This window comes from Bos mutus, chromosome 11 (assembly GCF_027580195.1).
Source record: "Bos mutus isolate GX-2022 chromosome 11, NWIPB_WYAK_1.1, whole genome shotgun sequence".
In the NCBI taxonomy this organism is placed as follows: Eukaryota; Metazoa; Chordata; class Mammalia; order Artiodactyla; family Bovidae; genus Bos; species Bos mutus.
Window position 1 is genome coordinate 3,324,250 of NC_091627.1, and position 60,199 is coordinate 3,384,448.

The 60,199-nt window shown below is 60.0% G+C and overlaps 1 protein-coding gene and 2 long non-coding RNA genes across 7 annotated transcripts; 1 reads left to right on the forward strand and 2 right to left on the reverse strand.

Moving 5' to 3' along the window:
- Positions 1–3,631: 3,631 nt before the first annotated feature.
- Positions 3,632–16,853, reverse strand: LOC138989798 (uncharacterized). 2 transcript variants are annotated; one of them, XR_011465947.1, is made up of 3 exons: positions 16,756–16,853; positions 6,623–6,730; positions 3,632–4,601 (listed from the first exon to the last, which is right to left on the reverse strand). It is a non-coding gene; the product is annotated as an uncharacterized lncRNA (long non-coding RNA). The 2 variants fall into 2 exon arrangements; XR_011465948.1 differs by having other exon boundaries at positions 16,684–16,806.
- TMEM250 (transmembrane protein 250) lies at positions 16,626–20,688 on the forward strand. 2 transcript variants are annotated; one of them, XM_070378753.1, is made up of 2 exons: positions 16,626–16,704; positions 18,398–20,688. In XM_070378753.1, the coding sequence occupies exon 2, from the start codon at positions 18,519–18,521 to the stop codon at positions 18,936–18,938; it is 420 nt and encodes a 139-aa protein (XP_070234854.1). In that variant the 5' UTR covers positions 16,626–16,704; positions 18,398–18,518; the 3' UTR covers positions 18,939–20,688. The 2 variants fall into 2 exon arrangements, with proteins under 2 accessions (XP_070234854.1, XP_070234853.1); XM_070378752.1 differs by lacking the exon at positions 16,626–16,704 and adding an exon at positions 16,827–17,097.
- Positions 20,689–24,533: 3,845 nt separating this feature from the next.
- Positions 24,534–37,968, reverse strand: LOC138989797 (uncharacterized). Of its 3 annotated transcripts, none has more exons than XR_011465946.1 (3): positions 37,879–37,968; positions 25,752–25,916; positions 24,534–24,899 (listed from the first exon to the last, which is right to left on the reverse strand). It is a non-coding gene; the product is annotated as an uncharacterized lncRNA (long non-coding RNA). The 3 variants fall into 3 exon arrangements; XR_011465944.1 differs by having other exon boundaries at positions 37,834–37,946; XR_011465945.1 differs by lacking the exon at positions 37,879–37,968 and adding an exon at positions 26,381–26,519.
- Positions 37,969–60,199: the final 22,231 nt, after the last annotated feature.

Consider the following 60,199-nt stretch of genomic DNA (forward strand, 5'->3'; position numbering starts at 1 on the left):
ATTCTCCAGGCAAGAAGAATGGAGTGGGTGGCTGTGCCCTCCTCCAGGGGATCTTCCCGACCCAGGGATCGAACCGTCGTCTCTTGCGTCTCTGCAACGGCAGGTGGATTCTTCACCACTCACCCCAACGGGAAGCCTGTGCCACCATCAGCAAAGTCAATTATTGAACGCTTTGAATCATCTTGAAAAGAAACCCTGGCGCGGGCTCCAACGAGGATGGCCTGGCAGGCATTGTGCTGTGTGAAAAGGCCCAAGCGAAAAGATCAGTCCTGCGGGATACACCCCTGTAAGGGCCTAGAGGAGTCAAACCCAGGGAGAGAGGAAGGAGACGGGAGTGGAGGGTGGGGTGGGTGGCAGGAGGGGAGGGGAGCGAGTGACTCGTGAGGACAGGGCTCCAGTCTGGGGAGATGCGAGACCAGAGACAGACGTGGAGATGGCTGCACCACAGCGCGTGCATGCCTGAGAACCCCGAGCTGTGTGCTCGGAGGAGGCTGAGGAGGAGGATCTTACGTCATTGTACTGTACAACAGTGTGAAAAATAATAGAAGGAAAGAAGTCTCGCACCTATTAGCTCTCACCCCAGTACCCCATCCCTCCCAGCCCCTGGCAATCACTGGCCCACATTTCACACTGAATGGGATCCCACAACACGCGGCCTTTCATGTCTGGCTCCTCTCGGTCAGCGTCGCGTTTCCGAGGTCCATCTGCATTGTAGGGGTCGGGGCCTCATCCCATTTCATCACCCAGTAATGTCCCCCCAGTGGATGGATGCCGTTCTGTTTGTATCCGCTCATCACATGATGGACATCTGGGTTGTTTCTGCTCTGACCTTTGGACATAAAGCTGCTGAGGTCACTCGTGTGCAAGCTCCAGCTTGGACATGTGTTTGCAGCTGTCTCAGGTGTGGGCCCGAGAGAGGAACTGCTGGGCAAACGCACCGTCTGTGCTATAGTGTTGCAGGAACCCCCAGAATTGTCCAAGCCCGACCTCTTTTTTTTTTTTTTGACTGCGCTGGGTCTTGCTGCACAGGACCTTTCTCCAGCTGTGGGAGCTGGGGCCACTCTCTGGTGGGGGCGCAGGGGCCTCACATCGCGGAGGCTTCTGTTGCTGTGGAGACAGGTTCTAGGCATGTGGGCTCCGGCCGTTGCAGCACGTGGGTTCCAGAGCGCAGTGCTCAGTAGTTGCGGGGCTCGGGCTTAGCTGCTCCGCAGCATGCGGAATCTTCCCAGACCAGGGATTGAACCCTTGTCTCCTGCATTGGCAGGCAGGTTCTTAACCACTGGACCATCAGGGAAGCCCTCCAACCTCTGTTTTTAAAAGGTAGTTTCAGGATTCATCCTGATTAGGGAGGAGCGTTTCCCTTTACAGCTGTTCTCACTGCCAGGAGGACCACTGCGTATCGGACAGGAGGGTGACTGGAACTTCGAGGTGTTTAGAAATGAGAGACGGCAGCCCCACGCCCTGCCCGGGACGGTCCAGGTGCCTAACCTCACAGGTGAGCATGGGGCCCACCACTCCTGTCTTCTCTCAGACCATAAATGGAGTGTTTTTTGCTGCAAACACAACTGGTTATCTTGCCTCCCCTGCTCCCCTTGGCCATCAAGCCCCAGAGCCGCCATCAGCTGGCACTCTGCCCTCTGGGGGGGGTGCTCACCGTGGTGGGGTCCCCGCAGGGCAGGCCCACTCCTCTCTCTTGCACTGGGAGAAAGCCTGGGGCAGCCGCTCCACCCAACTCAAGGCCCCTCCTAGTCAGAGCACGTGTCTTCCAGGACCTCTGGCGGAGACATCCGCCCACCCCCCAGGCCAGGCATGCGGAGGCCAGGGTCCCTGTAGGCCTGTGTGCTGTAGAGTCTCTAGAAACCCAGCAGGGCAGTGGGTGCGGGAAGCGGGGGCTGCCCGTCTTTCCCGTTAGGAAAACTGCCTGATTGAGGGGAGCCCCCAGCTTGGATGGGAGTCTTCCACCGACAAAACCTAAGTTGCGTGTTGCGGTGGAAAGAGGGTGGGGGGGGGAGGGAGGGGGCAGCTCTTCGGGACGCTTTTCCTTTTCGTCCGTCCAATTCCAACCCAGCCCCCTCCCCGGAATTCGGGAGCGCACAGGATGGAGGAGTTTGGCGCTCGGATTCCACAGAAAATTAAATCAATTACCAAGTCTAATAACGAACCCCAGGTTTTTAATTAAAGGAAGCTTAATTAAAGGGCGAGCCCAGCTCTGTCAATGCTCTGATCTGGCCCAGGGGGGTGCTGGGAGCATCTGAGGAGCCCACGTCGGTGCTGCTCAGGGGGCGGGTAATGGACGGGCTGCCCGCAGCGGCCGGGGTCGGGGCGTGGCGCTTCAGGACAGCAGGTGTGATGACGGAACGGTGTGGCCCTGCAGACGCTCAACGTCTCCTGGCCCAGCTGGAAAGACCCTGGAGTCGCCTGGCCATTTGACAGAGGAGCTGAGGCCTCCGAGAGCCAGCGGCAGCTCGAGGTTGCAGGGCAACCTCAATGCTGGGCCCAGGGCCCCCGGCAACCGAGTCCGGCCAGCCCCGCTTCTTAAGGCGGCCGCGTCTCCTGGGTCTCATTGGCACCCACATCCAGCCTGGTCCTTTATGCCTACAGCTCCCTGCAGAGCCCCAGGCAGGGTCCCCCTCCACCCACTCATCGTCCCCTGCCCATCTGGGCTCCTCATGCTCTCCTGGCCCTGAGCCCAGCGTCTTAGCCATCAGCAGAAGCAAAGTCCTGGCCTGGCCAGAGCTGTAATGCGCCCATAGAAGGTCTGTGCCAGAGTCTGGACGCTGGGTACCAGCCCCACGGGGCCTCAGACCGCCCACTGCCCCGCCCCAGGCACTGAACTCCACGGAGGGAGTGGGAAGGGATGGCTGCCTGGGCGGCAGGGGGCCAGGGGAACAGGCCTGGGGGCTTTGCAGGGGTGCAAGTGGAGGCTTTACTTCAGAGGCTGGGGAAGGGCCCTAGAGGGCCCTGGGCAGAGAGTAGACTTGCATCCAGTCATCCAGCCATCACAGAACTGTGCTTGTGACCTTTTGTCTCTTCTGTAAATCAGAGGTTTAACAGTGGTGTTTCCTGAGGTGGCCAGGCAGATCAAAGATCATCCTGGGCAGGTAATGGATGGGAACTCAAATCAAAGCAGCCAAGTTGACTAAGAGGTCCCAGGAGTGCCCCTCCAGACCCTTCAGTCCCCGCCTCCTGGGCTCATGACCTCAGGAGGCGCATGCTGTTTCTGCTGAATGCCCACTCGCCGTCCCGGGCGGCCCCAGGGCCCGGAGCAGGCCCCTCACTCTACACCCTTAGCACCAGCGGTCTGATTCCAGCTCACAGTCCCAGCTGAAACATCTAGAGGGAACCCAACCTCCCGCCCTGATGGCTTTGTGCATCCAGCTGTGGGACCTCTGCAGGAGTGGCCAGGCCACCTGCGTCCCTCCGGCCTCTCCCTTCCCCTGTGCAGTTCCCTGCCCCCCTCCCCGCCCCGTCCTCAGGCCCTGGGCTCAGGAGCACGTCCCTGCACCCCACCCAGGCCCCCAGAACCTGATTGATGCTGACTCTGTGAGCTGGAAACGTCCTACCCTGGGCGTCAAGAACTAAACAGCACAATAAAAAAAAAAAGAACCTTCACTGCGATTGTCTGATCTAAATTTATTTCATAACATGCAGAATTAATAAGATACTGGCTTTAAGGCAACCATGGCAACCGAATGCAGAAAAGCTTGTCCCGGCAAATAGATGAATTCATAAATAACCCTGAAGTGCTGATATCAACAGTCGCGGGACCCTGCGGCAATGTTAATGGAGTGCCTCACCCCTGTGCCCGCGTCCAGCCAGGGCTGGGCAGCATGCCCCCACCCCGGGGGGACGGTTCCCCAGCTGTTACCATGAGCTGGCAGGAGGGGCTGAGGATTCCGTGGCTGGTCAAATGTAGGAGGGCCTTTGTGGAGCTCTGGCTCCCTCGGGGACCCTGTCTGCAGATAAGTGGCCCTGGGGCGGGGCGGGGGGCACAGGTGAGCCACGCTGTCTCCCCACGGTTCTGACAGCCAGCTGGTGCGGCCTCCGGTCCTGCCCCCAGGGCAGCAGTCGTCGCACGGGAGGAAGCATTTGTTCATCCATGGAATCATTCATGCGCTCGGCAAAAGAAAGCGGGCACAGCAGCAAGCGAGGCCAGCCAGGCAGGCGCGCCAGGGGGCGCCACTGGACACACAAGCGGACTGCCCCCCTCGAGCAGCCGCTCGGCACTGCGTGACCCCTGCTGTAGGCTCTCCCACCTTGACCGGGAGCCAGCCGGGCACCTTGCCTCCCAGTGGCCTACAGTTCTCCCTGTCCTGGTTCTTCCATTTGGCTATTTACAACCAAACAGCTCAGGAGGGCCACGATTCAGCCCCATGGAGGGGCCACTGTGCTGCCCGGCTGGCCAACCGAAGGACGTGGCTAAGCCTTGCTTCCCGGGAGTGGGTCCTCTGCGTGGAGGCTGGTGCTGCCTCCGGGACCAGTGGTCAGTCTCTGCCTGGCTGGCCTGTCCTGAGGGCACGCGTTCCTTCATTCCCGAAGCCACGTCTCGTCATCCAAGTGTGCGAATCCTGGACCCGGCCTGGCCAGACTCCCTAGAGAGACTCCAGAAGGAAAGGAGAAAGCCGGGGATCAGCCCGAGTAAGGGGAGGGCTGAGCAGGAGGAGCACAGGAACTTTACGGCAGCGAAACGGTTCTGTGTGATGCTCCAGTGGTGGGCGCAGGACATCATACTGGTCCAAGCCCTTAGAACGCAAGACTCTGAGAGTGGACCCTACGACACTGCGGACTTTGGGTGATGCTGACTGTCAACATGGGCTCGTCAACTGTGATCAATGGATGGCTCCGGTGGGAGATAACAGTGGAGGGTGCGCACGTGGTTGGGGGGCATGCGGGCCATCTCTGTACCTCCCTTTCAATGTTTGCCGTGAGCCTGTAACTGCTCTAAAATGATGGTCCACATATACACACCTAAAGTGACCCCATCAGGGCTCACTTTGTAACTGAAGTGCTTCTGCAGAACTATTTATGAGAAGCCTTTCTTAGCTCAGCCGGAGGTCGCCCCAGACCTAATGAGCTACCCTTCTCAGGCGCGCAGGTCTGCAGGTCTCCCTTGTACCTAGAAGACTCCTCTGCCCAAGAGACGTGTGTCTCAAACCTGAGGAGCTTTCCAGACACGGTGGGCAGAGGTGGGGCTGTCTGGGGTGGGGGCAGACCCAGGCTATGCCCCAAACTCCCTGGGGGAGGGGAGCCGGAGTCACTTAACCAGAGCTGGGAGACCACCCACCAGACACCTGGGCCGGGAAATCTGTGGTTCGCTCCTGCAAGGCTGATGGCCCCCACCCCCCAACATTCTCAGCAGCCTTACAGCGTTCCCCGCCTCCGGGGTCCAGACTAGCGTGGGAGCAGCCCCATTCGCCTCCTTTAATAGGGGGGCTCATAATGCCCATCCCTTCGAGGTGGGGGCGCCTCCACCCTGGCAAGAGGGGACTAGTTTATCAACCTCCTGGAGCCAGGACCCCAGCCCCGCCTTACCCGTCCTGGACCTGTGCAGTCAGGCTTCTTCCCCCGTCCCTTCTCTGCGTGTGCGTGTCTGTCTGTCTGTCTCTTCTCTCTACACAAAAGCCCAGACCTCTGTTGAGAGGCATCCCCCATCAGGGGTGTCCCTGTCCCCACCCCCTACGCCCCATCTGATGATGGCTCATCCTGTTTCAGGAGGAAGGCCGCTGCGGGTGGGAGGTTCTCAGCGCTGAAGGTGGGGCTGCGGAGCGAGCCCGCCCACCCCCATCCCCGCGGATCCGGAGAACCAGGTGTCCCAGAAGCCGGTGGAAAGGGAGAGGCCGCCCCCTAGCGCCGCCGGAGGAGCGCGGTTCTCGGCGGGAGGGAGACACGCCTCCCCCCCTCCCCCCCTCCCCCACCGACGGAGTGGGTCCGTCCAGGGAGGTCTCTCGGCCGGTCCGAAGGGCGGGTGGGGACCCTGGAGTGGCCGGGTCAGGACGCATAGCCCTCCTCTTGGCGCTGCCTTCGCCCCCCACCTCCGAGTGCCCCCACTTGCCCTGCTCCCGGGGTCCCCATGTACAGGGGGATACGAGTTCCTCCTGGGATCAGCGCTCTGTTCACCGCCCCCTCAAAAAAAAGCCTGGGCTCCTGGTGCGGCTGCACCCGACTCGCAGCAGCGCACCCCTCCTCTTGCTGACGCCCCAGGGCCCGGGAGAGACCGGCGACGGGGAGCGCAGGCGACGCCCGGCGCCGGGATGCTCCAGCGTGCCTCCGGGTGCGCGGGGTGCGCAGGGGGGCCCCGGCGCCCTGCGCGGTCAGCGGTGGTGGGCAGGGGTGCCTGGCGTGCTCCGGTCGCCCGGCGCCCGCGCTGCCTCGGGGAGACCTCTGCCGCCGCCCGAGCGCGCATCCCGGCCCGGGGGCGCTCCCTGCCGGCCGCCGCGCGCACCAGCCAGGCTGAGCCCGGGCAGCAGAGCTGCGGGCGCCTCTGTCCCCCCACCCCCAGGGCGGGCCAGGCCTCCTGTGCTGCGGCTCCATCACCCACGCCCTCGGGGCTGAGCTGCCTCACTGCGCAGGCGCGGAGGTGCGCACCTGCTCCTTTGAGACGCTCACCTGTCCTTGTTCTTACCGGCAGGAGGGTGAGTGTTTGGCGGTATGTTTTCTTCCTCTGCCGGTTATAAAACGATGGTGGACCTCGGTTCACACACTCTTAGGTCGGTGACAGTGGGTCGCTGCCCTGTAATGAGAGTTGATGCTATGACTGTCTCCATTAAATGAAGGGAACCAGCGCCGGGACCATCAGCCCATAAGGGAAAGGGCCCTTGCCAGCCACCTGCCCTTAACTCCTGGGAGCGGGCAGGGAGGGCTGCGGGAGGCTGTCCCTTCAGACCCAGACCATGGGAGAGGGGAGCCCCACTGAGTATGCCACACAGCATCGACACACAAGGTGAGTGCACATGAGCCAGTTTGTGGCCGCCTTCAGGACACGCTGGATCCAGCCGCCTGAGTCCTGGGCCTGAGACCCTGAGCATTCTCAGGCAGCACGGCTCTCAGGGCCCTTGGACAGGGGGGTGGAGGTGATGGAGGGATGTGCCCTGGTCCGCTTCAGCGTCAGCCGGGCACTGATAAGAGCTGATGCTTGCGTGGCCTGCCCCCACCCCCGACGGAGGAGGGTGCTCCATGGGTGCTGAGACCCAGAGATGCAGCCAGGACAGGAAGGCCCCGAGGGCGCTCTGGACCCGCCAGTGCTTGGTGAATGGGCTCAGGAGCATCCCTTCATGGGGGACACTGACCCCAGGACCCAGAGGCAGTTTCTGGGCGGTGGGGGTTGGGGGTGGGGAGAGGGGCACGCAGCTTTTGCTGTTCTTCCCGGAGGGTCAACAGGCCAGTCCCTAGGACCCTTTTACTGCTCACAGCGCCTCCATGCTGGAATCTCAGAGTCCAGGAGCCTTGCATCTCCATAGAGCGGGGACCCCACGAGGAACCTGGCCAGGTGAGCGCCACCCAGGCTGGGGCTGCTGTCTCTGCCAGCCAGGAAGCTGGATGGGGCCGGGATCCCCCAGCACAGGCCTGCCTCCAGGGGCATGTATTGACAGAAGCTTCTGTCCCTCCCCAGGTTCATTTATTTCCTTGCGCTAAATTCTCAAACCCCAGCAGGGCTGGAAGGTCTAGGACCCTTAACCAGGCTGGAGAGCTTCTAGAGGCGCAGAAAGAAGCTCAGAGTCCCAGTGGAGGCAGCTGCAGGAGTTTGCTGGAAACATCTGGAAGGATATCTGGTGTGATGGGGAGGGACAGGTCAGTTTCAAAGGCATTAACCTGGCAGGGACGCATGCACACCTCAGTGGACATCTGCACAAGGCCACCCACTCGGCCTGTGTGAGGGCTGAGGTCGGCCTGGGACGTCAGGCCCGAAGCCCACCATCCACACAGGGACAGCACTCTTCCAGGGCCTCTTATGCAAACTCAAAAGCACTTAGGAATATATGTTTTTAATGCCCTCTCTTTTTCTTTTCCTTTTTATTGTGATAAAATATACACAACCCAGGAGAATTTCCTGTCAATCAGGTGGTTCGGACTCTGAGCTTCCACCGCAGGGGGAGTGGGTTCAGTCCCTGCTTGGGCAACTAAGATCCCACGTGCCCAAAAAACCCCCAAGGAAACCAGGACAAGGACATCCACCGTATGACATAGTTATTAACTGAAAAAACCTAGATCCATATGGGATAAGTTAAATTATCAAAAACACATAACACAAGCCTTATGATCGTAACCATTTTTAAGTGCACGGTTCAGTGGCACTGAGTCCATGCCCATTGTTGTGCCACCGTCACCACCGTCCATTTCCAGAACTTTCTCAAACTGACACTCTGTCCCTGTTAAAGCCTCACGCCCCCTCCCTTGCCCCAGCCCTGGCCCCACCGTCTACTTCCGGTCTCTGTAGGGTCTGACCCCCTGTGTGCGTGCCTCTGTGCTAAGTCCGTTCAGTCATGTCAGACTCTTTGTGACCCCGTGGACTGTAGCCCACCAGGCTCCTTGGTCCATGGGACTCTCCAGGCAAGAATATTGGAGTGGGTTGCCGTGCCCTCCTCCAGGAGATCTTTCCAACCCAGGGATCGAGCCCCAGTCTCATGTCTCCTGCATTGGCAGGCCGATTCTTCACCACCTTGCCCTCCCACGAGTGGGATCACACAATCCTTGTCTGCCGTGCCGACTCATTCCACTGAGCACAGTGTTCTCCGGGGCCCGTCTTTTGCTGAGTGAGTTCGGTGCCCTATGGGCGGACCATCCAGGAAGCACGCTGTTCTTTGACCTCAGTGGCCCTCAGTGAATTTGCTGAGACCATCCTGAGCTCAGACACCGTGTTCCAAATAAGTGTCCCCCTCTGCCGTGTCTCAGACCACCACCCTTTGCGCTTCTACAGAAGCCCACTCCGCTGAAGCCCCAGGACAAGCAGCTTGCAGCTTTCCTCCGAGGCATGGACACTCGGGGGTTTGCAGTAAAGAATCTGGCTGAAATGTAGGAGACTCAGGTTCCATCCGTGGGTGGGAAAGACTCCCTGGATAAGGTAATGGCACCCCCCTCCAGTATTCTCGCCTGGGAGATCCCATGGACAGAGGAGCCTGGCGGGCTTCAGTCCAGCGAGTCGCAGAGTTGGACACTACTGACTAAATAACAGCAAACATGACCCCATTCCCAGGAGCCTGCGCCTGTATCGGCAAGAGCAGGCGAGGGGTGGCAAAGGCAGAGCCTCAGGTGGGGAGTCCCCGCCACCAGCCCAGAGCCTCGACCCTCACTCTTCTGTGGCTGCAGAGACAGCAGGTGTCCAGCCACGACAATTGTCAGGGGCTCTAAGAAGTTGGCCAGCATCCGCACTGCATCCCAAGGGAAGAGAAATGGATGTGCACCCAGCTTTACGTGCCAGGGTGTCCATCACAGAACTGTGCACGATACCAAAACACTGGGGTCAGTGCCCGTGTCCGGTCAGAGAGGAATGATGAGGTAAGTGACAGAACATCGTGTGCTGGGATACACGGGCCCAGATCTATGAAGAGTGGCTGCTGTCATGGAAAATGTTCCTTTTGAAAGGCCAAGTGGGAGAGTTGTGCAGTCACTTAGCCGTGTCTGACTCTTTGCAGCCCCCATGGATGGCAGCATGCCAAGCTTCCTTGTCCTTCATCATCTCCCAGAGTTGGTGATGCCATCCAGCCATCTCATCCTCTGTTATTCTCTTCTCCTCCTGCCTTCAATCTTTTCCAGCATCGGGGTCTTCTTTTAAGGAGTCAGCTCTTTGCATGAGGTGGCCAAAGTATCGGAGCTTCAGCTTCAGCCTCAGTCCTGCCAATTCACGTTCACTTGATTTCCTTTAGGATGGACGGGTAGCAGGACGCAAACCCAGGTGCCCAACAGAGTCCCACTTCTGAAAAACAAAATACTAGAGCCCTTTGCCAGCAGAAAGCAGGCGCCAAGGAACACAGCGTGTCCTCCTGTGTCCCAGGGCAGAGCCAGGCTGGTCCCCAAGGGACCAAACAGGGCAGCTGGGGAAGCAGGGAAGACACAGAGTGTGCTGATGGTTAAGAGAGGCCCTCTGCCAAAACGTGGGGCTCTGGGGTGGGGTGGGGGTCCCGAGGTGGGATCCCGAGATCCGGGCATCAGTCAGGAGCTCAGACTGAAGCCCCGAGTGGCCCACGAACCCCTGTTCAGCCCCACAGGTGCACACCAGCCTCCCTCTCTCTCCGTGTTTGTGGGTGCTTTCCTTTCTCATCTGCTAGAATTACACAAGAAGCAGGTGTGGTTCTGGTTGAAACAGACTCACCAGATTTTACAAGAAAGAAACAAAGACCCTCCACAAAGACACAGTCCTCCCTTAAAGCATAAAGCTTTGTGGAGGTCTCCTTGGTGACTTCTCCAGTCTGGATGGTCTCGTTGTATGAGACAGTCTCCGGCAGGTACCAAGAGAAATGGGCACACAGCTCCGTCAGACTGGAAGCAAAGTGATGGGGAGACGAGACTGCCCGGGTCCACACCGCACAGCGCGCTTGGTGAGCTCAGCTCCGTGCCTGCCTTGGGTCAGGCCTCGAGCAGAGGACACCTCCTCCCCCTTCAGGCCTTGGCCCAGGGCACGGGTCCACCCCTACCTGATGGCCTGCCCCCACCCTCCCCCACGAAATGGGTAAAACACAGTTTAATTAAAAAACCTTCATTTAATCAAGAATCAAAGGGAGGAATGGGCAGATCCTGAGAGAACCATTCCCGGTCCATCCCACTTCCCTTTGTTCTAGAAAAGACTAAGGAGCCGGCACCCACATCGATGGCGTGAGCGCCCGGGCTTCTGGAGCCAGGCCAGACCAGAGTGGGTGTGGTTCCTGGTGGTGACGTCCAGGCCTGGCGAACCAGGTGACACGCGCGAAGGCCACCACCGCAGCCCCAGGGCAGCAGCTAACGGGGACGCGAGCAGAGGGCCTGGCTGACTGGCTTCGCCGCCAAGATGGGAATGGGAAAGGCTGCCCAGGGGAGAGGCGGGCCTTGACCTCCCAGTCCTGTCCAGGCTGGCTCTGCCCTGCTCCCCGGGGCGTGCCCGCACAGCCATCCATCATTTCTGGGCTTCCAGATTATTCTGGAGCTGATTAAATTAGCAAATGCAATCACAATCTGAAGCAAGTTAATTGAGAGAATTTATTTGGGCCTGACAGTTTTATGCATGTTTGATGAAGTATTATAAGGTTTATTTTTGATTTTGCATAATTTACCTTTAAATCCTGCACTGGGGGGCCCATCAACCATTAACGACCAAAATAAACCTCTTTTAAGATGCATCTATTTATGATTTATTTCTGAACGCAATATCCTCCAGGTTTTTTTGGTGCTGTTGCCAAACTGACAAATATGTTAAAAGTAACATTTTGAGCCACTGCGCTCACCCTGTAAATCTTCTGGAACGTATACAATTCATTAAAAGTTTTGAACGAAGTACAAGTTAGCATTTATATTGCAACAAGTGACATATAAATGCCTGTGTTTGTCTTCCAGGCCCGCCATAAAACATATCCACCCCGCCGGGGCTCCTCCGAGCCAGACAAATCGCCCACGCTCTGGGGGATGATAACTCTGCCACCAATCTTCCCTCCTGTCAGCACAAAACTGTTCAATCAACAGGAGTGTGAGCTGTGTCTTTTGTGAAATTAGCACAGGAGGAAATACAACCTGGGCCGGGGACTGGGGCCGTGGGTGCAGGAAGGGGCCAAACCACTGTGGGCGATGACCTTGAACACACGCCTTGCCTGCCGGCTTCTCGGCCTGAGTCTGGGTCTTAGGAGGGCACGTCCGTGAGATGGCAAGCATACTGCCCAGGAGGAAACCAAGGCCACCAAGACGCCGGGCTGTGTGGTCTCCTCCTTCCCACGGTGAGAGGCTGAGTCCCAGTCTGGGAGCTCAGACCCTGGCAGCTCCGCGTGGACTCTGCACCCTGAGGTCCTCACTCACAGCCACTGGGGATGAGACCTCCAGCTCACAGGTGGAGGCTGGACACCTAGGGAGGTTACGTAGATTAGCCCACCCACTGAGGAGCCTGGGGGAGGTGGGCGGGGGCACTGGACACACTTCTGAAATCAGGGCAAGACTGTCACCGATAAACTATAATCCAGGTGCCGGTCCAGCCCGCCCTCCTCACCACCCCCAAGCCTGTAGCCAGTGTCCAGCTCGATCTGCTTTCCCTCCAATGCCCCTTACCCCTGCACTGGGCACCCAGGCGGGCCGGAATGGAGCCGGGCAAGCTGATGCCCGTGGATGTCACTGGGCGATACCAGGCTGAGGCCACTCCCCCCACCTGTATCCCCAGTTTTGGATGCCCAGTACAGGGCAGGCACTTCATCAACCAAACAACCAACCAACGAACGCAAGCAGAACTGGGCCTGTGGTGGGCCAGACACTGGGGCTACAGGGGGTGGGATGGGGGCGTGGGCATGGGAAGCCTCCCTGCCAGGCAACACCATGCTGAGACCGAGTGGCCAGGTCATGCCAGCCTTGGACTTAGAAGAATGGAGGACAGCCAGCTGGTGGGGGAGTCAGGAGGAAGGGAGGCCGAGGCGGGAGGGGGGCCCTGCGCCCCTCCCCAACTGTCTCGGAGACACGAGCCAGCGGCACAGAGGACTCTGCCCAGTTAGAAACTGGTGGACCAGAGCCGGAGCAGCAGGATGGGGCTGCAGCAGCTCACGATCTGACGCCGCTCTGCCCTCTGTAAACGCCGTCCACGGGGTCTGTGGCGTCCCTGGTGGCTCAGAGGTGAAAAAATCTGCCTGCCAATGCAGGAGACGCAAGTTCAATCCCTAGGTCGGGAAGATCCCCTGGAGAAGGGAATGGCAACCCCTTGTATTCTTGCCTGGAGAATCCCATGGACAGAGGAGCCTGGCGGGCTACAGTCCATGGGGTCGCAAAGAGTCACACGTGACTGAGCGCACACGCCTGCACACACAAGTCTGTGGTAACCTCTGGGGGCTCAGCCGGCCCTCGTGACACACCGGCCAGGGTCCACCTGGAGGAGAGGGGTGTCCTCTCCGGGGTCACGGGGGTAAAGGAGGAGTCACGTCAGGGATGAGAGGCCGCCCAGATAGGCTGGGGTTCCGTAACCAAGGACCAGCAAGGGAGTGAGACCAGTGCCGATCAACAGAGATGTCTGCAGGGCCTGGAGGAGACGGCCAGTACGCATGCCTGTGTTAGCACGGGCGGTGTGGGTGGTGGGTTTACCCCAGGTTTGGGAGTCAGGCCTGACTTGAACTAAAAAAACCTCTTTCCTCATCTGTAAAAGTGGAGGCAAGACGACTTCCCTTGAAGGCGGTGATGAGGATTTGAAATGACACGTTCGCTCAAACCACTGGGGGATGTGACCAACCTCCCCACCCTGGTGTGGTAAAACAGCACCCGTTTCATTGCGCTCACAGGGCCCAGACAGGGCTTCCCTGCTCTGTGCCACCTGGGGGCTCAGCCGGGCAGTCTCAAGCGGACGAGTGACCCAGAGAGCTGGGGTCAAAATCCCCCAGAGAGTCACCCACTCACGGGTGGGATGCCCCAAGGCTGAGCTCGGCGGGGCCACCCATGATGGGCTGGCCCGGTGCCCCACGTGGGCCCGCGTCTCAGGGCGCCATGACTGGGGCTTCCAAGAGCGTCCCCGAGGCTGAGGACGAGGCTGCACAGCCTGGAATCACACAGTGTCACGTGGCCTCAGGATCTGGTCACTAAGGCAGCCCAGAGCCGAGGGGAGGGAATTCGTCAACTCCAACTCTTGTTTTTTGGTGGTGGTGGTTTTTAGTTTTACTCCCTCGAGCACAAAATCATTTTCACACATTCTTTTTTTTCTAACTATCCTTTTTTAAAATATTCTTTTCCATGATGATTTACCATCGGATACTGACTACAGTTCCCTGTCCTGTACAGGAGCACTTTGCTGTCTAGCCACTCTCTATAGGAGCTTCGCTGCTGACCCCAACCCCCCCTCCAGCCCTCTCCCAACGCCCTCCCCGGGGCAACCGCCAGTCTGTTCCCTGTGCTCCTGAGTCTGCTTCCGTTTCACACACAGGTTCGTTGGTGTCGTATTTTAGATTCCACATCTTATGGTATTTGTCTTTCTCTGTCTGACCTTTGGTATGATCATCTCTAGGTCCGTCCATGTTGCTGCAAATGGCATGTCATTCTTTTTTGTGACCAAGTATATACACACCACGTTTTCTGTATCCATTCCTCTGTCGATGGACATTTAGTTGATTCCACGTCCCGGCTATTGTGAGTCGTGCTGCCATGAACACTGGCATGCAGGTATCTTTTTGAATTAGAGTTTTGTCCGCCCATATGTCCAGGAGTGGCGCTGCTGGGTCATATGGTGGTCCGTCTCTTGATGGCGAGGTGACTGTAGGACCGCTCACAAGGACTCCACAATTGCTGAAGGCTACGCTGTTGGGGCCCTTGTGAGGATTAAACCCACCGTCCCGGGGTGGGAGGTCACACCAGCCCCGCCTGAGGACCGGACAGTTAGAACATGACTGCAGAGAGGTCGGTCCCTCCCCACACCCAAACCTGCAGGGCAGCCTGATGTCAGGGGTCACTCAGCCTCTACTGTCCTGGGTGGCAAAGAGTCATTCCATGTCTGGCCCCTGGAGTGACCGGATCCTTGCTCCCCAGCAAGCACAGGGACAGTGGAGGGTGGGGGTGGCTAAGACAGTCCCAACCTGGCGGTCTGCCCATTTACCATTCTCTGTGAGCCGTGTGACAAACGCTTGTTTAAAGCAGGGGCAAACTAGGTTTTTGCAAAGGCAGAGAGGGGAGGGGAGGCCAATGGGCCTCTGCGGCACGAGGCTACTCAGCTCCACCGTAGCTCCACAGACAACTGGGAGCTGCTGGGACTCGGCCTGGTTTACAGCTCAAAGCCCCGATGGACTCAGGCCCTTCTCGGACCCTTCACTGGGTCTCAGGCCTGGCTCTGTGACACCTCGTGCACTGTTCCAGCAGGTGGCGCCCGGCCACCGCCCACATCACAGATGTCCTCCTGACGTGGGGGCGGGGGAGCGGGGTGCCTGAGAGGATAGCAACATGAGGGAGCCCCCGCTGGCCGGTCCCCCCTACCCCGCCAGGGGCAGCCTGCGAAAACCCACAGCACACGTCGGGGGTCTCCCCCGGCCCTGCCACTGAGCTGGCCCTGAGGACACAGCCTCATCTTCATCCTCGTGGCTCTGGACCTGGCGGTGGTCAGGCTGCAGATACGGCAGCTTCCAGCCCGTCTACTGAATGAATTAACAACAGAACGTAGCAGAGTGTGTGGTCAGGAGAAGTGCACTTTGTGAAGCTTCTGGAGTTGTTTAATCGTGTGAGTGTGTGGACTAGATCATGACGTAGAGAGACATCTATCTTATCGTGTGGCCTGTGGTAAGGAAACTGAGCCAGTGGGAGAGGCCGATCCATCAACGAATCTTTGAGCTTTTGAGGTGGAGAAAGGGTATGGTTGAGATTAGTCAGAACCACTAATTCCCACCAAGGGGAGGGGATGGCCAGGGAAGGGGTGGCACACAGTTGGAGGCGGTCTCCCAGAGGTGGGGATAGTGACTGGGGTTTTAAAGGGTGAATAGGAGCTCACTGGGTGAGGCAGAGGGACAGAAAAAGCTAGTGTGAAGGGACAAGGACAGGAGCAAGGGGGCCTCCTCACAGGGCTGAGGAGGGGGCCTGGACAGGGCGTCTCCAAGGGACAGGGCTGGACCCAGGTCTGGGGAAGAAAACCAGCACCCTGGGTTAGGGTACAAAGCAGGGATCAACTGCAGAGGCCCAGCCACAGAGAAGATGCAGTTTAAGAATCACTTCTTCTCTTCCATCCTCTCCTGCTGCCCCCTGACCTGATCTGGGCCCCTTCCTCCCCTCTCCACCATGACCGCGTCAGACTCTCCTCACCAGCAGAGCGGCAGCTGAAGGGACAGAACCACCATGCGTGTTCCCAGGCACCATGGTCCACCCCTAGGACAGGGCGGGGCGAGGGCTGGCTGGGGTCAGGACGTGCACGCCTGGTGCCGGTGCTGGCAGGTAGGGGCTCCAGCCCTGGAGGGTCAGCCAAGGGGAGGTCAACACCCAACTGTCTTCGGTAAAGGATGCCCGAGGAACTGGCCTCTACTAGAGCAACCGGTGGCAAAAACAAGGACCAAGACCAGGACCCCAGGCACTGGGGGTGCAACCAGCTTCTCCCACGTGTGGAAACAGATTCTCCACACCCGACAGAACTCAGGTGGAACTTGCCAACTACATCCAAGGAGCGTTGTTTCCCCTACCCTGACCTCGACCGGATTAAAACACTTAAACACGTCTACACCGACGTCCTCTCTCTCCCAGGGTCCCTACATGGGACCTTGACATCTGTGGGTGGTGTCAACCAGTCCGTCCTGACTCCCTACATTTGGGGACCTTGGGTGGTGTCCCCACTCCGCTCCAGACTCGCCAGACGGCCAACACGCAGGGCCGGGACCGACACCAGCAGCACCACGACCGAGGGCTCTTTACAGACCGCAAGACCGTCACTGACCCAAGGGCGCGCTCCTGCGCACTGCCCACAGCCTGGGGCACAGAGGCGCATGCGCAGAGGAGCTGCTGGGGGAGGGGGGGGCGCCGATGCGCAGATCCCCTATCTGCGCCTGCGCAGGACGGGCCGAGGCGCAGACCGGGTACCTGGGGCGGTGTTGTCCGGGGGTACGTCACGGGCCGCGCGTCGGGCGCGTACGCACGCACGCACGCACTTACGCTCAGGGGGCAAGCGCCGAGTTCCGGGCGCCCGGGGTCGACGCCGAAAAGGGGGAAGGGAGGCGCTGTCCGTTTCGGCCGGGCGGAGCGGGGAGGGGGGCGGCGGGGGCGGTGTGAGGAAAGTCCTACGGTGGCCGCAGAGGGACGGCGCTACGGCTCCCACGCGGGGCCAAACGCCGCCGGCCGCCGGGCGCGGGAGCCCCTGTCCCTTCGGGGCGGCCCCGGGCCGGGACGCTTGAGGGTCCGGGCCGCGCCGTCGGCACCATGCGGCCGCCCAACTCCTGGAGCCCCGAGGGACAGGGGGGCTCGCGGCTCGGGACGCCGGCGCGGAGAGGGCACCCGGTGAGCAGGCGGGGGTGCCCGGGCGGGGCGGGGTGGGGCGGGGGCGGCTCCCAGGGGCGCCATGGGTCGGCCCTGCCTCTGGGGGTCGAGGGCCTAGCACTCAGCGGGCGGGGGTTGGGGAGACGCGTGGGTGTCGCCCCGGCCCCCCACCTGGAAGCGCGTGGCGCAGACCCGTTGCCCGCGGGCAGATGGACAACGGGAGGATGGCTAGCAGCCCGCACCCGGCTGCGACCCCGCAGGAGCACCGACGTCTAAGTGCCATCAGATGCTGTCAGACCTGGTTCTGGCTGCAGCCTGCGGGCAGGGCTGGGCCTGTGAGCAGGGGAGGGTGGACGCGCCCGGCCTCCCCTTTCCTCCCGCTCTGGCCAGAGCAGCACGTGGGCGGCCGGAGAGGGAGCTAGCTAGCACGAGCCCCTCTGCAGGCCCCCAGGCTGCACGCCACGTGACGGGAGGCCGATGCCCTAGGCAGCGCCTCCCCGGGGCCTGTCGTCAACTTTGCCGCTCCGATTTTACGCATCCTGTACTTCCAGTTCTGTGTTTTCCAGACACGACCCAGGCACAGCTGTAAACGGTAGTTGCTAGGCAAAGCCAGAGAGCCACTTGCTATTTTCTCCTCTCTGGTGGTCCAGTCCCATGACCTGCGATGACACCACTGGCCAGCCCTGGGCTGCCATCTCTTCCTCTGCCAGGCATGGGCAGCCTTTGCCCAGTAATGCTTGCTTCCTACAGCACCCCTGGGAGCCCAGTGCTGCTGGCATCCCCATGGTGCAGAGCAGGAATGGTCTCAGAGGGTGAAGTGACCTGCCCAAGGTTACTCTCCTAGTGAAGGACAGCACCGGGGTTCAGGCGCCGCAGGGGGAGCCCAGAGCCCTGCGCCAGCTGCCTGATCCCCAGCGCTTGGCCTGTCAGGTTGCTAAAGAGAGTGACCCGGTCAGCTCAGTGGCTTATTCTCCCTGGATAAAGCAGCCACAGAAGTGCAGGCAGCCTTGGGCATCCCAGTTAAAAGCCAGACGCTGAGTCCACTGCAGGGGACTCACCTAGCCTCTGGGGAGGGGGAGGCCCTTTTTCTCCTTTTAGCATTGACTGCACTGGGGGGGGGTGTCTGCGGCCTCTGTCTTGACCCTTCTTCCTGGTGTCACTGGTGGAATTTCGGTTCCCACGTGACTGTGGGTCCCTTCGGAGTGTCCTCAGCCTTTTGAAAATGATAATTTAGTGGCTCTCCAGTCCCAGACTCCGTCTCCTGGCAGCCCTGGCTGTGTCCTGGCTGACCCGACTCCTCTTCGTGTCCCTCTCCCTGCAGGCCCCCGCCTCCCCTGGTGCTCAGCCTCGGCCGCCCAGGCCCAGGCGCCCACGACGCCTATGCTGACCGCCGCCGGGACTCCGCCGCCGCCTCGAGCTAGCACCGCCGCTGTCCGGACCCGATGCCGGTCATGCCCATCCCCCGGCGGGTGCGCTCCTTCCACGGCCCGCACACCACCTGCTTGCACGCCGCCTGTGGCCCGGCTCGCGCCTCCCGCCCGGCCCGCACCAAGTACAACAACTTCGACGTGTACGTCCGGGCGCGCTGGCTCTACGGCTTCATCCGCTTCCTGCTGTACTTCAGCTGCAGCCTCTTCACGGCCGCGCTGTGGGGCGCGCTGGCCGCCCTCTTCTGCCTGCAGTACCTGGGCGTCCGCGTCCTACTGCGCTTCCAGCTCAAGCTGTCGGCGCTGCTGCTGCTGCTGGGCCGCCGGCGCGTGGACTTCCGCCTCCTCAACGAGCTGCTGGTCTACGGCATCCACGTGACCATGCTGCTGGTCGGGGGCCTGGGCTGGTGCTTCATGGTCTTCGTGGACATGTAAGGGTGCCGCGGGCTCCTCTGGGGGCGGCTGATGGCGACCTGGCTGTAGCTGCACCTGCGAGGGGTGCTCTTCCTGCCGGGATTGGTCAGGGCCCCTTCTGCCCAGTCCCAGAGGAACGACCTCCCTGCGTGCAGGGGTCTCAGGCTCGGACCGGAAGGAGCGGAGACTTTCCTGTGAAGGGGACGCTGGCGGCCTCGCTCCTGCTGGTCTTTGCTTCAGCCCTTCTCTGTGTGCTTTCGGTGCAACATCCCCCGGGCCACCTGCTTGTGGTTCCGCCTGCACTTTCCCAGCAATTCCAGAGGGGACCCGTCGGTCCAGTCTGTACTTGGAGAGCCCGGGTCCCTGTCCCCTCTCCAGGACACCGGCATCACCAGTGTTGGTGTGAGAGACCCCTGGGAAGGGTGTGGTGCGCCGGTGCAGACCTGGAGGGTCTCTGCCAGCTGCCCTGTCCCCTCCTGTGCGCCCCCAGCCCCTGCGCCAGCCTTAGGGAAGTGTCGGGCTCCACCAGCTGACGCCCCGCACTGCCACCAAGCTCTTCACTCCGCCCTGGGCCACCAAGTCCTGGCTCAACCCATACACTGTCCTCCATATGTTACTCTGCGAGGTGTCCTGAGTCCCAGACCGGGCTTCCGTGTCACCTGGGTTCACTTGGCAGGTTGCTAGATCAGGAGGGGGTGTGCTGGTTCCAGGGCACGCCTGTCTTCCTCCCAGGCAGGTCTGCTGAGCAAGTCGGCTAGATGACGTCATCTCTTCAAGTGTGACTTTCTGAGGCAGGCAACTCAGTGCATTTCTGGCTTTGGGGGCTTGTGGGGGTGGGGGGGTTCAGCCTCTTCCCTGGAGGGAATGTCCAGGATTAAGATGTGTGTGTCAGGAGCAGATATCAGAGGTGGCCCGAGTGCTGCACATTAAGAAACACCTCTTGGAGTCATGGGTACACCAGACTGGACCGCCAAGTGAGGGACTTGGTGGCCCTTGTTCCTGCCTCAACAGCTGTTGGAGCAGCTGGGAGTACAGAGCAAGAGTGAATGTGGGCCAGGGCGGTTCCGATTGCAGAGAAAACATACCAAAGGGCTAGAGGCTTGCCCCGCCCCTCCCCCACTTCCATCAGATGAGGCCAGGGTGGCCTTGGGCCTCCTAGGCAAGCGAGGGGCACCCTGAATGATTCAGCTGGGACAACAGCCAGAGGCAGGACTTAGGGCCTCAGACGGGAGGGCGATAGGCAGGCTAATGCTGCTCCACCCCTAGTTGTCCCCACAGCCCCAGGCACGGGCAGTGGCTCCTTCAGCCCCGTCTGGCCAGGCTGCCTAGTGGCCAGAGGGGCTGTCAGGGCAGTTGTGTGCCGCTGGAAGAAAAACCCAAATCAGGTAAAGAAAGCAAAAAATAACTTGGCTGCAAGCCGTGTTTTTTTATTTGTAGTCAGCTTCTGTCAGGCGATTGTCCACTCAAGGTCAGCGGTGGGCTCCTCGGAGGGAGTGGGGGGCAAGTCTGTCCGAGTTACCTGGATGGCAGGCAAGGAGCCGATCCGCGTGGACCCCACTTCTCAGCGCTGCAGAGAATCTTTTGCACTGAATCTTGCTGTTTCCTAAAAGCTTTGTTTTGTGTTCGTTGACTGCTGGCACTCTGGCCCCGGGCGGGCGTGTGCCCGTGGGGCTGGGGGCGCAGTGTGCGGGCCCGCTGCTCGGTGCCCTCAGTGCCTGTGAAGCTGTTCATGAAACGAGCCACCTGCATTAAACTTATTTTTTTAACACGTTGATGGTGTGACTGTTTAAAGCTCAAAAGCTGTATACCTTTTTTAAGAGGATATAACAAGCCCGAAACACCACAGATGCTGTTTTTTCTTAAGTACAGTGGGAAACTTAAAAGCAACCGTTACCAAGCTGGAGAAGGAGTCACTGCTGGACTGCAGTGGGCCCTCCGTGCCCAGAGGCCAGGGGTTCCACCACTGGCACTTGCCCTTGGGGATTGGCGGGGGCGGCCGCGAGACTTGGTCAGTGCTGGGCGAGGAGGGCCTGGTGAGGGTCGTGAGGCTGAATTCAACAACCGAGTGCGTACGGTCCTTGTAAGACAGGACATACCCTCTTGGGCCGGAATGGCCGTGCGCATGCAGTGTGCACTGAGTTTCAGAGAAGACACCCGCAGGCGAGATACCGGCAGAAAACCCAAGTACGGTTCTTGTTGAGCCAAAAAGCAATTGGAAAAATGAGATGCACGTTCTTATTTATCTTTATTGAGTGAAGGCTTCCCTGACTGCCGTGATGAGGAGGGTCACGTCCTCTCCCGTAGCCGGGGTGGCCAGAAAGCGGCCCTGGAAGGAGAGCTGCGGGTCTGCAACAGGGCGGCCTCGCTGCCAACCCTGGAATTGTGTGGGGCTTGATGTATCAGTGGAAACCAACCTGAGTCCTCTCGGGGTTTAGCTGCTTCTGATGGCAGAGTTGGTAGACTCATCACAGAAGCCTTGGTCCTCAAGACATGCCGGAGGACCCTCGGGAGGTATGGTTTGTTGGCTACAGCCTGGCTGAGTCTCGGGTGGGGCGATGCTCTCTGGCCAGGAGGGAGACCCCTCTTGGGCATGCCAGCTTCAAGGGGAGCCAGTGCCAGCGGGCAGCACCATCCCAGGTTCGTCCTTACCACGCCTGAGCCTCAGGGAGGCCCAACTTCCGTGGCTCCCACAGGCCGCCAGGCCGGGCCTCCCTCCCCGCTTTCTGGGCGAGTTGGCGTGTTGGTGGTGGAGACAGTGGGCCTTGATTGTGGGAATCAGGGAGGCCTGAGGGGGGCAGGCAGGCACAGTGACCACAAAGAAGGAAGCTGGCCAGGGGAGGGCCAGTTCAACTCAACTGGCCAGTGCCCGAGGGCAAGCTGGGGAGGGTCGGGGGTGGGGGGCGAGGCCTGGGAGGCGGCAGCGGTCAGCGCCCAAGCTTGGGAGACTCGGGGCACCCGGGGCCTGTGGCCTGCGAAGAGAGGACAGTCAGATTCGGGGGCAGTGATCCCTGGGCAGGGAGGGCAGCAGGTCAAGGCTGGGGCAGAAGCCCGGGGAGGCGCTCCCCTGGAACACAGAGCAGGGCCTGAGGGCTGGGTGGTGGCCTCCCTGGCCAGGCGCTGGGGCTCTCTTGGCCGGCCACCCATGGAGCTCTCCCTATGGGGAGTACCCCCGGCCCGCAGGGTGGGAGGGGCTGCCCGTGGGAAGTGAGGCAACCGCGGGAGAGGGGTCATGGCAAGAAGGGAATTTCTAGAAACCAGAGGTTTATCTGAGGAAGTCAGCCCCCGGGCAAGGGGGTGGACAAGGCGTCCTCAGAGATACCCTCTTGGCTCCAGAGTCGCTTTTGCTGGCCCTGGGAGGGAGACCACACTCAGACCGCCATGTCCTCCCACCGCCCTGACCTCCTGAGTGCACAGCCTGGGGGAGGACGCAGCCCCCACCGGGAGGATGGCCGGGGCAGGCGGCCGCCCCCGCCCCGCCCCCCTGTTCTGGGGGAGCGTGCCCCCCACTGCGGCGGAGGAAGGGCGGTCCACTGGGACGCCCGCGGGTATTGACGTCCGCTGACCTTGAGAGTCCCTGTCCCCTCCGGCGCCTGATTGGCAGAGGGAGGCCGGCTCGGTGCTGACTCAGCGCTTCCTTCCCTCCGCTCAGGCTGGTCGGTCCTCTCCCTTCTCCCTTTTTGGTGTTGTTTGGAAAGGGCCTGTCTTCCGGGAAGGCCCTTCCTCTCATTCCCACCCCACCCCACCCCACCCGCCCCCGCCGCCCCTCCAGGCCTGGCTCCTGCAGGAGCCACTTTCCAGAAAATCCCCAGCCATTGACAGCTCCCCCAAAGATGGGAGCTGCACCCCCTCCACCCCCAACCTCACCAACATCCCTGCCCGGGTGGGGACGGGACCATGCGGGGGCAGCTGACTCAGCGCCCGTGGGCCTGCCCCTCCCCCAGCCCCACCGGGCAGCGTGCCCAGGCAGGCTGGCAGCTGTGTCACACGGGGCCTCCGGCAGGGTTGCTGTGGCTCTCACTGTGTGGCCCGCACTGCGCCTGAGGGGGTGGCAGACGGATGCCGGGAGGGCCTGAGCAGGCGGGCTGCCAGGCGCCCCCAGTCCAGGCACGTCCACGGCCTGAGGCAGAAGAGAAGGGTGCTCAGGCACCGCCGCCACGGCCCCAGAGTCAGCTCGTCCTCCTAAGCCAAGAGATGGCGAGTGCACCACCCTGGGCACAGGCAAGCTCACAGGAGCCCCGGTTGGGCAGAGCTCTCCCACCCCGGCTGGCCCAACTGTGGGCACCTGCCACCTTGGCCCTTGTGACCTAGAGCCGTGGGGCGGGCACAAGCTGAAAGGGGCGGGTACTGCCACCCGTGGGGACTGGCCCCGGGCCAGAGTGGGGCAGGACTTAAGCCAGGACCCCCAAGGGCCCAGAGTGCCAGGCGGCCTGGCTAGATGCTGAGGCAGGCAGGTGTTGCTCTGGGGATCCCAAGGGTGAGACCACAGACGCCAGGCCTTCCTCAGTATCCTCAGCACAGAGAGGGCCGTGGATGCAGGGTGAGCGTCCTGCGGAGCGGGGATGTGAGGTCTGGAGGGCCGTGTGGTCAGAGTGGGAGGGGCCTGGGCAGCCCCCACCCGCTGCCCTCTCTGAACCCTGTACTTCTGTGCTACCTGCCTGCCTGCGGTCGGTCAGTGGGTTGATCAGACAGTGTCTTCAGACAGAAGCCCCGGAGGCTGATGCAAGTGTCGGCGAGGCCCAGGCCACGTCCCCATCAGCGCGCGTGACCCCCGTTCACACAGGAGAACCCAACGCGGCTCCATTCTGCTTTCTTGGAATATTAATGACTAGCCCTGGCTGAAATGCTGCATGAATATTCATACAGAATCAATGGTCCAGCAGAGGTGGCCAGGGGAGGGGACGGTGACATCGGCCCGGAGCCTAGGAGGCCAGGGCGGGGCTACCGAGCGGAGTCAGCTGTCCTGCCGTGGTGGCCCCCTCCCCAGGCAGCAAGCAGTGACCTTCCTGCCCTCGCTGGGCTCAGGAGCCCGGCACCAGCTGTCTGAGGCCGAGATGGGGAGACGGATGGTCTGGCCCAGGGCCGGGCGTAGCCAGGTGTGTGGGGAGCCCCCCCCATACAACCTGGGGCCCCTGCTGGTAGGAATGGTGCTGTTCACCCTGACCGCCGGCCGCCCCTGTGAATGGGGCTCACGTGACCAGAGAACGGGTTTCCAGATCTTTCCAGCGGCCCCTAGCACCCTCTCCCTTCTCTTTGCTGTGCTGCCCCCTGGGCTGGTGGCACTGGGTGTGTCTCCAACCTGGAGGATCCTTGCCCCCTCTGCCCACTGCCCAGCCCTGGGCTCCTCCAGGCCTGCGCCGCTGCCCAGTGCCCACCTGTGGACTTTGCAGAACTAAGGGGGCCTCTGCTGCCTGTGGGAGGGTGGTGGGTAGCTGCTCTTTGATGATATGCCCCTGGGTTTTAAGTGTGAATTCATCATTTACAACAGCACTGTGACATAATGGGAACATGAATTATTTGTATGCTTTTCAAATTGTACTTCGATGACCCTGTTTCCCCGGCTCCGTGCATGAAAGTGCCCCAATGAACATGATTATCCTCCTTAATCCACACCCTGGGGCTGACTCAGCCTGCGCTGGACACCCACCGGTGTCCTGAGCGGACGGGTCACTGAGGAGCATTTCAGAGCGGCTGCAGCCCTGTGTGACCCCCCACCCCTCCCCCTTGCCGTGCAGCTGACTGGCACACGTGTGTGTGTGCACGTGTGCACACTATGCAGACACGTGTGCGCACTAGTGTCCTCGGTTTGGAGCAGGGGTAGTTCCAAGTTGGGAGGCGAGCGTCCCAGCTCCATTTGCCTTTCTGGCTTCCTGCATGTGGTCCTCTGGCTGCTGTCTTCAGAGCTGGTTCTCGTGGGGATGGGTCTTATTCCCGACCCTGTGCTGGGGAGAGGGGGTCGCTTCTCTCCACCACCAGCTCCTCCTGCTAGAGAGGGGAGAGGAAATGGGTGGGGGGCAGTCTGGACTCACTGCCCAGAGTGGACAGGTCTGCTGAACACAGCTCCTCCCAGGGGCTGGGAGGGGTTCTGGGGAGCGCAGCTCAAGGCCAGCATTTCCTTCCAGGCGGGGGCTGCAGGGAGGAGGGCGCAGCGGGCTCCAGTGGCCCCTGCAACCCAGAGGGACCAGGGCCCAGCCTTTCTGGCCCCCCTGCTCCAGGAAGGTGCCGGCAACCGGGGCGACGGCTGCAGGGCCTGCCTGGGGGCAGATCAGCCGCCCTGGTCTTGACCTCAGGGACACGACCTGAGGGAACAACCTCTAGAAGGACCTTCTCAAGGAGACCTGGCCCTCTGTTGAATGATGAGCGAGTGAATGAACAGGACTGTCCTATCTCAGCCCTTTCGAGACAGAACATCACAGATCTGGTGGCCCATAAACAGCACACATCTGCATCTCCCGAAAAGTGGGAGTGCTGGTCACTCAGTCGTGTCCGACTCTGTGACCCCGCGGGCTGCAGCCCACCAGGCTCCTCTGTTCATGGGATTTTCTAGGCAAGAATACTGGAGTGGGTAGCTATTCCCTTCTCCAGGGGATCTTCCTGTCTGTTTCTCCTTGTTGGGGCTGGAAGTCCAAGGTCCCGGGGCCAGCAGAGTGGGTATCTGGCAAGGGCAGCGTCCAGGATCCCAGACACCATGGAAAGGGTGGAAAGGGCATGTGCTCTCTGGGTCTTCATCTATAATCCCATTCTTGAGGGTGGGGCTCCCCAAAGCCCCCACCTCCTAATACCTTCTCCTGGAGTCTAGAATTTAACATGTAAAGTAGGGGACAGGCACACACTCACCATAGATGTCCCATGTCCCTGGGGCTGGCACTCAGTAGTCCCTCCACTTTCTTAATGACTGTGTCCAGGGTCATTCAAGGCCTCCGTCAGCTGGGTCTCAGGGTCGGGAGGTCTCCCACCAGAAGTGCCCATGGGCATGGGTGCTTGACTTTTGCTGAGTTATCCCTGGAAAATCAGCCCCAGTCTTTAGGACCTGGCCCCCGGAAGTCCTTCTGCTCGTCTCACCTGCATGTCTCTAGCTGCAGCTGTCAAAACCTTTGCCAAGTCCTGTCTGCATCCTGTCTGTCTCCTCCCTGGGGAACCTGTGCCCAGCTCTCTCCTGCATCCCCCAGAGGCACTGACTGTCCCCTACGCTGCCATATCCACCCTGCCCAGACCCTACTATCCCTCCTGGGAGAAGGTGAGTCACGTGGCTGCCTGGCCCCTTGGCCTTCTCAGGAGCAGGCAGCAGCAGCTGCTTAACAGCTGCACTAGATGTTGGAGGGAAATTTAGGACAAAAGAGGAAGCAGATTGAGCATCCAATTTAAACCGAGGGGAGGTATCCAGAAACCAAAACTGCGCTGCCCTAATTCACGTGCAGAGCGAGCCACGGGTTTGCAGCCTCTGACAAAGAAACCGAAAGGCTCACCCAGTTTCCTTCTGTGCAAGGGATCCAAACTTGCCCGACAGGCGCCTGCAGATGGCCCCAGCCTCAGCACTGCAGGCCCCTCGTGCTGACCAGTGTGTCTGCCCTGCAGGACAGGCTGAGGCCAGGAGGGGTGGGTCAGGAGTCAGAAGCGCAGACAGTTACCCCAGGCCAGCTTCAGCCCAAGGCCACGCGGGGCCCGGGAGACGGCGCCTCACACCCCAGCGGTGGGTGTGCTCTCGGACCCAGCTCCCAGCTGGAGAAGGTGCTTCAGTGGACGCGGGGGCTGCCCCCAGTGAAGGGCTTCTGGGAGGGGTCTGGGGCCAAGGGAGTAAGCCTCAATCCCAGAGCTGCTCTCATCAACCATCAACCCCCACGAATGAGGCCCCGCCCTCGGCGAAACCGCTCGGTGGCTGTGGGGTGGGCGGCAGGGGTGAGGGGTTGATCTGTATGAGAGCGTGCGGGCAGGGATGGGCCTCAGGCCCCCTTCCCCCTGGGCCCCCAGCCCCGAGCTCAGGAGCCTCCGGTTCTCGAAGCCAGTGCGTGCCTGGGTCGGGAGCCAGGAGTGGGAGCCCAAGGGGCGGGCGTTCCAGCCTGGTGCCTGAGGTGAACGAACACCAGGAAATCAACACGCTCTGCCAGGGTTTGGAAGGGAAGTGGATTCTGTGATAAAAGGTCCTGCACCCAGCACCTGTTCAGTCCTCCAGCTGCAAGCAACGTGCCCGGGGCAGGATCCCTCCCTGGTGGAGACGAAAGACAGGGCAGCCTGGTCGGCCGTCAGGAAGAGAGACGCCATCTCCAGGTGTCGGGGCCTGCTGCCGCCCGCCCAGAGGCAGGCGAGCCCCCACCCAGGAGAAGCCCGCGGCCCACTCAGGTGGGTGGGGGTGGTGAGAGGAGCACGGCAGGTCCCCTGTGGACACGGGGCGCAGCAGCCACGCCCTGCACCCTCAGCCTCCGCCTGCTTGTGGCACCCACAGTCAGTCCGGCTCCTCCCTCCCCGATGCCCCTCTCATCGCTTATTGTTCAGTTGTTAAGTCAAGTCCGACTCTCTGTGACCCCAGGGACTGCAGCACGCCAGGCTTCCCTGTCCTCCACCATCTCCCGGAGTTTGCTCAAACTCATGTCTATTGAGTTGGTGATGCCATCCAACCATCTCATCCTCTGTCGTCCCCTTCTCCTCCCACCTTTAATCTTCTCCACCATCAGGGTTTTTTTTTTTTTTCCAATGAGTCGGCCCTTCGCATCAGGTGGTCAAAGTATTGGAGTTTCAGCTTCAGCATCAGTCCTTCCAATGAACATTCAGAACTGATTTGTTTTAGGACTGACTGGTTTGACCTCCCTGCTGCCCAAGGGATTCTCAAGAGTCTTCTCCAGCACCACAGTTCAAACCCTCCCATAGTTTGCAGGCACCTAATTCCCTGGATGGGCTCTTCCTGCACAGAAGTGCCCAGAGGACCCGGTCCTGGACCCGGAGATCCCCAGCCCTGAGGTGGGAGCCCCTTGGTGAGGGTTGGCCTCCAGAGGCAATGGGACCGTGGATGGATGGGGACATAGATGTTAGCACAAAGCCCAGGCCTGAACTAAGGCCCACCCCATCCCTCCCGGCTGGATGCCTCACTGGGGCAGCCTGGATCTGAGCCACCAGGTCCCTGCTCAGAACTTCCAGGCAAAAGAAAGATGGCCACGGCCAGCAGGGACCGGGGCTGCAGCACCAAAGGGCAGGGCTGGATTCGGTCCGCACTGCCACCCCAGAGCCCTGGGTGTGGACTGCTGGAGCCACGGTGGGGTATTAGGAGCCTAGTGAAACAACCGCACTGGGGGTGGGGGGACCCCTCTGTGGCCGGAGACGGCCATGTGGCCTTCATCTGTTATCAAACCTGGCGACTCCCTATGGAGAAGGTGAGGGTGCCCTTGGGGAGGCCCAGGAGGTGCCAGGCCCACCTGCAGCCCTAGGCAGGGGAGTGACAGTCCAGCAGGGCTGGAGGCCAAGGGGGCAGAGGGAACACACCCCTCGTCCCCCAAGGAGGCCCTGGCCCGGGGCAGCCCCCGGGGAGCTGGCCAGGTGAGGGCTGACGCCTGAGCTCCCGGGGTGTGAACCCCGCCACTGCCGCGTGGGCAGGGCTCTGCTGACGGCCGCGCCCTGCGGGCCTCCCTTGGGTCACCGTATGGACCCCGCCACCCCTGCGGAAGGGATGGTCTTTAGTTCTGGGTGCCGTGGACCCCAGGCACCTGTTGCTCCTCGCAGGACCAGACCCGGGTCTGAGTCTGTGGGGTCCTTCCTGCTGGCCTCAGTGGGGGCCCCTGGGCTGTGAGCTGCTGCCCTGCATGCAGACCCCAGATTCAGTGTCCCTGCCTGCGCATCTCTTGAGCTGCCAGAGCATCTCGTCACCACCCCCCCACATCCATCCCCGGGGTCCCCCAGGCCCCCAGCTGGCAGGGCCTGCGAGTCTCAGGCAGGAGCCTGGGTCCTGCAGGCAGAGCGCAGGCCGGTCCGGGCCCGAGGACACTCCCCGAAGATCCCAGTGTGGACCAGCGCACCGGTCACCTGGGGATCTGCACTCTGCAAGTCGTGCCTCAGAGCCTGGGGGTGGGTCAGAGTGGGTGGTGTGGAGCATAAGGGTCCGGGGACGGCATTGTGGCTCGGGGGAGCCACTGGAAGGCTTTTGGAGGAGGACAGAGGGTCGGCTGTGTGGCCAGATGCCGAGAGGGGAGGACGAGACCAGGACAGACCGTGCGACCGCTGCTGACAGCGAGCCTGCTACCCCCGAGCCTCTAACCCCAGCCGAGTCTGGTCTGACTCCCCAGGGCCTTGACCCTGGAGCAGCAAGTGCCACTTGTCATTTCCCCGGGGGGCCTGATCCCCCAAACTGTGCTCCCACAGCCCCGTCTGAGGAAACGGCCCTCATGGACCACCATCCTAGCGACAGTTCGAATGCTGCATCACTGACCCTTTCATCCTTTGGGCTCCCCATCCTGACCCAGTCCATGCCCCTCAGCCTTCCCTGGGCCCCAGGAGAGGCCCCAGCTGTCTAACAGAACTTTCTCCTCTTCACCTCCACCTGGGTCAGAACAAGGCAGCCCTGGCCCCACCCCTTGCCACGGGCCCCACCCCTTGCCACAGGCCCCACCCCCGAGCCTGCTCCTCCTGGCTCCAGGGTCCTCCTGGCTCCAGGGTCCCTGCTCCCTCAGCCCTGCCCACCTGCCTCCTCTTCAGCCCTAGGTCTCCTCTTGGCCAACAGCCTCCTCCTCTCAGTGCCCGGCATGTTACTTCGTTTTTCCTTGCAGAAAATATGAATAACATAAAATCCACCATCTTAATCTTTTATTTGTGGTTGGCTGTGCTGGGTCTTTGTCGCTGCACAGGCTTTCTCTAGTTGCAGCAAGTGGGCTCAGCTGGTAAAAGAAAAAATCCGCCTGCAAAGCAGGACACCCCAGTTCGATTCCTGGGTCAGGAAGATCCCCTGGAGAAGGGCATGGCAACCCACAACGGCCGTTCATGGGCTTCCCTGGTGGCTCAGATGGTAAAAAATCCGCCTGCATTGCAGGTGACCTGGGTTCAATCCCTGGGTTGGGAAGATCCCCTGGAGGAGGGCATGGCAACCCACTCCAGTTTTCTTGCCTGGAGAATCCCCGTGGACAAAAGAGCCCAGTGGGCTACAGTCCATGGGGCCGCAGAGTCAGACACGCCTGAGCGACTAAGCACAGCGCAGCGTGCCGGGTCTCTGTCGCCGCACGGGCTTTCTCCAGCTGCAGCAAGCGGGGATTACCCTTTGCTGCGGTGCCCGGGCGTCTGGCCGCGGTGGCTTCTCTTGTTGCAGAGCGCAGGCTCTAGGGCACCTGGGCTCAGTAGCTGTGGTGCACAGGCTTAGTTGCCCCGTGGCACGTGGGATCTTCCCAGACCAGAGATTGAACCCGTGTCCCCCACATTGGCAGGGGGACTCTTATCCACTGGACCACCAGGGGAGCCCCATCTTAACAAAAACACAGGGCAAGGGCATCAAGCACACTCACGTCGCTGTGCAAGCATCAGCACGCCCATCTCCAGGAAGCTGCCGCCTTCCCAGCCGCCCCTCTGTCCCCACTAGTCGCTCACGCCCCTCCTCCAGCACCGGGCCCTCCCCTTCTATTTTCTGTCTATGCGTTTGGCTCCTTGAGGGACCTCCTGTAAGTGGACCCTACCGGGTTTGTCCTGCTGTCTTGGGCTCATTTCACCAAGCACAACGTCCTCCAGGCTCATCCACGCTGCAGCCTGTGTCAGAATTTCCTTCCTTTTTAAGGCTGAACAGCATACCGTTGAACGTGTTCACTACATACTGTTCAACCCTTTGAGGACACCTGGGCTGTTTTGAGGTGTGACTGTTATGAACAGGTGCACACATTTCTGGTAGACCCCGTTTTCAGTTCTTTGAAGTGTGCACCCAGGAGTGCGATTGCTGGATCGCACGGCAGCTCTATGTTTAATATTTTGATGGACAGCACACTGTTCTCCACGGCGCCTCACCATTTACATTTCTACCAGCATTGCACGAGGGTTCCAATTTCCCCACATCCTCCACAGCACTGGTTATTCCCTGTTTTTCATTTTGTTTTGGTTATATTCTTCTCATCATCGTAAGGGATGAAGTGGTATCTCCTTGTGTGCATGGCACTTTTCAGTCCGTGATTTTTTTTGTAACCATCTGTCTGGGACATAAGCCCCAGGGGAGCAGCCCTGGCCTGTCGTGTTCTCCATTGACCTCCGGGGCAGAGTCCCAGGCCTGGCACAGAGCAGGACTTCCAGGAGGACCTGATGTCTGTAGGCAAGCGTGCTGCCTGCTCCCCCTGCCGAGCATGGGGACCGCCTTACCTGCAGACTCCCCAGGCTGCTGCAGCCTCTGTCCACAGTCCCCGCTTCTGAGCAAGACCTGTCTCCTCTTCGTGGGGCTTGATTAAACCATCTGCTCATAAGTGTAGAGCTCAGTCGTATGTGAGCCAAAAGGAGGGGCCCAGCAGTGTGAGAGCCAGCGTGGGGAGGGGTCAGGATGGCTTCCCTGAGGGCCCTAGTGGACGACCTTGGGCTGAAGGGTGAACCAACCAGAGCTCACTTGCCAGCACAGAAGAGGAGGTTTCCCAGGCAGGGGAATAGCAGGTGCAAAGGCCCTGTGGCAGTGGGGGCGGGGGACGTGGCCAGCACAGACAGGCAGCTTGCGTGGGTGGGGAGAGGACTGAGGCCAGCCGCTCAGGCCTGGGGGGATGTCACTGAGTGAGGCCCTGCCAGCCCTTCTGGGCACACCACCCACTCCTCCCCCACACCACCCGCCCCTCCCCCACTCCACCTCTCTTTCCCCTACTCGCTGCACCTCGCCCTTGGGCATCACCCTAGTCCCCAGCTCGCATGGCTACAGGATGGCCAGGCTTTCCCATCAGATGCTCAGAAGTTTCACAGTCCCCCCAACATGGGGTCCAGCTGCCACTCACAGCAGAACATGGGCTGGCTGGAGGGCTGGAGCCCGCTGTCTGTCCCCAGATTCACTGCAGGACAAGCTTGATCCTGGGTCTGGGGTAGGGGGACGCCCCCTGGGCAGGCCTTGCAGGGGGTGACGGGCACCTGCCATGCAGAGCCAGGTGCCACTGGGCCCTGCAGGTCATGGTGGGCTTCGGAGCAAGCTCAGCCACGACCCCAGAAAGAGTCGGGAGTGCCCACTCGAGTGCCCCGTGGCCCAGCATGACCCTCGAGATGATCGCGAGGTCATCTGGAGTGCGGAGGGGTGGCCCTTCCCTGGGGGGAGGGTGTCTCGCTAATTCTCCGGTGAGAATACCGCCACGAAAATAGCAGTGGCAGTGGGAGGAGGCGGCCAAGGGACCAGGAGGGTCTTGTCTCCAGGTGGCTGCCAGCCCCTTTGTGGGAGGATCTGGGGTGGGTGGACCTTGCAGACTCATCTCCCCACCATCCTGCCCAGTGCCCGGAAGCTGCAGGCAGTGCACCCTGATAGGCAAAGGGGAACTCCAGGCTCTGCCAGGAACAAAGGCAGAGGTAGTCTCATTGGAGGGCAGGCTGGGGCCTCCTGGGAGAGGTGCCAGCCCGGAGGGCCCGTGCTGGGCTTTGGCTAGAGGGTGGCCTGGGCCCTGGGTGGCCGGGGAGGTGCCTGCCCATTGTCCTAGGCTGTCGTCGCCCAGAGAGGCCGTGACAGTGAGCAGCCCCCTGCTGCTCTCCAGGCCTGGGCGGGAGCCACCCTGGGGGGCTGGCAGACTTCCCAGGGGGTGGGGGACGTGTCGGGTAGGCCGTAGGATTGGGAGGGGACTGTTCCAGTATTAAAAGTGGGGGTGAACTCAATGAACCCCGAGCTGGGGACAAGGTGGGCACAAACCCAGCTAAACTGGAAGGCCTGACTTCTGCGGGTCTGGGGGAGGGTGGGGACCCTGCTCAAAGCCGGCCTGCGAGTGGCTGGCCTGGTTGGCACAGAGCGGGGGCCTAACAAAGAGGCACTTGTGGACTGCTGGCACGCGGCCGCTAACGGGGCAGCCAGGGCCCCGCTCAGAGCCGGAAAGGGAGCCGCGCGGCTGTCCTGACAGCCGCCTGGTCTACGGAGGGGTCTTTGCTGCCTGTGCCTCTGCTGGGAACACTGCTCTGAGAGTTGCAGGAAAACCTTCCACGGGCCCCTCCCCACGAAGGCCTGGGAAGCCCCTACGTGGGGGCAGCTTCCGAGGAGGGACTGGACAGGAAGTCAGGTGGCCCCCCTGCCACAGACCTGGAGGCTCCCCTGAGAAGGCACGCACTGGCCGTGCCAGCCTGGGCTCCTCCGTGTCCTGCTGGCAAAGGTCAGGCAGGAGGCAGACAGGCCTTTCTCTGCTCCCCGCCCAGCCCGGACCGGGCGCTGTCACGGCTGCGGCTCCCACGCAAGGCAGCCGGCAGGACCTGCTGCCTCTCTGCTGATCACGATGCTGGAGTCTGTTCCCAGCCACGGGTCTGACCTGGCGTCCCCCCTGCTGCTTCCCTTCCTGCTGACTGGGTGCCCTGGACCCTCCGAGCACAGGAAAGCGGCACCAAGAACTCAGGCAGGTGGGGGGGCGGTGTCCAGTCCCTCGTCAGCAAGCACATAGCATCCCTCAGGCTCCCACACCCCACAGATGGCCATGGGCATCCGGTCTGTGCCGGGTACCCCGCAGGTCAGGGCCAGGGCCGTGGACAAGACAGGGAGCCTGTGCCCCAAAGGGGAGACAGGGGCTCTGAACCTCAGAGTGGATTCATACAAGGTCGGGTCAGGGAGAGCTGGCTGGCAAAGGCCCAAATGGCTGTTTCATACAGGAGGGTCAGGAGGGCCCATGGTCCAGGGACATCCGGGCAGAGACCCAAAAGGAGCCGTAGGTCAAGCCTCAGAGACGCTGGGGGAAGAAGGTCCAGGCAGTGGGGACAGCAGGTGCAAAGGCCCTGGGGAAGGAGGGCGCCAACGTGAGGAAGCCCCATGCAGGAGCCAGTGTGGCTGGAACCCGAGTGCGGCCGAGTGGAGGGGGCGTGGGTGAGGAGCCAGGTCCCGGCCACTGCAAGGACTGAGGCTTGCATTCTGAGTGAGAAGTGAGATGCGGGCGCAGAGGGAGCTGAGTAGGGGGGCGCCGTGATCTGACATGTATAGAAGCATCTCTGTGCTGTCATGTGGAGGCAGGGGCTCAAGGGATGGATGGGGGGACCGGAAAGGGGCTCGAGGGGGTGGGCAGGGGGGCCAAGCAGGGGCTCGAGGGGCCAGGCAGGGAGGCCGGGCAGGGGGCTGCTGCAGGGACCTGACGGGGGTGGGTGGAGAGGGGAGTAGACGGGGGGTGGGGGGCGCGGGGTAGACGTAGGGTGGGGAGCTGGAGCAGGAGGGGTGGGTTGGAGCCCTGACACAGCCTGGCGGCAGAGCTGTAAGCACTGGGGTGTGAGGAGGGTGGGACGGGGATTCTGTGCTGGGCCTAGGCTCTGGACAGATGGAGCTTCCGGAAGGAAGCGCGGCCACATGCTGAGGTGGGGGGGACGGGGCACAGAGATGGGCACGGTCAGTCTGCATCACACTGAGACATCCATCGGCCACCCGAGGGGACAGGGCAGGGAGGTGCCTGGCTAAGTCAGTCTCGGGCTTGGTGTGCTTGATGGACCTTAATCTTTGAGATGAGCCTCAATGGAGGACGTGGGCCTCTTCCCAGAGCTGATGTGGCAATGTCTGCAGATCCGCCCATTAGTATTGGCTTTCAGGGGTCTCCAGGGTGGGGAGCCCCAGGCTGCATGGGGCCCAGGACAACAGCAGAGTGGGCGGAGGCCTCAGCTAACTGGGCTGGACTCAGGGAGCACCGAGGGGAGAGGCGTCGGTGCTCCCACCACGGGAGCCGGCTCCACCCCGCTGCCCAGCATTCGGCCACCTTCAGGACCACCGGAGCAGCACCTGGCCGGCTCCCAAACACGTCCACTGTCCAGGGAAGGACAGATAGCAGACAAGCCTTGCCCCCTAGTGCGCCCAGAGCCCCCACCCCTGACACCCTCTCATCAGTCTGTCTGTAGGGTCACCTCTGTGACTATTCTCTCTCCCTAGCCTGACACTCTCTGGATAAAAGGCGGGAAGTGAAGCTATAGACCCAGAAAGCTCAGGATGGGAGGCCAGGCCAGGCCTCCCTGAGCTGAGAAACCCCTTGCTGGCATCTCAGACGGACTGCGGTGCTAATCAGATCCCTCACGAGGGGACTGCAGCTGCCCAGCCTGCATATCAGCCAGCACAGTTTGACCCTTCTTAACGTCTATGAGTCCTAGTGATCAGACAGAGGGACCACACCCCGCCCTGCCTGCTGGGGGACCGGCAGTGAGGAGGAATCCCAGGCTGGCTGCATTTTCTTCCTAAGTTGCCTTTTCCTCCTAAGTGAAACAGGAACAGAGAACCAACTTGACGGAACTGCTGTGAAAATCGAGTTAGACAACTTGCAGGGCGTGTAGCGCAGGCCTGGATTCTCACAGGTGTTCAGCTGTAGTGTTTAAAACGTGCAGGTGTGGTTTGCACACACCCCCCCCCCCCACAACATGCACACAGAAGCTGCACCGAAGCCGCTCCTCAGCCCTGGAGACAGGCTTGTGGGTTATCTGTTGTCTTCTAAAAACTTTTCAATATTTTCCAAATGTCTTTTGTTAAAGAAGAATCTCTTTCATGTTTAGAAAACACAAGTGATTAAAAACAACTGGAATGTTCGAAGGTGTGACCAGCTCCCCAGGTGAGTGCATGAAACAGCCAGCACCCCGCCCCATCTTCACCTGGCGCCCGTGACGTGGCCACATCTGTAGACCCCATCAACACGGCGACCCGCGCCACCGGCACGAGGTGGGGGCTTTGGAGCCTTGTGGATGGCTTTTCGCATCCTGACCCCTTGCCTGAAAGTGGCTAGGGAGGTCCCTCTGGGCTCAGAGGTGTCTGCAGAAGCCCCAGTTTCCCAGGGCCCTGGGGCGTTTGCACAGCCGAGGTTCTAATAACACTGAGGAGCCAGTGGCAAGCTGGGGCTGCAAAGCTGCTCTAGGCCAGGGCATGGCTTCCCTCCCCTGCGGTACCCCACCCCCACCCCAGCCTCCACCGGTCCTGTGCTGAGCAGGAGGCAGTTACCTGTAAGGACCACATGCCAAGCCACGTGACTGTGTCTCCAACTGGTAAGAGTCCCCTCAGGACAGTCAGACTGCCCTGCAGGCATGTGCTGGGCTGGGAGGATGTGGGGCCTGGGACAAGCTTAGGTCTAAGTGGGGCTCTGGGGGTGTACCCAGAGCATCCTTAAGGCTTCATACCCATCCCCCCCTGAGGCAAGGCAGGAGTGAGCTGGTGGGGGGAGGCTTTCTCTGCTGACCTCGAGATGGGGTCGCGGGTCAGTCCATGACCAAAGTCAAGGACTTATGAGACTGGGGACAGGAGTACTCAGACCAGCTTCTGACCCCTGTCCTAGGAATGACCTTGGCTAACTGTCCTGCAGGGCTTTAGCCCCAGCCTCTGACCCCCAAGGGACCCAGAAGGTACTCTGGGGGTGAAAGTGAAGGTGGGAACCCTGTTCTTCACACCAAGCCCCTCCTCCCAGTGACCCTCTGCTCAGGACCACTGACCCGGTGCCGCCCCATTTTCCTGCAAGGACCCCGCGGCGCTGAGCGAGCCAGGAGGTCTCTGGCCTAGCAGGGCTACTGCAGCCTGTCCTGACCCCAGGCCTCAGGTTAGTGTGGGGGCGACTGAGGGGGACTTTTGAGGGTCCTTTCCGGTTTGTAGCTGATTTTATTTGTCCGCCCTTGTTTTAAAACATCACCTCTGTCCACGGGAGGGGGGCCTCGAGCAAAAAACCGGGAGCCGCTGGGGTCGGGAGGAGTCACTAACAGCCAGTGCGCCCAGATCACGCCGGGCCTGAAAGCAGACCCGGCCGCCTTCACGCAGCTAGCTGTTACGCGGCTCAGCGCCGGAGGCGCCGGCCACCGCCGCTTCTTCCGCAGCCCCGCTCTCCGGCCTCCGGGCGTCCGTAGCAGCCAAGGCCGCGCACCTGCTCCTGCCGGCGGCCCCACACAGCGCGGCATCCCGGTGCTGGCGCGGCCGCCGCGGGGAGGGGGCGCCCCAGGACAGGGGGTTCCACACCTCCAGAGTGTGTGGGTCAGCGCCCCGGTCCTGCCCTCGTCCGGCCCCGGCTTCTGGCCCCGCGCAGGGTCCCACGCCAGGAGTCGGGGAGGAGGCGCGCGGAGGGGGCGCGGACCGGCCGCCCCCCGCCCCCCGCCCCGGGACCCGCACCCGCTCCGTCCTCGCCCCTTCCCGGGCGCCCACCTGGCGCGGGGCGGCGCGCCCCGGGGCGGCGAGTGCGCGCACGCGGTCGGCGCGCTGTCCCTTTAAACGGCCCGCGGCGCCTCCCCCGCGCGCCCCGCCCGCCGCGGTGCGGCCCGGTGCTGGGCGCGGCCGGAGAAAGTCCATGTGAGCCGGAGCGCCGGGCCGCCGGAGCACTTCCTGCCGCAGGCCGGACCGGGCCGGCGCCCGCAGGTACCCCAACTTCGCGCCGCCCGCGGGCCCCGCCGCCGCACTTCCCGCGAACTCCGCGGCGCGCCCGCCCTCGCCTGCCGCAGTGCCCAAGTTCGCGCCGCGCGCCGCCCGCCGAGCTGGCCGGCGGCGCCCGGGCCTGGGGAGGCGCTCGCCCCGGCCGGGCCGCACCCCGCCCGCCCCGCCGAGCGGGGACCCGGGCTCTGGGCGTCTCCTCTCCCGCCGGGCTTCTCGGGACACTCGGCCTCCGCCGACCGGACGGACGGATCTCAGCCCTTCGGGGCGGAGAATGCGCGCGAGCTCGGCGGGGGGATACGGCCCTGGGGACACGCCCCTCCCTCCGGGGCCGGGGTCCGAGGCCGGCCGCGCGGCTGCGCATCAGCCCGCCCTGCGTCTCCCTTCCCCGCCTCCCCAGTCCCACTGGATCCCCCCGCCCTTCGGGGCATCACTGCCCTCTGGGCGCCCTCGTGCACCCCCTACCTGGGAGAGCCTGGGGGACGGCTGCACTGGGGCGGGGGATCCCACCTGTCTCGCTGCGTTTCCTGCGGTGCTGAGGTCTTGGGGCCCCGGAGCCCCTTCTCCAAGAAGCTCAGAGGTGAGCTCTGAGCTTGCTGCCCTTCCCCACCCCCGCCAGGGCCGGGCGCGGGGCCGGGGCGGGGGGTGGAGGGGGGGCATACTCAAGCCCTTCGGACGTCGACCTGGTTGGGGGGGGGGTGGTCATGAGGTCAGAGGTCACCTCCGGGTCTCCTCTTCCGGGCTTCTCAGAAGTTTGGTCTTGGCGCTTTTGATGGCCAGCTCTCTGCTGGTGGCCCTTAAACCTGTGGATTTGCGGTGGGTCGGTCCTGGATCTGGGCAGATGCCCACTATGATGGAATCTTCCTCCTTCTCCAGACCAGGGTCTGAAAGGTTTTGCCCACGGGAGCAGTTGGGCTCTTTCTTTCTGGTGGTTTTTCTGAGGACCGGTTGGGCACCCAGCTGTGAGTCCCCTGGCCATAGGTTCTAGCTGAGCCTGTCCTGTGTGTCGGTGGGGGGTGGGGGCGGGCTGGGGGTGGAGGGGAAACAGGCTGTATGGGCTGGCCATCTGGCAGAGCTGGTCTTCTGAGCACTCTGAACACACACCGAGCTGTGCTCGCTGGGTCTGGTCTGGTCTGGTCTGATCTGGGTCTCTCCAGGTCTCCACTTCCCCACCTTCCCCTCCTCTTCCCCGTTGAACTCCGGGCCCCTCTAACCCCCGCTACCCCCCGCCCCGTCGACAAAGGATGTGGGTCTGGTATTCAGCACAGGTGCTTCTCAGCACTCCATGCGGAGTGTCGTTTAAGCCCCCCTAGGACCCTAGCGGAGGCGTCTCTGAGGATCGGCTCCATTTTAGAGACGAGGAGTGAAGGGTCAGCAGCCAGCACTGCCATCCACCTTCCAACACTCCCGTTCCCCTCCTCCCCGTGGCCCTCTGTGGTGCCCACCCCTCCCAGGAGGCCCACTGGCATCCTCCTGTTGGTCATGCCACCGTTGGGTGGCACCTCGGCTGGAGCCTGAGTGAAGGAGCTGGGAGGGGTGAGGCCTAGGGTGGCTGGCCCCCGCTGCTTCGGTGAGCTGGTGGGAAGGGGCACCGAAGGGGGACCGTGTCACTTCTCTGCTCGCAGTGGCAGAGGTGGGTGCTCGGTGGTCACACCTGGCGGGGTGGGCGCCGGCTGTGGCACCTGATAGGCCGCTGACTCCGAGCCGGCTCCGTCTGGCCCCTGCTCTGCAGCCGTTCAAGGCGCCTGCAGAATCTTGGCCCAGGAGAAAACGCTTGTGTGTTTTCTGACGGTGACACCAGCCACCCTGGCTGCCCGGGAGTGCCTCTGGGTTCCTTGTCAGGGACGTGGTGGGGCGCTCAGAGGGGCCTTTCCCGGGAGGTGGGCTCGTGGGTGACTTTTAACACAACCCTTAAAGCGTCCCTCTGTTTTCCAACTGAAACGTGAGCTGCATTATTCATGGAAGACAGACAGTGGTGATGGCAAGTGCTGAGCTGGCATTCGCAGCCGGGGCTCCTCTGGCACCTCTGCCTCTAGCTAGGGCTCTGCAGGCCTGACTTGCGGCCTGGGCCAGGGTGGGCCTGGTACCCCTTCCGGGACAGAAGGTAGGCACTGTGACTTCGACCCTTTCAAGGGTGTTCCCAGGGCTCCACCCCACGCCCCTCCTCTGAGCACTGTGCTCTCGGGAATGTAGAGCCTGAGCCTGAGCGGGCTGCAGCAGACGGGGTCTCCCTCCTGGCCCTGGGGCCTCCTGGTGCGGCCCCCGGCACTCACCATCCGTACAGCGGGAAGCCTCAGCCACCTGAGGCCTCATTCCTTCCACCTGGGGATGCGAGCCCGGCCCCCACAGCCCATCTGCCCCCTTCCGTGTCACCCTGTCCTGTCTCGCCTGGGCTCTGCTCCAGCCTGGTTCCCCCCGCCCCCACCACCCCGCCCCAAGTTCTCTTGTCCTGCTGGGGTGTGGGAGTCGGGTGAGCCCCCTAGCTGGGGGCAGCGTGGTGAACGTCTGCTGAGCCCTTTGAGCGTAAACTGCAGCCCACATGACAGCCCCTAGCTCCCAATTCTCCAGCCTGGTTCTCCCAAGACCCAGTGCCTCCTGCAGACCCCCCAGTACAGGCACACTTGGGAGCTTGACCCAGGCTGGGTTCTTGGGATAAGACAAGCAGCCTTCCAGCTGAGGATCTGTCGTGTTAGCTGACTGGGGCCTGGCTCCTTCGCGCGGCCAGGGTCCCCAAGGGATGCCCCAGGCCCAGGAACTTGGTCTTTGGGTCCAGGCTTTTGCTTGCGGTGTGGTAGAGTTGGGGGGCACTTCCCTGCACAGGGAGGGGGCCCTCGGTCCCTGGCTGGACCCAGAGATGTTTCTGGCTGTGGGCAGCCCCAGTTTGGGAGCTGGGAAAGTCTGGTTGGGCCTGGGGTCTGACTAGGGGCTGGGGAGGGGCTTCAGGGCCTCTCACTGGCCCCAGTCAGGCTGGCCTGCACGTGTGCAGGGAGCACTACTGACCACTCCGTGGTCTGGGCGCTGCCCCGGCTTCCGCCGGTGCCTCATCCTCGTCTGGCTCACTTTCCTGGACAGCCCCTTGGTCCTCCCCGAGGCGAGCCGTCTGGCCCTCGGGTACTTCCAGGTGGGGCCTGAATTTAGAATTAGAGCCAGCATCTCCATTCATGTCTGCACCCCAATTCAAGACACGAACGTCTCCTCACCCTGTACCCCTGGCTGTGGCCCGTGTGTCCCCCCCTGCCCTGCACCCCTCCTCACTCGGGCCCCCTCTCCGGGAAGTGTTCACTGCCACCCGCCCTGCCTCCCGAGCAGGCAGGGATCCTGGCGACCTCTGTTTCTCTTTTAGCAAATCCTTTCTCTCACCAGGCCTGGCTCTCAATGAGATCATTTGCAAAATATGCTTCCCGGCTGGCCGGGGCTCCACACTGTCACCTGCGGCTGCTCGGAGCTGAGAGCTGGGCTTCCTGTGCCCTGGCCTCTGGCCTTTGTCATTTAAAGTGCAGGTTTTGAAAGCAGGTGGCCCCCTCCCGTGGCCGAGGGTCTTGTGGGTGAGGATCTCAGCGGACCTCTGGCGGGGCAGGTGTGGAGCAAGCCGGGCTCCCTGGTGGCTGCCTTTGGGGTTGGCATCCTCAGAGCCCCCCCTGAGGACAAGGATGGTGGGGAGCACTCCCCCCCTGCCCAGTTTGGGAGCGAGTCTGAGCTGGAGGAAGCAAGAGGGGATCTGATGTGGCCCTGGGCTCTCCGGGGCTGCCCCCAACTTCTGTTGTGTGGACCTGAGTCCAGGCAAGGAGGCGCGTAGGAGCAGGACCTCTCGGGTCTCTCACTCAGTCCCCGGGTGTGTGACCTGGGGTGCGTCACTTGCCCTCTCTGAGCCCCGCCCAGGCCTGTGTGAAGTGATGCTACTGCTGGGAGACTGCAGGTGAGCAGGCCCAGCCTGGGGGCCGTCTGGAGATGCCCCCTCCCTAGAGCCAGCAGGGCGGGGGCAGGGGGGGTGGTTCATGCCCCTTTAAGGAAAGCCTGCTTCTCTGTTAGCGTCTGCGGGGAGGCTGGAGGAGGGTGGAGGCGCTTTTCTCTAAGGTGTTGGTCTCTGTCCCATGGGGAGGAGAGGCTGGCTCCTCCGGGGCTTTGAAGGAATCTTCCCCCTCTCCCTCCCCCTTGGCCCTGGGCCCTGGCGTCCAGGAGGGCACATGGCCATGGATGGGCCCAAGCTCTCGGGGGGCCCCGCCCCACGCCCGCCTGTGAGCTGGGGGAAGCAGGCAGGGCCGGGGGCGGGGACCGCTGGGGCCCAAAAGTGCCCATATATAGTCACCGGGGTGAGCAGTGAGCCTGGCCAGTGGGGCTGCATCCCAGGCCCAGGGCTGGCCCGGCCCGCCAGGTCCAGCATCAGGCCCAGCCCCCCAGGTCCTTGAGGGTGGGCTGGCCCTGGAGCAGCAGGAGGAGGGGCTTGTGTGCTGAGAGCAGCTGGATTTGGAGCAAAGCATCATATATAGCAGCAGGCACAGGCTTGGTGCTCTAGGAGTGTTTGTTGATTGACAGCAAAAGTCTCAGGGGCACTCAGTAGTCAGGGCCGAGTGTGTTTCCTGAGACACCACTTCTGAAAGTGGGAGGCTGTAACCTGGCTGCCCTCTTGGCCTGAGCCACCCAAGGGCCCCTGGCTGGGGGCTGGGGGTGGGGTGCCCCCTTTTCATTCTGGTGACACCCCCAGTTGTCCCTACCGCATCCGCATGGTACCAGGAGCTTCTGCTCTGATGGATGGCGTTTTCCAGAAGATGCGCCCCCTCCCTGCCGCACCCTGCCCCCCACCTCCTGGACGCTGCCTGGAGTTCAGCTGGTGGGGAAGGGGCAGTGCTGCCCTCTGGCTGCTGGTGGTCTTTGCGGGAAGTCGGCTCCTGGACCCCTTGGGGCCAGCCCACCCTCACCCTCGGCATCTGTTTCAAGGTCTCTGCGCCAAGAAGGGGGAAGCAGCCCGTCTCTGCTGCATTCCGACTTTAGTGCTGTTAAAAAATCACAGTGTTAACACAGAATGCTCCTTTAATGTAGTTTCCATTGCACTGCTAAGCGCCTTTGTTAAATTTTGTACATTAATACTTTTTGTTGTTGTCAGCAGTTTTTTTTTTCTTTTTTGGGGGGGATATAAAGCCATTAGGGTGAGAGAAGATTAAAAAGATACATTACAATTAAAATGTTAATGAAATCTGCATCATACAACTTTTGAAACCCTTTAGGCATTAATCTTGCCTGTGTCATGTCCATTAACTTTGGCTATTCTTATTCCACACTGACCCCTGCTGAGAGATTTGTGCTATAATTGGATTTTTTTTTTCTTAATAAAAAAGAAAAGAAAGCTTTTAAGAAAATAGAGATTGAGTGGTGGCCCCGGCTCCGGCATGAAGAGAAAGGGAGGGAAGGGTCTCCCTTTGGGGGTGGCCGTGGGCCCCTCCCAGGCCGTCAGCCCTCTTTCCTGCCCCATGGATGGCCAGCAGTTCTGGACACTCGGGCCCAGCCCCTGCTGCTCCCCCAGGGGCCCGGTGTGGCCATGTGCTCAGACCCGTGTCCTCACCAGGCCCAGCTCACCTGTGGCGGGAGGGTGTGCCGTGGCCGCAGTCATGGTGTGAGTGTCCAGGGCTCAAGGATCTCACCTTCCATGGGTGGGTCCCCAAGTCCGGGCGCTGGGTGAGTGACTGCAAGGGGGATGTTCCGGAAGGACCAATGGTTTTGGTTTTGAGTTTTCAGGATCCCTCGTCCCCCAGGAGATGCGCGCCTGGAAGTCTGGTGTCCTGGGCACTGGGGGCTCCAGCATAAGGCAGGGCTAGAGTTGGGGGGCGGGAAGCTCCCCCACTGCCTATGCCCAGGGGAGCTGGGACCCCCCCGGCCCCTGCCGAGAGTGGGCCCCCCCAGGTGCTCTGTGAACTTGTCTGCACAGACTCACCCTTGACCGTGGCTGGAGCCTGTGGTGGTTCCCGTCCAGATAGCACCCCTGACCGGGGTGAGGCTCAGGCCCGGTGGGGACATGGGCCTAGCCTGGGGCGCCTGGGTCTAGCCAGCCCTGAGCAGTAGATAGTCACAGCCGTGGCTCTGGGAAGCTGGTCAGGTGGTTGGCAGGGGGCTGCAACAGACAGATTTCGTGTCTGTGTGTTTTTGCAACACCTTTCTATAAAGGGAAACATAATTTAAAATATGATTACTTAGTGTTGTAACAGCCGCCTTAGCGCTCCACGCTATGCCGAGATCATTATCAGAGGCTGATATTAACTTGCAAAGAATATTATGCAAATTGCCCTCTGGCTCCTCCGGGAGCCGTCCCCCCAGGATGGAGATGCGCGTGGGGAGCGGGTGGGGAGCGGGCAGGTCCCTTCCCGGGGTAGGGAGAGGCGACAGCCCGCATCCCGGGCCCCCTAGCCGTTGGTTTCCTGGCTGTGTCTGCGGACGCCGGGCAGGGCCTGTCCCCTTTCTCCATACCCGGCCTGGCTCCTTGTCTGGGGGGGTACATGGAGGGGTGGGCAGGGTGAAGGTTGGATGCTCACGCCCCCCAGGCTCACCCCCGGACTCTATGCTGTCTGTGCAGCGAGTGTTGTCTCTGTGTCAGGCTCTGGGTGGCACCTGGTGGCCTTCACGAAGTGGCCAGTTTGCCCAGTGGTTATGGTGGCCTGACTGGCTCTGGCAGCAGCTGGACCTGGGGACCCACGAACCCCAAGTGCTTGTCGCTACTGAAGGGATTGGAGTCGCAGATGGGGCTCCCCCACCCCTGGGTGCAGGACCCCTTCCTGTCGCCTGACTCAGCACTGCACTTGGTGTTCCCCAGGGGCTCAGGGCAGCCCCCAGGGGAAGGTGGTGGGGGGCTTGGCGTGTGGCTCTGACCGTCCCCTCACACCTGCCCGCTCCTCGAGTCTGAAGGTGGCCACCTGCCTTACCAGGGCCAGAGCATCCGCCCCGACTTTGTGAATGCTGCTGTGGGGGTTCCCTGTGGGGTCTCAGCTCCGGGAGGGCAGTGATGCTTGTTTGCCTGTGGAGAGGGCAGGTCGGAAGGGACGTGAGCCTCGTGGTCACCCTGGAGGGTAACGGGGGTCACTGGGTAGGGGGTAGGGTCACTTTCCTGGGCCCGGGTAGCAAATGATCATAAATTTGGGGGCTTAAAGCAACAGAGACTTACGCTCTCACAGTCTAGAGACACAGCGGCAGGATCAGGGAGCAGCCAGGGCTGGTTCCTCCTGGGGCTCTGGGGAGACTCCTTGCCTCTTCCAGAGCCGGGGGCGCTGACGATCCTTGGGCCTATGGACACATCCCTCCCATCTCAGGATCTTACTAATTATGCCAGCAAAGACCCTGTTTGCAGACAAGGTCACATTCTGAGATTCTGGATGGACCCTAGTCAACCAGTGTGGTAGGCTGGCTGCAGAAACCCTTTAGTGCCTAGAGGAAAGGGGAGGGTCTGGCCGGCCCAGTGGCTCAGTGTTGCACTTGCCCAGGAGGGCGGGCGGGCGGGCGGGCGGCTGGACACACGGACAGTAGCCACCACTCCTGTGAGCCGCTGGACGTCGGGTGGGAAGGGCCAGCACAATCAGACTAGGAAGTCTGGAAGGACCTTTGGTTCAGGAGCTAAGCCCTAGTCGAGGGCGGGAAATGGGGCCACCGATGGAGGAGGGTTTTCCTGAGACAGTGTCTACGGTTATGTAAGTTTGGGGACAGGAGGCAGAATTTGTTAATTGTCATAACCCAGTTTAGTGGGCCAGTCCTTGTCCCGGGAAGCGGCCTGGAAAGGAGAGGGAGGGAGGTCTCCATGGAGCCCTCGGGGCTGGACCCCGAGCTGCAGTGCAGACTCGGGCCCCTGAGACCCTCCCATCCCTTCCTTCCTGCATCTCTTCCATCCCTCGGAAAAAAACCAAGGTCATGAAGTGGGAGTGAAATAGTGGAGAAGTCAAGGCAGACAGGCAAAGTAAGAGCAGAGATGCCCTGAGGAGGTGGCCCTGGATGGGCCTAGAGGGGACCCTGGTGTCCAGGTGGTGGGGCTGGGACCTAGGACTTTGGGTCCAGATGAGCCCAGACCTCAGGGGCCCTGAGCTTCCTGGGCCTTGACCATGCCGTCAGGTGGCCGTGGAAGGCCTGGGAGTGGACACGCGATCCGGGGGCCTGTGGCAGGGCCTCAGCGCCTCTTCCTGCCTCCCTCTCCAAGTCCAGAGCCCCAGGCTTTGTTCCAGTGCGGGTGACCGCCTGGCCAGGTGAGGGCCTGGGAGGCTGGGAGGCTGCAGGCAGTTTGTGCTGGGCCTTTCGTGTGATTCCTGATAACCCAGGAAAGTGCGAAGTACCCCCCACCCCCTGCATCCATAGGCGTCGGCCCCCAGCTCTACTTGGGAGGTATCTGGGGGCTCCTGTCCCTTCCCCATCCCAGCCCCAGCTGCCTGGTGGGGGGGTGGGGGGCTTCTCTCCTGGGAGGACACGCTGCATGCTTCCTCAACTCAAGCTCAGAAGGAGGGTTCTGGCCACGGTCAGAGGTGCTCTTCTGAGGTGTTTTAGGCTGTCTGGCCAGGACCTGGGGTGGACTCTGGAGCATGGGGGCTCCCAGGACCGGGCGCCCCTTCTCTGGGGCGGGGGTGTGCTGACTTGGCCTCCCCCGGCCTCCTGGACCCGCTGTCCCTGTCTCAGGTCTGAGCGCGGTCGGGGAGGGCCCCCTTCCCCCACCCAGCACCGGCCGCAGAGGACACTGGTCCTGGTGACTCAGGAGGGGGTGGAGGGTGAACAGTATTAAAGTCACCAAGGAGCTGCACGTACTGAGCGCAGAACTGTTTCTGAGTCAGCGACCCCTGCTGCAGTGCGGCCCACTGAAACGAGCGTGGGGAGACCCCTGCTGCAGTGCGGCCCACTGATATGAGAGTGGGGAGACCCCTGCTGCAGTGCGGCCCACTGAAACGAGCGTGGGGAGACCCCTGCTGCAGTGCGGCCCACTGAAACGAGCGTGGCCCGCCACCGCCTGGCCAAAGCCCCAGGGCCACTGCAGAGTCCCACCGGCCCCAGCCCTGACCCCTTTACAGCCAGAGGGTCTCTGTGAAATCGTGTTCCAGGCACCTGTTGGGTCTGCTTTTAAAATTTTAATTCAGAGCATTCTAGTTACTTATAGTAAAATCTGCCATCGTAACCACTCGAGTGCACAGCTCGAGGGCATTAAGTCCGTTCACAGTGCTGTAACAACCGTCACCACATCCATTTCCAGAACTTTCTCATCCTCCCAAACTGACACTCTGTCCCCATCAAACACTCTCTCTCCCAGCCTCAGGCCCCACCGTCCACTTCCTGTCTCTGGGTTTGACTGCTCCGGGGCCTCACATGGGTGGAATTCAAACGGCCTTTGTCCTCTGCATCTGGCCTTTGGTCAGCATCATGTCCTCAAGGCTCATCTGTGGGGCCTGTGTCAGGACCCCCTTCCTTTTTAAAGCTGAGCGTGGTCCACTGTGCGGATGGCCCTCCCTGGCTTTATCCTTGGCCTCTCCGAGGACGCGTGGCTGTCTCCATGGTCTCCAGTTGTGAACGTGTGATCGCCGGTGTGCTCGTGTCCGTCCGAGCCTTGCTGTGTCTCTCACGCTCCTTTGGTCCAGAAAACCTGAGGTCTTCTCTTGGCTTCTCGTGACCTTGACCCCAGAGTCCAGGCCAGTTCTGCAGAATCGCCCCCAGTCTGGGTGCATCTCAGATCGTGTTCAGTGGGCCCGCGCCGCTGCCCTGCCGGCTGGAGGCACGGTGGCAGATTTTGTCCGGTCCCTCAGGGAATTTGTCTGGTGTGTGTGTTTCTAAAGCAACCCCAGCGTGCAGGGAGGGGGGTCGCGGCCAGGGGTGTGTTAGGGGCAGGGGTAAGCGGCTGTGTGTTGGGGGAGGGAGAAGGGGACGGGTGGGGGAACGGAGCTGGGTCTTCGGAGGCTCTTGAGCGCGGAAGGGTGCCAGGTCCACTCAGCACCAGCTGCTCCTGGAAAGGCAGGTCCCATCCGCCCAGTGTACCCTGTGGAGGAGCTCTGAGCCGGGCACTGGGCGGCTGCTGCCTCAGCCCGGCCCGCTCTTCCTCCGGGCCATGGGCTCTGCGAGGAGAGGGTAGGAGGTGCACCCCCCCTGGTCCCCTCCTGTGCACCGCGAGCCGGGTCAGGACGAGCAGCTCCCCAGCCCCGCTCACCGCGCCGCCTCCGCCTCCTGACCCGGAGCTGCTCCGGGGCTGCCCTGGTCCTTGGTAGACCTTGTCCCAGTTGAGCAGATCTGTCCAAAACCTGCAGGTCCCATTCCCTCAGGTCCCGGGGCCGGGTCCTTGTTGGGGGGCCTAGGGCTTGTGAGTTTCCTTGTCGGGCTCCTGAACCTCAGCACCACAGACCTGGCCCCCTGAGCCTTCCGAGGCCAAAAGCCCCTGGTGCCAGAAGCCCCCGGTGCTAGCGCGGCAGGCGGGACTCTCTGCTGCCTCTCGCAACTCTGGGCCACACGGTTTCTCCTCTGTGTCCAGATTCCTTTCTTCCTGGGTCACCAGTCATTGGCCTCAGGGCCCATCCTGGGTGACCAAGACCTCATTTGACCAGTTGCATCTGCGGAGACCTTGGTTTGCTTACGGTCACATTCTGAGGTTCCAGGCAGACGTGAATTTGGGGGACCCTGTTCAGCCCCATAGAGGAGTCAAGGTCAAATTGCCCACCTGCCTCTGTGCCCACCTCTCCACCACAATCTTGGAAGGAATAGCCATCTTGTCCCCGTGTCTCCTGATCGTAGATTCCACACTGGCCCTCTGACCTCCTGTCCAGGCGCCTCTAGAACCCCCAGCTCGGCTGTTTTGGTCTCTGGCTCCTCTCTTTTGGGGGCAGGTGGGGTGCCGACCTGAGAGGCCTCCGGTCTGGCAGGATGGCGCCCTTTCTACAGCTGAGAGGCTCGTGAGGTTTCCAGCCCGGTGCCAGAGTGGTTCCTTGCCCGCACAGAGGTCTCCATCAGAGAGGGGGGTGGGGGGATGTTGGTCTGATGGCTTTCATGTCAGCATGTATGTCTGATGGATTAGGAGTTCCTGCAGCCTCAAAACACACCACATCACCCCTCTTGCTCCAGAGTTTGACAGAACTGAGGCTGTTGGCATGAAACCCTAATCAGAAGTGGTCCACACGGGAAGGTTACGTTAGCAAAAAAAGGCACTTCTTATGGAAAGCATGTCTTTTTCATTTTGGGGAGAAGGATGGGAGTGAACCCCAGAGCTTGGGCGTGGCCAGTGGGGCTGTTCTGGTGGTGAAACGGCCTCACCTGCGGTGGCTGGTTGGCTGCTGATGGGTGTTGGTTGGATGTGGCAGCTCAGGACCGCCCGCCGACCTGTCTCTGGCACTCTGGGCAGGGCCAGCCAGACCTTCCTCCCACCTGGGGCTGCAGCAGGGGGTGGGGGTGGGGGGGTCTGGTGCCAGCAGGGGGCACTGTCTGGGCAGCAGGTGGGGTTTCGGCACGCACAGAAGGGTTGCTCTGCAGGCTCCTTTCTGTGTTGCTGGGCGTGACCCCGAAGGCCTGCCCCGTGATTTATGAGCAAGGGCACCCCTCTGCCACCCAGGAAGAGGCAGGTCCAGCCGCTGGCTCAAGACCCCAAGGTAGAGGCTTGGGGTGACCTGCTGGCTGTTCTCTCTCATCAGACCCCACCCCCAGCCCACCACCACTGCCCTCTTGGGGGAACCACACCCCATGCTCTGCAGGGAGCCCCTGGAAGTCATGGTCTTGCCTGGGTGATGAGCTGCCCAGAGCAGCTGTCAGATCACGTCAGGGCTGAGGGGTCTTTGGAGAGTGTCTCGTGCCTGCTTGTTTCATGGAAGGAAATGGACCCAGGGGTGAGTCAGAGCAGACCCAGGGGTGGAAAGCTCTGCCCACTCTTGGGATTCTTTGGGGTCCAGGTGCTGCCCTGGCCAGGCAGGGCAAGATAAAGACACCTCGATTCCCCAGGGCAGCAGTGGCTACCTGGCCCAGGTCATCAGTGGACTGATCGTGGGTCAGGATGGCTGCACGGGACCAGTAGGAAGGGGCAAGCGTGTCCTTGTCCTGGCGGGGGTGGGACCGCCACCCCCTGGCTCTCAGATATTCCTCAAGGTTTCGGTTCCTCCTCACTATTTCTTAACTGCGGTTTCGTAATAATTATAACCGCACGGAGCCCCCGAGCGGGCGTGTTCCGAGCCCCGGCAGCTGTGATTACATCGCAGCCACTGATTTCCAAGAAACCTCACGAGGGAATTCGTTAGAGCCGCAGTGGAAGCGGGCGCTGGGCACCGCCTCCCTGCATGGCCTGGCGCAGGGGGAGCGCCTGCCTGGCCTGGTGAGAGGAGGGGCCGGGGCTGGCCTGGCGCCCTGGTGGCCGGCCCAGGCTGCCTGGGGAATGGTGCGTGCCGGGCGTTGGTTCATGCGGTGGGCCAGGTTAGCCCATGAGCAGTTGGCCGGCCTGTGTACACCTGCCTGCCCTTCCCTCTGGGTGTTTCCAGCCGCCTGGGAGCCTGGCCGGTCCCATGGTGGCCCTCCCGGTTCCGAGTTTGGTTTGGTCTTTCTCCTTGGGAACTCATCCCCGCGTCCCTCCTCAGTTCCAAAACATCTGAAGTTCACTTCATACGAACACTGTTTCTTCTCCCTGAGACTAGGGGAGATCCTTGGCCCTGGGCTGCTGTGTTTCTGGATTGGCTTCTTCCTCCGGCCCCCTGTCTCCTTTGGGGGGTGTGGCTGGTGGTCCCTGGGTGGCGGCTGGAGGGACAGTGGGCAGGCTCCTGCCCCGGTTTGTGTGGAGGGGGCGCCTTCCTGGGACCACGGTCAGGGCTGCTCGTGATGGAGACAGACCAGCTGGTCCTCTGGTGCTGTCGTCACGGTGCTGAATAGCGCAGGTGTGGTTCCTTACTTATTCTTGAACGTACAGTCATCTTAACACTCGTGCTGGGAGCTGGTCTGTTTCTCTCACTCACCGGCAGCCCCGTCACGCCAAAGTGCACCGTGTGGAAAAGCGTGACATGCACCCCCCCTCCAGTGTGTGGGGGTGGCTTGGCAGGTCCCAGGCGGGGCTGGCCTGAGTCTGTAACACCCACAGGCCACCTGCTTGGACGGCGGGCTGGGGACCTTTTCCTGGTCCTTCCTGCTTGGGGTATTGATGTTCACCCCCTACCAGGTGTCTGGAGAGGAGATTCCTCCCACCCCCCGCCACCTACAGCACCTCCCAAAATAAGATGAGCAGGGTACCAGTATCCTTTGTTGGCTGATTGCATGCAGTCTGGGCTGGGCATTTCTACGCTGTCTGGCATTAACAGCACTTCCCTGGTAACTCAGTCGGTAAAGAGTCTGCCCACAGTGCGGGAGACCCAGCTTCAGTCCCCGGGTTGGGAAGATCCCCTGGAGAAGGGAATGGCAACCCACTCCAGTATTCTTGCCTAGAGAATTCCACGGACAGGGGAGCTACGGTGGGCTATGGTCCATGGGGTCACGAAGAGTCGGATACGACTGAGCGACTAACACTTTCACTAAGGCCCCAGTCAGTGGGCTGACCCACGGGTCCCTGTAAAGAGCCTACAAGGCTGGAGACAGAAGCGACAAGGGGCAAACCTGGGGTCCCACAGTCACAGGCTGGGTCCTGCCTCCAGGCTGTGCCTAGACGTGCTCATGGACGGAGGAACCAGGGAGCCGGGCTCTCCCAAGGGTCCTGGGCCACCGTGGGCCTGCAGACCCTGCCCCACCTGCCTCAGGCCCCTTGCAGAGGGAGCGTCCTCTGCCTCAAAGCTGAGGGGCAGCCCCCCCCCCCCAGCCAATGCTGCCGGGCTGGGCCTCCAGGTCTCGGGTCCCCGCTGCAGCTCACATTTGGAGCTTCGACGGGTGGGCCTCCCTCCTGCCCCCTCGGCCCCTTCATGTGCCAGGTCCCTCTTGCCCAGCATGGGAGGCTCAGACACACGCATGAGTAGTTTTCAGGTTCTGTGCCCTAAATTAATATAGTGTGCGTTTCGTTTTAAAAAGCCATGATTGAAGTCAAATTAGCGTATTTACCTTCAGTGCTCCCAGGGGAAGCGTGAGAGACTCGCAGAGGTGCGGTGGTGGCTTCCGTGTGTGGTGACGTGACGGCTGTTGGGGGGTGGCACTCGGCTCTCGGGACCTCCCGGGGCAGGCAGGCCTCGTGAGCGCTGGCCCCCAGCCTCCCCTGCACCTCCCCCGACCTGTGCAGGGGCCTTGGGCGGGGGTGGGGGCTTCTCCCCGGAGCGGGCAGAGGAGACTGGGCAGTGGGCTGTGCTACGCCCCGAGAACTCATGACCCACTCACCCCACCGAGCTTGGCGGCTCTTTCCCCTGGGCTTTGCTCAGCCCCTGTGGGCAACACCCAGGGCCTGAGCCTAGGCCTTCGTCCTCCTCTCTTTGGCCTCAGCTTTCGGCCCAGGAGCATTTTGTCCTGAGTCTTGTCTGTGGATGCAGAGGCCTCATGTCCATTTCCAGGGTCCAGGTCTCAGGCCAAGTGAGCAAGTTCCTTCCCCACCCAGAGCCACAGTTTCCCCATCTGTAAAATGGGGTGATGGTATTTCTCCTAACCTTAAATTCAAAGAGGACATAGGACCTGGGAATTTAGGCTGTTGAAACAAAGCCTGGGGTGGTTGAGGGAGCCTCTTGCACACACAGACATGGTCTGCTTTTCTCATGGAAACTGGGTACTGAGCTCAAAGGGCCTGAGGTTTTCTGGATTAGGGCTTGTGGGAGCGAGAGTCCTGGGGGGCCCCGGGCTGCCCCACTGCAGGGTCGGGTGTGCCTGGTCCGTGGGCCTGTGGACACATGGTCTATGGGCGGGCATCGCCCCCTCCCCAGTGCTATATTGTTTGAAAGTTGTACATGGGTTTTTCTTTATATGCAGCGCTGAAAGCTTTATGAGCAAAAAATTGTTAATAGAGTGATTGTATTTATCTGATTTTCTCCTTTAAAAAGCACACCTTTGTGTAATGAGTACAAAGCAACGTTTAAGCTCCTTGTTCAGTTCTCAAACTGCTTCCGCTCGTCTTTTATTACCATTTACGTGGGTGTTTTACGCACACTTGGCCAGGCCGCCTAAGAAAGCACAGCGATCTCAAGCGCACGGCGTTAAGTTGTTTTACAGCCAGCATACCTGTGTGACGGCGGTGACGGTGAAGGCTCAGCTCCCAGGCCCCACCCAGACCTCGAACCTCTAGCGCTCGGAAGAGCTTTGTTTGCTGTTCAGCTGCTGAGTCCTGCCTGATTCTTTGTGACCCATGGACTGAGCACTCTAGGCTCCTCTGTCGTCCACTGTCTTCTGGAGTTTGCTCAGATTCATGTCCATCGAGTCGGTGATGCCATCCAGCCATCTCGTCCTCTGCCGCCCCCTTCTCCTCTTGCCTTCAGTCTTTCCCAGCATCAGGGTCTTTTCCAAGGAGTCCACTCTTTGCATCACATGATGGTAGAGCTCACTGCTCTTGAACCTCCTGTAGAGAGGGCCCGGCTTCTTCTCAGCGTGGAGACTGAGATGTGTCCCACAGGCAGGAGTCTGGAGGGTTCCTGGTAGATGATGTTGCAGAGGGCTCGTCCACAATTTCAGTATCTAATCTCCTGAGGACCCAGCATCTTTTTCGCCTCGGGGCTTTTGTGGACACCCTCTGCTAGGGAGGTCCCAGGTGTGAGTGCTGGGTGAACACCTGGGGGGGAGGGGAGGGGCCAGGACACAGGTGTTTGTGGCTGACCCCGCCCAGGACAGGTGCGCAGCGCCGCCTGGGTCTATTTGTATCCCTGTGACAGGTGCCCTGCCTGCCTGCTGTGGTCTTCTCTTTGTGAGCCCCATTCAGGTCTTTGCCCTCCTCCCCCTTCCTGAGCCTCCCTTTCTTTGATTGACTTACAGAATTTTTAGATATTCTGAGCACACAGCCTCTGTGTTAAAAGCATTGCAAATACCTCCTCCCTGCGGCCTTTTCACTCTCAATGGTGGACTTTTTGTTTATCAACAGATTCCCTTCCTTTTTAAGTGAAAGTGAAGTGTTAGTTGCTCAGTCGAGTCTGACTCTTTGTGACCCCGTGGACTATAGCCCGCCAGGCTCCTCTGTCTATGGAACTGTCCAGGCAAGAATACTGGAGTGGGTAGCCATTCCCTTCTCCAGAGGATCTTCCTGACCCAAGGATTGAACCTGGGTCCCCTTAAGGCTGAGTAATATTTTTTCATGGTTTGCGTAGGAAAGCTTGCTCAAAGAGCATTTGAGGAACTGTGTGTATTTATAGTCCCTGAGGAAGGAGTGTTGCACTCAGACTGTTCAGTTAGTTACACAATTGCTGAGGGTCCCCCAGACAAGGACACCCACCCCTTTGGGACTCTCTCTGCTCCTGGGCAGAGATCACCAGCTGCATGTCTCTAGGGCACCACCTTGTTGAAGAGTTAGCAAGTCACAGGGTCTGGGATGCGGGCAGTGTGAGACAGTATCCCAGCAGAGGGACCTCGGGCCCCTGAAGAATGAAACAAGCCTGGTGGCCTCATCAGGCAGTCCCTCCTGGGACATGGAAAGGTCACAGCCACTCTTTACCGCATTCCCAAGTTTTTGACAATTGTTCAGCCTCCGTTTGTGATCATAATTTCCAAGTATAGTTTTTAGAAGTAGGTTTCATGTTCTGATTCATAACACGCCATGGTTAAGAGGAGCCCCAGAGCAGTTGGGCTCTGGGCAACTACTGAAGCTGCTCGGTTTCTCTGCGTTTCACAAGGGAGCTCTGATCCATTTTCAGGAACCTCACTCACTGCAGAGGTGGGTTTCTGTTCTTGTGATCGCCACCCGCCCGCCCCCGTCCTGGAGCTCGGGAGCCCATGCATTTTGCCAGTGTGGCTTTCGGGTTAGGCTCAGCCGCCCAGCTCTCAGGGAGTGAAAGAGGCCAGATTCCCATGGAACCGCTGCCAATAGCTACATTGCCATGAAAGGTAAAGGGACTCTGCAAAAGTATTTGTTTCTGAACTCTGAAGCCTCGGGGAGAGGGCACACAGTGTCCAGAACATTTTGTGTAGCCTATAGAAGTGAATCTGCTGCGTGGAGGGCCCCAGCCGCATCGGGGCAGAAGAGGAGGGTTTTCTTCCCCAGCATTCCCAGACCAGCCCCGCATTAGGTCTCGCTCACTGTGGATCTTGGTCAGCAGCCCGTCCCTTGTGGACATCATGGTGTCTGGAAACCTCCTGCTTCACTGGTGGGGTGACGGCTGTCTAAGGGCGAGCCGGTGCAGGGCGCCTCCGTGGGAGATGACTGCGGGCAAGCATCATTTTGTGGACAACCCTCTTCTGGCCTGCAGCTTTCAGGGGGCAGAAGCTACCTGTGGATGACCGGATGGGATCAGCTCCTCTCACGGGGCAGCCAGCAGGGTCAGCCTGGGGGAGGGGACACTCTGCATGACCACTGAGCGGAACCGTAGTATGAGGCTTTGATCGCTGTTTCCCTGAGTAAGAGCGTAAGTGGACGGTGAGGACAGATACTGGCGTGGAGCTCCTGGAAGGGAGCGTGAGGATTCTGTTCCTGTAGGGGCACTGGTTGGGCCACGCTGAGCCCGGGATGATCGCTCTGGATTCGATGCCTCTTCTGTGCACTTCTTCCTGTGGGTTGAGAAATACAGGGCAAACCACGTCAAACATTTCCCTGTTCATCGGCTGAAAACACGCTTGTGATGGACTCTGGGAAACTGCAGACGTAAAATCTGACTTCATGTATTTCAGGGTCTGATTTGGGGGAAATGAAGTCGGTTTTGTTATGAGGAGAGACGTGGATATTCGATCAATGGGACAAGGCATGGCTTTAGCTTGGCTGCCTGTTAGTTGGAAGGATGGTACATTTAGAAAAATAATGTTAAAAATGAGTAACACCTTTATAAGGATCCCTAACTGCTTTGGGAGTGGAGATTGTTAATTTTTTTAAAATGTCGTGGCTGGTGCAAAGTACTGGCAGTTATGGTGGGGCAACTTGGACCAGCCGTCGGGGCAGCGGTGAAGCCCCTTTCCCGGTCACCTCGTCTTGCAGGGTGATGGACCCTACCTAACACCAGCACCAGCTGTCATCTTCACTCGACATCTAGGAACAAGCCCGTCAAAGCCGAGCAAATCATGCCCAGATTTTAACATTTCATGGCTTCTTTTCAGACTTATCCTGTCCAGGTATTATGTGTGTGTTAGTCGCTCAGTCGTGTCCGACTCTCTGCGACCCCATGGACTATAGCCAGCCAAGCTCCTCTGTCCATGGGATTTCCCAGGCAAGAATGCTGGAGGGTTGCCATTTCCTTCTCCAGGGGATCTTCCCGACCCAGAGATCGAACCCAGGTCTTCTGCCATTGCAGGCAGATTCTTTACCATCTGAGCCACCTGGGCATTATAAATGCAGGGAAATGTTATTCTCTGTGGACCTCCCACAGCGCTCCCTGTACTCATCCTCGTTTTTATCTGTCCCTTTTCACTTGCTGGAGCAACCAGACATTTCACTTTTGGGCAGAATGACACACCCTTCAATATGCCCCCAGCTTCTTGGCCACTGCCGTGCCTGCTAACGAGGTCGCTCAGTCGTGTCCGACTCTTTGCGACCCCATGGACTGTAGCCTACCAGGCTCCTCCGTCCACGGGGTTTTTCAGGCAAGAGTACTGGAGTGGGTTAGGGGATATTCCCAACCCAGGGATCGAACCCGGGTCTCCCGCATTGCAGGCAGACGCTTTACCATCTGAGCCACCAAGGAAGTGCCTGCTAGTAGCCCCCTTAAAAAACAAAAGTGTTTAATTATTTACTTATTTGACTGCCCTGGGTCTTAATTGCTGCATGCAAACTCTTAGGTGTGGCCTCTGGGCTCACGCCGTGTTAGAATGGCCAGATACGTGGGCGTGGGATCTGGTGAACACATGTAAGAAGCGGAGTGTGTCTGAAAGCCCGGCTTATTGAGGGTTTGGATCCTCAAATTATCCAACTTACAAATTATCCAACTATTTAAACATCAGTAGTTAATTCAATTTAATGTCAGTATGGGGTGTTCGCTGCTGGCTCGGCAGTAAAGAATCCACCTGCAATGCAGGAGCCACAGGAGACATGTGTTCAGTCCCTGGGTTGGAAGATCCCCTGGAGGAGGGCATGGCAGCTCACTCCAGAATTCTTGCCGGGAGAATCCCACAGGCAGAGGAGCCTGGCGGGCTACAGTCCATGGGGTCTCAAAGAGTCGGACGTAGCACACTTGCTTAGGGTGTTAGGATGAATGAGGATCTGGGGAATTTTAAGTTGGTAGACCACTCAGTTCCTGCTTTCTTTTTAGCTTTGTATTTTGAGATTATAGATCACATGCTATTGTGAATAGTACAGAATGGATGGATGAACGGAAGTGGCCCATCCCTGTGATGGAGTCTTATTTGACCGAGGAAAGGAGTGCAGTCCCCTTGAAATGGGCGAATCTTAGTGTGTGAGTGGTGTCTTGATAAAGCTGGCATCAAGAAAGACAACTGAGAGACGCAGCGGACCCTTTGTGGGGACGCCTGGGCTGCTGTTTCGTAGCCCCCCACGCCTCCTGCCTCCCACCCCTCCTGGGCTGTGACAGCCACCAGCACCTCCCATCTGTGTTTCAGTAAGTGGTCCTTCTCTTCCTCGCCCCCCTTGCCAGCATTTGGTGTGTCTGTTTTTCATTTCAGTCATTCTGATAGGCCTGCAGTGCGTCTCGTAGTGATTTGCATTTCCTGGATGGCTAAGGCGGTGGACATCTCTCATGGGCTAATTTTCATCTGTGTGCCCTCTTTCATGAGGTGTGGCCATCCCTGGGGGCTCAGACAGTAAAGAATCTGCCTGCAGTGCAGGAGACTCAGGGTTGATCCCCGGGTCGGGAAGATCCCCTGGAGAAGGGAATGGCAACCCACTCCAGTATTCTTGTCTGGAGAATCCCATGGACAGAGGAGCCTGGCAGACTGCAGTTCATGGGGTTGCAGAGAAATAGACATGCCTGAGCGACTAACACTTTCACTTTTCACTTTCATCCATGACTTTAGCCAATTTTTATTTTTTTTCCAGCACATGTGTATGTATTGTTGTTGTTCAGTCGCTAAGTCACGTCTGACTCTGTGACCCCATGGACTGCAACGTGGCAGGCTTCCCAGGCCTTCATTACCTCCGAGAGCTTGCTCAAACTCATGTCCATTGAGTCGGTGATGCCATCCAACCATCTCATTCTCTGCCACCCCCCTTCTCCTTCTGCCCTCAGTCTTTCCCAGCATCAGGGTCTTTTCCAGTGAGTCAGCTCTTCGCATCAGGTGGCCAGAGTTTTGGAGTTTCAGCTTCAGCATCAGTCCTTCCAATGAATATTCAGGACTGATTTCCTTTAGGGTGGACTGGTTTGATCTCCTAGCTGTCCAAGGGTGTGTATATGTATACCATTTATTTTAAAAACTGGGTTCTGAGCATACATTTGGTTTTACACTTTGATGTCTTCACATAACATGTTACAGTTTTCTTTCGTGTTGTCAATATTCTTCTGTGATTTTTCTTTAATTGAAGTATAAGTTGATTTATGGTATTGTGTTAGTTCCTGACGTACTGCACAGTGTTACATATATTATTTTTCCATTGTGGTTTATTGTGAGACATTTTAATATATTCTTTTGTCATATTCTTTTCCATCACGGTTTATTATGAGATACTGGATGTGGTCCCCGTGCTATGCACTAGGAACTTGCTGTCTGTCTGTCTTGTATACAGTAGTTTGTGTTTGCTGGTTCCGTGCTCCCGGCCCAGCCCTCCCCAGACCCCCCCGCCTCGGCGTCCACAAGTCTTTTCTTTGTGAGTCTGCTTCTGTTTTGAAAATAAGTTTATTTTGAAAATAAGTGTCATGTTTTAGATTCCACAAGTGATGTCATATAACACTGTCTGTCTCTGAGTGACTCTCGTCACTGTCTGATGAGCTCTAGATCCATCCGTGTCGCTGCAGATAACACTCCTTCTTTCTCTTTGTGGCTGAGTGGAACTGCGTCGAGTACGTGTAGCACCTCTTCATCCGCTCCTCTGTCGATGGTCGTTTAGGTCGCTTCCGTGTCTTGGCTGCTGTGAACACTGGGGTGCACGTGTCTTTTCGAGTTAGGATTTTGTCTGGGTGTAAGCCCAGGAGTGGGCTTGCTGGATCGTGTGGAAAGTCTGTTTTCAGTTTTTTAAGAAGCTTCCATACTGTTTTCCATCACTGGCTATACCAGTTTATATTCGCACCAATGGTGTAAGGGGGTTTCCTTTTCTCCACACCCTCTCCAGATCTGTGTGTAGATTTTTTGATGATAGCCATTCTTGCTGGAGACTAGTGGAGTGCAAGGATATCAAACCAGTCCATCCTAAAGGAAATCAGTCCTGAATATTCATTGGAAGGACTGATGCTGAAGCTGAAACTCCAAAACTTTGGCTACCTGATGCGAAGAGCCGACTCATTGGAAAAGACCCTGATGCTGGGAAAGATTGAGGGCAGGAGGAGAAGGGGACGACAGAGGATGAGATGGTTGGATGGCATCACCCACTCGATGGACATGAGTTTGAGTGAACTCCAGGAGTTGGTGATGGACAGGGAGGCCTGGCATGCTCCAGTCCATGGGGTTGCAAAGAGTCAGACACGACTGAGCAGCTGAACTGAATTGCTTCTGACTGGTGTGAGGTGATCCCTCCTTGTAGCTTTGACTTGCACTGCTCATAGTTAGTGATGTTGGGCATCTTTTCGTGCGTCTGTTCGCCATCTGTATTTCTTCTTTGGAAAATGTCTGCTTAGGTCCTCCGCCCACGTTTCGATTGTTCCTTTTTGTTGTTGTTGCTACCGAGTTGTGTGAACTGTTTGTATATGTTGGAACTTAACCCCTTGGGGGTAGCATCATTGGCAGATGTTTTCCCTCATTCTGTAGGTTGTCTTTTCATTTTGTTTATGATTTCTTTTGCTGTGCAAAAGCTTTTGAATTTGGTTAGGCCCCATTTGCTTACTTTTGCTTTTATGGAGAGACTGACATCGTAAGATATGGCTGTGATTAATGTCAGAGAACGTTTTGCCTATGTCCTCCTCTGTGTCTTGTATTTTTGTACATGGTGTGAGTATGTTCTAACTTCATTGATTTACATGTGGCTGTCCAGCTTTCTGGGCTTCCCAGGTGGCTCAGTGGTAAAGGATCCTCCTGCAGTGCAGAAAACTCAGGACACCTGAGTTCAATCCCTGGGTCAGGAAGATCCCCTGGAGGAGAAAAGGACAACCCACTCCAGTATTCTTGCCTGGAAAATCACATGGACAGAGGAGCCTGGTGGGCTACGGTCCATGGTGTTGCAAGAGTCGGACATGACTTAGCAACTAAACCACCATAGTCAGTTAACCTATGACAAAGGAGACAAGAGTGGACAGTAGGAAAAAAAAAGAATGTAAAATGGGAAAAAGACAGTCTCTTTAATGAAAGATGCTGGGAAAGCTGGATGTGCTTGCAAGCTCAGTTACTCAGTTATGTCAGACTCTTTGCCACCCCATGGACTGTAGCCCACCAGGCTTCTCTTTGCATAAGGTGCTCCAGGCAAGAATACTGGAGTGGGTTGCCATTTCCGTCTCCAGCGGAGTCTTCTGGACCCAGGAGTCGAACCTGGGTCTCCTGCGTTGCAGACAGATTCTTTACCAACTGAGCTTACTGATTATTTGATTACTGTTTGAACTTACTTGATTACTATTGCTTTGTAGGATTGTCTGAAGCTGCAAGGGTTATGCCTCCAGCTTTGTCCTTTTTCCTCAGGACTGCTTTGGCAATTCTGGGTCTTTTATGGTTCCATATAAATTGTAGGATTATTTCTTCTAGTTTTGTGAAAAATATCATGGGTGATTTGATAGGACTCACATTAAGTCCGTAGATTGGATAGTATGGCCGT

Excerpts from the sequence above, each read along its gene's own strand:
- TMEM250 (XM_070378753.1), top strand. The coding sequence starts at position 18,519 with ATGCCGGTCATGCCCATCCCCCGGCGGGTGCGCTCCTTCCACGGCCCG.